Below are 72,089 nucleotides of genomic sequence, written 5' to 3'. Positions count from 1 at the left end.
GAGCTTAACCTTTAAGGATCCAGATAGAACACTTGGATACCTGAGATTGATAGCAGATAGCAAGATTGAATTATAAGTTATAGAATCATCCCTAGAACAAGGCTTGATCCTCAAGAGTCGGGGTTCAAATTATACCAATACCTGTACATTGAATTCTTTATAAGATGTGATAGATGGAAAAGATCTAGGAAGAGGGGAATAAGATGCCCCAAGTGACAAGATAGCTCAGGTGATGAGGACATAAGATGGGAATGAGATGCCCCAAGCAATAAAGATTCAAATTGATTTAAATTTCAAGTTGAATGATGTAATCATCTTGTCCCCTTGGGAGTGAAATTGAAAGATGACACACCAGAAGTATGATGTAAGGTGATATGTTGAGAGATGTAGAAGAAATCCAAGATTCAACAAAATGTAGAAGATATCAGAATGATCAGAAGAAAATTTAGAGTCAATTTGCAATGATTTCGAGGTCCAGAAGACCAAGTTTGACCAAAAGTTGACCAAGTTTGATCAAAAGTTTACCAAATTTGACCATAGTTAACTTTTTTCAAAATAAATTTTGAAAACATGAATAATTTTGAGTTGAAAAGATTCCAAGAATCAGAGAGTATCAAAAAAAATTGGACTACACAAGTGTTCGATCGCGTTGGTTCCAAAATTTTAAAATGCATTTTTGAGCTGCTTAGATTTTGAATTTGATCTTGAAATGGATTCAGAATGGTCAAATTAGCTAGGGGTGATTTTTGTGCAAATCGAAGCACTTTGCAAAATTAGGTCAAACCCTATATAAGGGCCCAAGGGGTAACTTTCAAATCATTCGAACCTTTTATCTTTAGTGAATAGGAGCTCTGAGAGGATGATGTCAGTCAATGTGAGATATCACCATTTTGAGTGCTTTCGACGACACAACTGGCTAGCAGACTACAGACCACTGGTGAGTGATCAATAATGTATTCCTTTATACTTTTGTTGTCATGCTTTTCGAGGTTATTTATTGCATGTTTTAGCATATTTTAGGGAGTCTGCAATTGGTCTTTGCACAAGACTATCCTTTCTCATGTGAAGGCAGTCTCTTCTCACGTGAAGATTCACCAACCCAGTGTTTGTTCATGTGCATCGACAAGAATTCTCACGTGGGAGATACCCACTTCTCAAGTGAGAGGTGTGGCAATTTGGGAGGATTTTGCTTAGGTTTTGGTCACCTTTCGTGCGAGAATTTTATTCTTCACGTCAGATATTCTTTTTTTGTGCAATGACTTGATTTCTCGCGCAGGTTAGTATCCCTTTGTGCAAGGACATGTTTTCTCATGCGAAGATGCACAATCTTGCACAAAGAAATGAGTTCTAGCATGAGAGAATGAATTTTCGTACAAAAATCCATGACAATAGGTTGATTAAAAATTGCATTTTTTGATGTTTTAGCTTCAATTTTTTGCTTATTTTGTTGTCATTTTGACTTTTCAAGTGAGTACTGACTATTTGCACCTTGTTATTGTTCGTGTGTGTAGGAGGTATTCGGTGATGTCTCATTCAAATCACATTATCTGCCCTATGGAGCTTTGTTGTAGAGTTTAGATGTGGCTAACATGGCCCATATTGATAGATTGGGGCTCACTTCTCTATGTTGGATCCCAACATTGCTGATGAATGACAGTTTGTTGAATGCCTTGGTGGAGCATTTCCATTTGGAAATGGACACCTTTCACTTGCCATAGGGAGAGATGACAATCACTCTTGAGGATATATATAGGATTCTATAGATCCCCTTCCATGGGCTGAGAGTAGCCTATGACATAGTGCCCCAGGCAGGTACAGAGGCCTTGTGCACCATTTTCAGAGGCAGCTAGCAGTTAGACAGGCCATCACTTGGGATGAGCTTGTCCATACATACAGGTAGACACATAGGTTAGCCTTGATTTTGGCCATATTTATTAGCTACTTCCTGGTGCCAGATAGAGGACAACACAGGTTGGAGTGTGGATGGGGAATCATGTTACAGTGGATGCTTGATTCTCCAAAGAGATTTGGGTAGGCCCAGTGTATGCTAGCTCATATGTTCTATGAGATGCATGATATCGTATACCATGAGTAGAAGACTATGGATACTGGTGTGTATGTTCTATAGATTTGGGCATGGGAGCACCTACCTATTACATGCCCCATTTTTGAGGATGCCTAGGAGCCCACAGAGCCTTACATTTGCAGATACAAGGGGCAGATTATCCAGGCAAACTTGGGTAAGATAGAGCACCAAAGGCCCCATCTTGATGACTTGGTCTCTATCATATGGCAGCCTTGGTTAGAGATGAAGGATTTGGATGATGCTCCTAGGGAGCTAGGGTGGATTTTTTTCTTGCAGCTGCTCGTGGGGAGGAAAACATAGATTATTGAGCAATTTCCATCACACATGGGTGGAGGTAGTATGGGAGGCAACAAGACATCTCCTAGGAGTTTTGTGCATATGCTTGAGTCATAAAGGACCTAACACAAGGATGGTCGGTGAGGCTAGATGCAGGGAAACCTATGATTGATGTACTCAACTTAGTTGTGGCACAATGGGATTACCTACCAGAGGTATCAGATGCAGGGGTGATGGTAGCATATTAGGCATATTCCATCAGTCACCCTGTACCACGCTTCACAAATCCCCTGGGGGGAGTAGCACTAGCCCTACAATAGGCACCAACAGGGGCCTATACAATAGTAGTAGCCACCACATTAGCCATAGCCACAGGGTCCACCAGAGGTGTGAGAGAGAGTGAGATAGGTTCAAATTCTCGCACAACAGATGGGATCTGACCTAGGTGCTAGTGGCAGTGGTAGAGAGCAGGATCGACGCTAGAGGGTGAGGGTGGAGGAGCAGGCATAAGAGTAGCCACCTAAGATTCTTGATGAGGAGGTGTAGGAATAGCTTTCCATAGGATCCTAGGATGCATTTCTAGTAGGCATCTTGGCAGATTAGAGAGCTATAGATACAAGTAGCAGTGAGAGACACATGGATCGCAGAGGGGGATCAAGAGATTCAGTGATTACGAGATTAGGTGCAAGCTGCTGAGTAGAGGGCAGAGGTGCTGCAAGATGGGGTCCAATTGTAGATGGCCTGAGTGGCCTACTACTTTTTAGTGTACTCTACAATTGTGCCCCATGAGGCTCAGTAGGTGCCTTGGTTCTCATAGTATGCCCGAGATTTCGGAGGTGCACACCCTCCTGCCAGACCAGATATGTTGCCTCCTCCCCCTTCTCTTGCTGGAGGTGATGGTGCAGGACACAACTACCTATATGATACTCTGAACACCTATTTTGATTCTAGCTATGTATCCATTGGTGTGCCAGCACCATTTTGTAGCATTTTTGACCGATAATGCTCGAGTAGTGCTCATTCTTTTGTACTCACACATTTTTGGATATATATATATAAATATATATATATATATATATATATATATATATATATATATGAGATTTTGGGTCGAGTAGCCTTGTGTTTATTTCATTGTCAATGTTTTTCTTTTCCTTTGATGTGCATGAGATGCTTTTATGCTTATGATTATGAGATGTAAGTTTAATGTATGCATATAAAAATGAATATGAGATGTTTATGTAATGATTATGAAATGTGAAATGCAATGTAATGGATATGTAAATGATGTGATATGAGTTGATTATGTAGTATAAATGATATGAATGTATGGATGCAATGCATACGTAAATGAACTGACATCTCATAAAGTGTTGTATTGTTTTTGTTTGACAGTGATAGGTACCCCCTCGAGGAGCGCGTGAGTAGGAACCAAAGAACCAAACGCTTGTGTAGCCATGGAGAATCCTGATATGTTTGTAGAGATCCACAGTCCCCCATCACAAAGGATGAAATGGAGTTGCAATTGAATTGGGTGCTTATGCAAGTGAAGTATGCAATGCAAGACTATGTTAAATGCAACCCTAGGTTTGATTACTAAGCCTCAACCATTTATCATCACTTAGCATAGGACAAAATTCCATATGTCGTACAACTTCCACTAACATTGCAATCATGGGAATATGAATAGGACATATGGTACAAATTTGTCAGGATTAAATGTAAGCATTTGAGGCACAAGAAGCTAGAATGACCACAATAGTTATCCCTTTTATTGTAGCAAGTTAACATAAGCATCAAAACATAAATGTTAGGATGACTAGAATGTTGCTTGCATAGCAGACACACCAAACACATGAGAGATCCATCTTATGCTAAGTATTTAGTAAGGATTCTATCTGCAATGACCCTTGCATTCATAACCTAAGATAGAAGTGTGCTAGGTATACTCGTAGTGACCCATACATTCACTTAGTAGGACGAGTATCAGTATTTACCATAGCATGAAGAGTTCACTCCAATAGACAAGGAGAAGCACCAATGATATTGACATATCCATATAAAAGGAGTCGAGGTACACCCGGCCATCCAATACAAGATGGAGTCTCTTATAGTGGACACCCCTTTTAGAGGAATAGGTCAACTAATCGGAACTAAACTGTAGATAGAAAGAAAAGAAAAGATCATGCCCCCAGCCATTACTTCTCTAGTCAAAAATGACATCACTAAGTTGCTCAAGAAGACATGATAAAGAAAAAATAAATAAATAAAGAAAAATGCTCAACATATCCAGACAAGTATGTCATTTTGAATTCAAAGTTTGTCCTAGGATTGATTTCAGGTGTTAGTGTCCAAAACATGGATGAAAGAAATCTCTTTAGTAGAGTGACAAAAGTAGGCAGATGCAGTCAAAACAACTAGTGACTGAGGTCAATGAGGAATCTTCAAGGTGAAGAACCTAAAGAGGACTGAGCAACAGTAGACAGAGATAGCTAGAATGACTGGTGACTGACACAAGAGAGATCTTCAAAATAGAGATCTTGAAACATGACCTGAGAAATAGTGGGCAGACATAGTTGAAACAATTGGTGACTATTGTGAGAGAGATTAGATGAGGTGAATCTTGAAAAAGAGTGACATGGTGATAGTAGGTAGACACAGCCAGAAAAACTAGTTACTAAGGTCAATGAGGAATCTTTGAGGTGAAGAACCTTAAGAGGACTAAGCGATAGTAGATAGACACAACCAAAATGACTGGTGACTGATGCAAGAGAGATCTTCAAAATAAGAATCTTCAAATGTGGCCTGAGCAATAGTGGGTAGACACAGTTGAAACAACTAGTGAGTGTTGCAAGAGAGATTCAATGATGCAAATCTTGACAAAGAGTGACACTGGTGATAGTAGGCAGATACAACTAGAATGATTGGTGACTGTCACAAAAGAGATTCTATGAGGAGAATCTCAAAAAGAGTGACACTAGTGACAATAGGTAGACAAAACTAGAATGACTGGTGACTTTCGTACAAGAGATCCTATCACACTAAAGGGGAATGCCCTCGAGTTGTGACAAGACTCAATCCATGGATACATGAGCAAAAAGTGGGAAAAGCAATAAAGCAACTGTATAGATAGCCAAAAGATGCACTAAAATATGGAGGATTGGGAACAAGAGGCACCTATTTACCATGTTTTCACCTTCTTAGCATGGCTTTCATTTTTTTGCTACCATGATGCCTATTTCCAAGTTTTCACTGATGGTAGTTTTCTTATTTTTCAATTTTTTTGGTGTTACCAAGGTGTCTATTGCTAGGTTTTCACCAGGGTAACAATTTTTTTCAGGACTTTTTGCAATTTTTAGATTCTTTCAAGATATTTAGATATGTACAAAGAGCTATTAAGATCAAATCAACTGTAAAACCACTTTAGGTGGAGAGTGTTGATAGGTTCCTTGAGCACTTCTCCTTCGGTTGTGGAAAGCTGGTAAGCACCAGATCCATACACTACAGTAATGATGTAAGGACCAAGCCAATTTGGTTCAAACTTCCCTTTTTGGACTTGCTACTGTTGATTCTTAGGGTTCTCTCTCAGGACGAGATCACCCAACTGGAAGTCATGTTGCCTAACTTTTTGATTGTAGCTTCTTGACATTCATTACTGATAAGCTTGTAGATGATCACATGCCACTTGTCGACATTCATCCAGTAACACTAGCTCTTGAAGCTGAGCTATCATGTAATCTTCATTAGTAATAGGGCCTTTCATAGAGATTCTCAAGGTAGGAATCTCAACCTCTATTGGGAGCACAACATCTGCTTCATAAACCAAAGCAAAGGGCATAGTACTCATTGGAGTCCTAATGCTTGTCCTCTATGCCCACAAGGCTGGATTAATCTAGAGGTGCCAGTCTCTCCCAAATTTTCTAACTATGTGATGAAGGATCTTGAGGATCATCTTATTGGATGCCTTAGCCTATCCATTACCTTGGGGTTAATAGATAGAAGACCAATGTTGTGTGATTTTGAATCATTTGCATAGTTCCTTGAGGTCTTTATTCTTGAACTATCCTCCATTGTCAATAATGATCGAGCATGATACACCATCCTTGCAAATAATGTAGTTTGTGATAAAGAGAGCTATAGTTTTTCCATTGGTGACTGTGAGAGGTACTACCTCTACCCCCTTCATGAAGTAGTCTATAGTTGTGATAATGAACTTATGTCCATTAGAAGAGGTCAGGTGAATTTGACCCACCAAGTCAAAGGTCCATTGTTGAAATGGCTATGTTGTAGTAGAGGGAATCAACTCTTTGGCTAGAGTGTGGATCAAATTCCCATGAAGCTGACACTACTTGCAAGACCTAGTGTACTTGATAGCTTCTTGCTCCATTTTAGGCCAATAATAACCAGCTCTAAGGAGTTTGCGAGTTAGTGTCAGGCCATTTGAGTGGGATCCACAAATGCCCTTGTGAACGTCAATTAGTGCATGCTTTGACTCTTCAGGTTCTAAACACCTAAGGAGTGTTCTATCAAGACCTCTCCTATATAGTTTGTCAGCAATAATGACATAATGCGAAGCATTACATATAAGGTAATGTTTCTCATTTTAGGTTAGACATTTCAGAACGGTTTGATTACGGAGATAGGAATAGATGTGATGGTAGCAGGATGAGTCTTGTTCTGCAATAGAATAGATCATCCTAGAATCAAGGGTGTCATAGGCTGGGTAGTGTAACACCTCCACTAGGAACTCATATCGGAGATCATTTTCAGGCATATATATCAAGGAGGCTAAAGTAGCCATAGCATTAGCCGCTTTGTTATCTACACAAGCAATTTTTTGGAAGGTGATATGTGCAAAATACTTCTTTAAGTCATCAAACATGTGTTTTTAAGGGACTAATTTCTCATTATTTGTTTGGTACACATCATTAATTGGTTGATGACAAGTTGAGAGTCTCCAAAGATGTCTAACTAATCCACTCTTCATTCAGCTACAATTTTCATACCACTAATCAAAGCCTCATATTCAAAAATGTTGTTTGTACAAGGAAATAGAATCTTGTATGCTTTGGGAAATGGATATCTTTGTGGTGTTGTGAAGAGTAATCTAGCACCAGATCCCTATTGTGTGAAGGACCCATCAAAGAACATAACCCATGTTTGGTGTGTGAGTGTCAGAATTGACTCATCAGGGAAATCAATGTTCATCAGAACAAGACTTTGCATAGGTGCGTCTTCTAGCTGATTTGTGATCGCTTGTCCCTTGATGGCTTTTCTTTCAACATACTAGATGTCAAATTCACTAAGTATCATGACCCATTTAGCCAATCTTCCTATGAGAGCTGCCTTACTAAGTAGGTACTTTAGTGGATCTATCTTGGCTACTAGCTGCATAGTGTGGGTAAGCATGTAGTGTCTCAACTTTTGGGAAGCAAAGACAACTACCAAACAAGCTTTCTCAATGATGCTGTAGTTTCTCTCATAAGATATTAGTGTTCAACTCAAGTAGTAAATAGCTCTTTCCTTGTTATTGTTATACTCTTGAGCTAATACGATTACCAAAGACGTCTTAGTTGTTGAAATGTATAAAATCAATGGCTTCCCAGAGATAGGAGGTATCAAGATTGGTGGATTGGCAAGATATTGTTTGATCTCTATTAATCTTTTCTCACAATCATGACTCCAATTGAATTTCACACCCTTATGTAAAGTCTTTGTGAAGGGTTGTGATCTATCCACCAACTGTGTGATAAACCTGCGAATAGATTGGAGTCTTCCTTGTAGACCTCTCATCTAGATGATGTTTTGAGGGGGAGGCATATCCATAATTGCTTGGACTTTCTCCAGATCCACCTCAATTCCTTTTGTGGACATGATGTATAACAAAAAATTTCCTAATATAACACCAAATGTGCATTTCTTAGGATCGAGCCAAAGACTGAATTTTTCCATGTGATCTAGGATGGGTCCCAAATCTTGCAGATGAGTATTACATTTTGTACTTTTGACCAAGGTATCATCCACATAGTCCTCCATGGTCTTATGCATCATGTCATGGAAAATTGTAGTTACTACTCTCTGATAAGTTGCACTAGCATTTTTCAAACTGAATGGCATTACATTCCAGCAAAAGGTTCCCCATGCACATGTGAAAGTAATTTTCTCTTGGTCTTCTAGTGCAATTTTTATTTGATTGTAACCAAAAAACCCATCCATAAGCGAGTACATCTCATAGCCTACCATCATTTCTACTATCATATCAATGTTGGGAAGTGGAAAATTGTCCTTTGGACATGCTAGGTTGAGATCATGGAAGTCAGTGAAAACTTTGATAGATTTATCGTGCTTGGAGATTGGGACAATATTGGATATCCATTCAGCATAATCAATTGCATGGATGAAGCTAGCTTTAAGGAGCTTCTCTAGTTCTTCTTTGACAAGCAATGTAACACGACGATGCATCTTTTGAAGTTTCCATCAATTGGTTTGATGCTTGGTGTGATGGAAAAGTGATGCATGATAAGATTAGGGTCCAATCTAGGCATGTTAGAATATGTCCAAGCAAAATTTATCTTCTCTCGAAAGAAAGCAATGAAGTCTTCCATTTCTTCAGGGGATAGTGACTATGCTAGATGTATGATATGAGGATGTTCTTCTATACCTAGGTTGACTAGCTGTGTTGACTCTATCAAAAAATATGATCTCTCTTGAAAGTGACTTGGAAGCACATCAAATATCTCATCTGTGGGTGCCTCAGAGAGGTTTTCACCCTTGGATACATCTTTTGTTTTTACTTTTTTTGGTTTTGATAGTACCACAATGTGGTTTTCACCATCGAACCTTTTGCATTTTTTCTTTTTAATTGTATGACTAAGATATTTGATGTCAGTTTCAATCATGTTGATGCTCTATTCACTGGTGGAAGATGTTATAGCTTTGACAACATTTAGGTAGCAGGTAAGAGCATAGCCATTCTAGAATGTAGGGACTTCACTGGATGCATTAGGGTTCCAATCTATAATCTTAGGATGTGTGAGTGAAAGAGTAGTGACTGGTTCAATTGTGTTCATAGTATAGTCATTAAGTGCTTGGGCCAACAATTTGAGATCTATGGCAAATTCATCTGCAAGTGTGTTCAAATGCCTCTGAGTACTAACATCAACAATTGATGACTCTAGGACACTAGTTGGATCAGACCCATCTGACCTAACCCTAGACATTTCACTCACTTCAATTTGGTTTTCATAGACATGAACTTGGTCAAAGTCTTTATCAGTAGTCACTTCTGAAAGAGAGTCAAATTCATATTCCTTAGAGTCAGCGCTACCTAGTGAGAGATTGTAGAACTCCCCAATAGTGATAGGGACATACTCACCTTCATCATTTGGATTCTTACACTGGTACTCAATATGTAATGACTAACTAGATTCTCCCTTTTCTAAAAGAGCTTTGGGTTGATAAGTATTATCCTCAGAAGAATCACTAGTATCATCCACAATGATGATACGTGGCACAAAGTCATCTAGCTCAGCAAAGAATTTTGCAAGATCATGAGGGATAGGATAAGGATAAATATCTTCATCATCAGATTGTTCCTCTTGAGTTTCTGACTCGGCTAGTGACTCATTTCTAGATGAACTCTTAGGTTTTGGTATGAATTTATTAGGTCCCAAATGGAAAGGAACCTTCTTAAACCCTAGACTAGTTGTATCAATGTTACTTTGAGTTGTTGCCTTGATGGGATCAATTGGGATATTGTTATTGCACCCAATAGGGCCAGTTACCTTGTAGGTGAAATGCTTCATGAGCCTAAGACCAGGCCCATATTTCTCAGGAGTGATCTCTCAAGCTTTCTCTATTAAGTCTACTAGACTCTCTTCTCTATAAAGCCATGCAACAATGGTTCTATTTTCACTTTGATCCTCTAGGGGAATTGTAGCCTTGACAAAAGTGCCATTATACTTGGTTTGAGGTGTTAGTACAAATGACTTCTTTGCCTCTGAGAGTCTCCCATAATGATGGGGAGATTCTGGACGAGATGTTAATCACAAAACTGGTTCAATATGATACTCTCCCATGCTAGTTTCTTTAAGTTTGAATTATTTCTCAATTTGCTGAATTATTCCCTATTAGCAGGGATGAAAGTTTTAGCAGCTTTGAGCATATTGCAGGTATAACTAGTAGTGATAGGAATAGTAACTTCAGAGCCATGAAAAGGAAATTTGATGCATTGGTGATATGTGGATGGCACGATATGCATCTCATGTATCCATGGATGTCCTAATAGAATATTATAAGCCAAGGGAATGTATCCCTTTTTATAGGACCAACATGAATGGGTAAGACCACAAGACCTATAGACTTTCATTCAAATTTGTCATATGATTTGATAGTGATCTTGCATCACGGATCAATAGAGTCCTCAGAATAATTCAATTGTCTAAGCAAAGTAGTAGAGACAATGTTTAAGCTAGCACCATTATCGATGAGTACCCGATGAACATGTGTTTGATCTATCATGAAATCAATGTATAGAGGTTGATTATGCGGGTGACTCAGTGAGTTATCCTCCTCCTTAGAGAAGGATATAAAATAAGGTGAGGTCAGGTGACCTACCATGGATTGAAAGTGCTCAAGATCAAGATCTTGAGGAGTGCAAGTGTCAGTGAGGGCTTTGTCCAGAATATGCCTATGAGCAGGCAAGATTTTAAGTAGCTCAAAGATGGAAATTTGAGCATTAGTTCATTTCAGTTGATCGAGAATAGTATAGCTGGTTGCTATTGAATTCATTGTGAGTTTTGCACCTTTTGTAGATAGACCAGCAAGGGCTTTGTCTTTATGTTGTTCAGGATCAAGAGTAGAAGGCATAGGGCCTTTAAGCACTAGCTTGGTGCGAGAACACATAATAATGTTAGCATAGTGTTGCAAAGGTGTGCTATCTATTGTGTTTGAAGTAGACCCCCTCAAGACAAATGGTGTCTTAGGTTTATAGTTATCTTGCTTGCCCTTAATGGTAATGACATCACAGTATTCAGAATCCATAGGTTCAACCATGTTGATCACATTGTCATCATTGGAGTATGCATAGTTGACCTTGTTGTTGGGTTTTGGTTTTGAAGTCTCTCCTTTTTCATAGGCTGAGAAAGGCTCTTTGAAGGCCTTGTGATCCAAGTTCTTGTTGTGTCCATCTATCACAAGTTCACCAGCCTCAATCATGTCATGAACTTTGTGGTGCAAGTTTATGCAGTTGATAGTTTTGTGCTCCTTATTTTGGTGATACTCACAGAACAAGGTTTCATTCCACCATGGTGGGTGTGGTTGTGGATCATAGGGATGAGGGTTGTCCAGTGGTGAAATAAGCTTGTGTTGTAGCAATGTTTTGCAAACCACATCTAAAGGCTCACCTAGGGGTGTATACTATTTCTTAGGACATGTGGCCCATGAGTTTCTCAGTTTGTCCCCAAATGTCTTGTTGTCAGGAGTAAGCTTCACTAGTATATTTGAGGTCATTTTTCAACCATTATTGGTCAAAATTTTGACCTAGTTTTTGAACAAATTTTGACCAAATTCAACCAACCAATTGGTCAAAAAATTTCTCGTCAAAATTTTAACCAATATGTTGGTAAAAAAAATTCAAAATTGTTGGCACAATACCTGCCAAGCATTGGTCAAAATTTTGACCAATGCTAGTAGAAAATTGCACATCATTGGTTGAAATTTTGACCAATGCTTGGTGGAAAACTGCAATGCATTGGTCAAAATTTTGACCAATGCTTGGTAGAAAATTGCCAAGTATTTGTCAAAATTTTGACCAAGCATTGGTCAAAATTTTTTGGAGGCTCACACTTGTTGAGGTCCACTTCAACAATAGCCCTTCCTATGAAATTGCTATCTAAAACCTTTCTAATGAGATAATGTGTTATGAGCTCTTCATTAGTGGGATGGAATGTGAATCCAAGAGGTAGTTGTGCATCACCCATATCATGGTTGTAACTAAAGCTAAGAGCCTCTATTATTGAATTCTAAGGAGATAAGGAAGAGAATTCAGTAATAGAGGCTCTTAACTTTAGTTACAACCATGATATGGGTGATGCACAACTACCTCTTGGATTCACATTCCATCCCACTAATGAAGAGCTCATAACACGTTATCTCATTAGAAAGGTTTTAGACAACACTTTCACAGGAAGGGCCATTGCTGAAGTGGATCTCAACAAGTGTGAGCCTTAGGGTGGGTTCAATTCCCTCCTTTATTATTCACTATGCATATAATCCCGCACACCCATTTGATCTCAAGTGATGATATGTACTGAATGCTGAGTGTCTGTGCTGAGTGCTCCAAAACCATCCATTTCATGCCTTCATCTATACACAATGTATTTCTAGTTTCTTTCTACTCACACACCCATTTCATTTCATGTGATCATCTGAAAATTGTGTCACTCTAAGCTCTCAATTATTTCCTCTTGATTGATCATCTCATAAGTACTGAATGAGATCTTTGGGATAAGCTATAGGCATCCATCAAAGCATAAGGGATTATGTTAGATAGTGTAAATGAAGTAGTAGCATTTTCCTTGAGAGACATGCTTGCAAAAGTGAAGCATAGATAATTCATGTTAACCGTTTGATAGGATGCTTGAATGTAATGTGGTCATCAAAAGCCATGTTGCTAGATATGCAAAAAATAGATATATTGAGAGAATCTATTTGTTTAATTTGTAATTTCCCTAGTAGACATACATGCAAAATGTGGAATCATAGGTAAGGCATTTGAACTATTTTATTGACTACATCCATGAAATGTCATCTAATGGAAAGCCAATATTGTAGGATATGCATATTGTCCCAATAAGAAGTAGCAGTAGTATCACATTCAAATATCCAAGAAAATCCATAATGCATAATAGTTCTATTTTACTTTCAGGTGTACAAAACTAAAAATCCTTATATAAAAGGAAAACTATTTTAGAAATAGGAATTGTCAGCTTTTGTCTAAGAGCACATTAAATCAACATGCTTTTTTATGCAGTCCAACAATCTTAGTTTGCAATTGCAGACATCAAAAACAAAAATGAAAAATGTTGGTAGAATAGGTCAAAACAAGAGACCTTTCAGATGAAATGTCCATCGTAGTTGGCACAGTTGTTGAGTCAATACCCATATCTCCTGCTGCTTCTCTACTTCATCAGATTTTACAATGAAATATAGAAAAAGTGAAAAAATTCTAACTTCCTCTATTTCCTGACCCATCTAGATGATCACCATTATCATTATTATCATCATGTCTCCCATTAGTAGAATCACCATCAGCACGATGTTTCCTCTCGATTTCTCACTATCTTCCTTGCTCCCTTTGCTCCATATCTATTAGTTGTATATGGTATATTGCAAAATTGAGGACTTTGAGAGCAGACTCTACATCTGAATTTAATACCTAAGCAAAGCATGTTGAAAAATAGTGAAATTTTTCAAATGATGAAAAGCCTTCTCATGTTTCAATCTCATGCACATCATTTCTGAAGTATTGTTGGAAAGCAGCAATAAATTGACAGATAAATCAACTTCCACAAGATTTCAAGGAGAATAACTCAATGGAACCAATAAACCCATATCAAATTATGCTTAAAACTAAAATAATGGATCTTTTAAGTTTTGAATAACTTCAATCAGCAACTTATCAGTAGCAACCGTGCTCACCCTCCTTATGAATGTATCTTTGCTAATTCTTCTTGCTTGACAATTATAGGTAGTGTATAGATCTAGTCTTATGCACATTTTCTCTTGAAACTATAACACCACCTCAATGATAATAGAAACTCTGATAAATAATGATCTACCTTGTACACGTTGTATTGATGTTCCAATAATTTTATTTTAGCCATGGGAAGAAACTTTTGGATGATAGACAGTAACTCCATAAATGGCATGTTCCCCATGCTGGGATCTCACACAGGTTCTCTTCTAGGTGCCTCTACCTTATATTGGTTTTCTTTGTTTTTGTTTGTGCATGGCTCCTAAAAATAATTAAGAAAGTACGTGCTCAATAAGCCACTTGTGGGAAAGCTCCTACGAAAAAAAAAGTATGTGACACATATTAATCAACATAATTATGAAATTAGACCATTTCATAATACCATCTCATAAATAGAAAATCCATTAGCTACATGAGCATCACTCCTTGCATTTCTGCAAACATTAGAAGCAGATCCACGTGCTTCCAATCCATCTGAACAAGCTGTAACATTCAAAACACATTATTACTTCAGGTAAACAAAACATACAATTGTACAAATTGTAGATTGCTTAGCATAATTGAGATGGTATTAAAAAGTATAATTCAATTATACTAGAAGATTGGTGAGGAGGTTGTGGATTGTGGAGGCCCGAGTGCAAGACCCACCAAGGAATATATTGACAAAAGGGCATTTTGACGTGGTGGTTCTAGTAATGCTACCTAGTTTGCTAGATTGTAAGAAATGTTGCCATAAGAAAGTTGGTTGGTGGTTGTCATTTGTAAAGGTTGACCTCCATATTTTGCAACTGATCTCTCACTGAAACTAGAATTTGTTGAGACACCTAGCAAATCTCATGACATTTTAGCAGATCAAAAATTTCAGAAAACTTATGAACTAGTATGTGCAAATTCTAAATTTCAATGTATAAAAAATTATATCACTTCATATATGTCATCATTTTTGTTGACCTACCACCTCTAGTCAACCCAGCATTAGCTGAAGCTTGAGCAGGTTGCATCCCAACTAGTTTAGAACTCCCTAAAGCTTGCTGGCTATAAGCATTAGCATATTGTATGGTGGGTAAGGAAGATTCTTGGCAAGAACTACTACCTTTTTTGTTTGACTTTAGATTAAGCAATGCCTTCCCATCATATTCTACAATAGACAACCAGTTATCGTATGCTTTCTTAACTAATGCATCAACATAAACTTGCCACAACAATAGATGACATCATAATAAGTACATTCTATTCAATGTCCATGCATAAAACATGCTTCAATGTGCAAATGAAGATACCTTCTCAAAATTAGAGAGTGATTTAGCCAGATAATATTGTTGATTTGCAATAAGACCACTCAGTTCATAGACATTATTGAAGATAACCCTAACATTTTGTGTCTCGTCAGTGTAGTAGATATACAATTTTCCACTAAGGACACAAGTTTTTGCATGCTCTATTGTACTCTCCCACATCTAGTTTGACATACCTCTTCCAAGGATCTGCATCAAATCCAAAAAATATCAGCTACAACAAGACAAAATATTCAAATGACATTCACATCTAACTTGAAAAATCAAGAACTTACATTTTGTAACTTTTGAGGATCTCTGACCACAAGCCTCAAAAAGTCTTCAACCATGAAAATACTTGCTTTATTTAGTTTCTTGTGAAATGCTCCATCTTTTCCAATTTTATTTAATCTCCATACATCATCACTTAATGTTGGGGGATAGTGTTTCTTATACACTGAGAGCAAACCAAAGTTTAAATAAATTAATGAAAAAAAGATTCCAATTAATGCCTACCAGCTTTTATCTAACTAGCTACCCCTCAAATATTAACCATCAAAGATTAAAATAATTTTTTATTTACTCTATGTAATCTAAGAAAAAAAGAAAAAAATTGAAGGCAAATAACTCACATTAACCCCTATGATCTTTAACAATTAAGGCTTCTATTTTAGCCTCATGAATATGGATGCCTTCATAGTAACCTGATACAAATTTTAATCGAAGTTTGAACTTCCTACTCCTTATTCAACTTGAATTATTAGTAAAGATAAATTCTCCAATAGTACCAACACCTTCCTTCAATTTAATTTGTAAATTACCATTCACTAAAGGCCTCTCCCCATCCCGCTCCTTGACTTCATGACTCTCAAAATCCTCTTGTGTCCAATCGTCTTCATCTTCATTGTTGAAGTCTCCTTCCAAGACTATACTATCTAATTTTGCAAATGCCTTGAGCCTTGATGTAACAACTTGATATGTCTGCATCCAACAAAACAACATGAATAGTAGCACTCTGCTCTCCCTCTACCCTTGAACTTTTGAAAATAGGGAGTGATAATCTTGTCTTGAAATGCAATTGTAGGTTTCTTCCATTAGGACCTTTTATGAATTTTTGAGAAGCCCTGATTCAATTAATAGACATGGTAAATGTTAACCCAAATGAACAAAATAATAATGAAAATATATGTACCATAATAATTCAGCAAAACAGAAAGTGCATCAATAATTGCAAAATCAGTAAAAACAAAACACAAATTATTGAGGAAATTTGGAACTCCATTTTCTCTGATCAACTAAAATAGATAGTAACTATTTGGCCTCTAGAAAAGCTATAAATATCAGTTGTATCATGAGTTTCTAAGCATGATAAGCAAAGCACCTAAAAAACATTAACATGGAATAATTTACAAGATCTCTTGTATTGAACAATATCTAACTAAATTATTGTATTGATGTTAGCCTACTCCCTTTGTTCTAGGAGAAAATGGGAGACCAAGGATCTCATAACAATGTCAGCTCTCATTTCTAGCTAATACAGCTCCATTAGAAGCTTAGTTATTACCTACATAAAATGTGGTGGTAATGCAACAATGTAAATCCTCTACAAACCTGACTCCCAAATCTGATAGCATCTATTCTGATAGTAGTTGCAACACCATTCCTAGGAAATGAAAATATAGAGGAACCTAGCTAGAATTTTGCCAAGTGGCATATAGAGTTGTAATTTCTAAGCCATGTGTTGCCCTCCTATTTATATATTAGTCAATAGTACCATTCTTTATGACACTAAGTGGAAGTTATCAACTTAGTGAACTAATCTAGCTTAGACATAGAATAGGAGAATAGCTCAAGCATGCATAGTATATTGGACCTCTTTGATCTTAAACAAAATTATCGCATGATAAAACTTCAAACATTGTTTTGATAGTTCTCATTGCAGTGCCTAACTATTCATTTATTAATCTTTCCCCTAGCCTTTATAGTTCTCGGCCTGTCATTCAAAACCAAAGCTCCCACCATAGCACATTATTTTCATTTCCACACTTAGTTTTAGGTCTCTCTGAGTCCAGGTGAGTCCCAAGTAATCTTTAGGAACTCACTTAGACCAATAGTAATTTTCAATTCATGGTACTTTTAAATGAAATTGTTCTCACAATTAGTTTGCTGGAATGTTCACCCAAAGTGGACTTCTCTAGGGTGTAAATGTCTCTTCTTTTAGTGTTGTACTCTCTAATTTCCTTACATTTCCTTGTTAATTCATGCTTAATTAAGATCACAAATGTATCCCCAACATCTTTGGGGCATCCCCATTATAGAGACATTCTAAGGGTAGGGGGTGCCTATGGAACATCTAGGAAACTTGGGGAGATCCCAGAGTGGGGTCATCTGGGCTTCATTAAAAAATTATGTCCACATGCAATCAGCTAAGTAGGTCCTAATCTTGACTCTTGCCTATAAATAGTATAATTTTTCTTTTTAGATAAAAAGTTGATTCCTTGACCTTTGCTATAATATTTAGAATTGGTATGTGTTCAAAGAAGACTAGCCTAGATGTAGGTGATCAGATCTAGGTTAGTAATGAGATTGGTTGATATGTCCTTACCTAACTTGTGATTGTCCTATTGCTCACTGCCAAATATCAGTCAATCAAGTAACCCCTAACAATAGGTGTTTTGTCTTTTTGAGAAAAAAGTTAAAAATTATTGATGTGTACAATGGATTGGATTGGACCTTATCAAAAGAAATAGTTGATTGTGGTAATGGCCTTGCATTTATACCTAAGATTAATTTTTAGTTTTTTATTTTTTCTTTTTAGCAATGGACGTATGTAGTTGTTGATGCATTTTCTTATGTTGGTACCTACTACACACACTTTTTTTAAGTTTTTGAACTAGAATATATTATAGCAACAAAGAAATAAAAACTCTCAAAAGAATAACAAAGAACACACAGAAATTATCCTGGAAAAAACCCTCCTTACTGTGGGAAACAACCAATCCCACCAAAAGATAGATCATTTTTTATTGTTGCAAGACAAATGAAAAAATCTCTACTCCCTTACAATTTCTTCACTACTCAATGATCACTCATTAATTAGAGTTAATAATAAACAATAGAGTATTACTGCTAAGAAATCATGATACACATATATATATAGAATGTGACACCGCTATAAATACATGAAACTTAGATAGAGCATGACTACTACTCATACACAGAGTAGAGATATTACACAATACTCAAAAAAACCAATGATTGGACTAACATGATACAAGACTGCCCTCTAAGTAGACCACTCCATGATGGATGTGCAATGTGCCTGCCACTTGGGGCCAAGAGGGTGAGTGTTGGCTCTTGGTCTTAGATAGAAGGAATTTCAGACCCCCTATTGCAATTTCCTTTCCAACCTCTAAAATGATTTATTGTTGGAGAAATCATAACTCATAAGAGGATGATAAGGAGACATGAATAGGGAGGGCAGACACAAGCACCCTACTAGGTAGAACACCCCGTGCTAGATGTTCACCATTTGTGTCACTTGGAGCCAAGAGGGAGTGTTCACTCTTGGGTTTAATTTGAGGATTTCTTTGGGCCAACCTATCATGCTCCCTTGTTCAAACCCTAAAGATTGAATACCAAAACTGAATAAGGTGACCTAAATAAGAGGGCAAAAACAAGAATCCCTAGGTAGATGACCAAATGATGGATGTCCAATGTGTCTACCACTTAGCTCAAGAGGGTGCCTCTTCACTCTTGGGCTTAATATGAGGATTTCTTGGGCCAACTTATCATGCTCTCTCATTAAAATCCTATTGATTTGATTAAGGTGACCTGAATAGGGAGGGCAAGGACAAGTATCCTACAAGGTAGACCACCCATGATAGTCCAATGTGACTAGCACTTAGGCCAAGGGGTATGATATATCCACTCTTGTGCTTAGTGTGAGGATTACTTTGAGGCAACCTATTGTTCTCCCTCATTCAATACCTATTGCAATAAATAGAATAGCAACCTCGGAAACAAATGTCACTCCACATTAAATTGTCAGCACTATGAGGAGAAATAGAAAGGATACCAAATAACCAACATATGAGATAATTAAACTGAGTGAAAATTCACAATTGAAGGAACCTTGAAGACATTTATTGATCTTATTTTTCAAGAATAGCATAAGAAGTGACCTTATTTAAGAGATGATTGTTTGGAATAAAACTCACATCAACAATATGCAACCTACCCTACCCAGTATTTCTTCATGATATAAAGAACACACCTCATTCACCAAACAAAATCACTTGATAGCTCATTCCTCACAGCTTGATGATTACTCGTTTTTGTGTGAGGTTCATACACAATTTTGGGTCGTTGCAATATTCTAGAATAAATAGAAATCTCCAACAATTGGTGATGACATGAATATTGTTCATGATACATAGGAATTAAATTCTCCTCAACTCATAATCTCTGAGGAAAATAACATGAGTTTTGAAATGCACATAGATAGTTCATCACACCAGCCAAACCATACTATGTAGGGCACTACTCCCTTGTTGCGGCCTTTTTTACCCAACTTTTATTTAGAAATACCATCCACAATGCTATTTCAACAAGTAATACCCAATACTGTGTGCCCATTATGAATCCCATTGGGAAACCATCACTGCAAATATATAAGCAACCTCGCTAATTTGGGATATAATTTTGCAAATGTCATTTGCTCTTCAATATTTACAAATCAGGGCTCTAGAGGTGATCAATGTCTGAAACATTATACATGACTTATGATCTATGACATCTAGCTTTTCTATTTTGTTTAGCTTATTGTTTTGAAGGTAATGTGTCTCACTTCCCCTGTGGTGCTTAATAGACTTTCCCATCCAAATAGTTTTCCTTTTTCTTCAAAACATAGGATTTTGCACTGAACATGCATCAAGGCCCAAGTACTTACAACTTTGACATTGGTGAGATAGTCTTTCCCAAGTAACCTTCATCTGGGTATCTAGCAGATAGGAGACAGAGTGCTAACATTTGTAGCATAGTGTCTATGTCCTTAAAGGAACCCAAAATTATGTGCATGTCCATGTATTGACTCAAAAAAAAAATCATTATGTACATACACATACTGATAATGACCAATATAGCTATAATAAGTAAACCACAACTAAGAATGCTAATAGCCAAACTAAGAGCCACTTGATGTTGCTAGGAATTGAAATATTTGGGAATGAGGAATGATTTGTACAGAAACCTAAATTCATGATCTATCTATGTATTGATGCATGCACACATATTTCTATGTATATAGAAGCACATTTCCCAAATTGATAAGCCTATTAGTTTTGGTAGAACACAAAAAATTAGGGGATGAGAACAATCCCAAAGGAAACCCAAAATCAAAACATGCTCCCAGCCATCAACCTTCAAATAAAATAACCACCACATGTCTATATATTAGCAACAAAAAAAATAAAATGTCCAATAAGATAAGTACACCAAGACCAGAATACAAGTACCAAATTATACATTCACTTGGCTATAATTTTGATATCAAGAGAAGAGACACAATCCTTATTGATGCATGCATAATGCACACATCTTTGTATAGATTTATGTGCACATTAAGAATTTAAAGACCAAAGTTAACAAACAATAGGTTGTGATATTGCCTTCAAGATTTAAGGATATAGTTTTTAAGTCAAACTCATTGGGGAACCTCTATAGTTAAGCATGCTCAAGCTGGAGTAGTACTAGGATGGGTGACCTCTCGAAAGTCCCAATGCTTCACCTAGATCCAATGAGTGCTAAGTGTTCCATTTATTCTCATGAGAGATGAAATTGTGTGAATCACTACGCATGAAACATGGGTCAATGAGTTTGACTCAAAAACTACAGAAATATCCTAATAGAAAAATCATACATTTGAGTTACTGTGAAAAATATCTCATGCTTATTAAAAAATGGATTGCATGGTCTACCACAATGTCAAATATCAAGGGATAAGGACAATCCTAATAGAATCCAAATCAATGCAATCAACCTGTTAGCAACCTATTGAGATAATAATCATCCCATTGATACATATATCAACAACTGGTATGTTACAATTGCCAATAAAATAAATGCAACAGGAATATATATACATTGAAACTAGAATGTAAACTACCTATATTTCCCACACACAATAGTTCCCACAGACATGCATATATCAATAACCAATCAATTAATCAAATCAGTAGAGAAAAAATAATTTCATGAAGTCTATGAATTTAAATACCTAAAGAAACAAGCTGGCCAATTGCCAAAACATCAAATGATACAATGAAAAATCCTTACAAATACCCCAAGTCTATTGATACATCCATATACATATACACACAATAATTGGACCCGTTTGCACACACATAAAAACCAAAAATCAAAACATAGACATACATGCTGAAAATTCAAACACTCAAATTAATAGTGTAGATGACTTGTATATATGAGGAGTAATCCTTTTAAAAACCAAAATTGATGCACATATACATGTACCCATGCATATACACAATAATCTTGCTGCCTTACAATTACACTGAACTAAAAATTCAAAAACAAGAAATGAACAGAGCAATTGACATATATGCTTGTCCACACAAACTGAAGATCCAAAAGCCAAAATAAATAGGGCAATTGACTGTGCAAAAACTCTAGATATCAATGAATAAGAAACAAGCATTACATATACCCAAATCAACACTACATCCATCTTCAGCTATAAATGTATAATAACCAATGCTTGTGAATACCCAAATCAACATGACATCCATGGAAATTTGTGTAAATATCTAAAATGAATACATTCAAAAAATAGTTAGTTAGGCACCCACCTTCACATAATTTGCCTAAAAATATATGAACATGAAATATCCAATGAACAACCCAATTGGAATGCCAGATCCAAATCCAATAAGACTCAATAGTACTAAAAAAATCCATCACCCTGAGCTAGACTTCTTCAATTATAACTCAAATTCACAATATTTGTTATGTAAACAAAAAAGAACACACAATTGATCCTACATATTATGTTTCAAAATGAGAATATGTGGAAATTATCAAGCTTTTAATATTGCATACTTCTCAAACCCAATGTTACTATCCATTACTCTCAAGCATCTACCCAAATTAAAAGATAACAAACTCATGGTTATTGTTGACCAATACTCATCCATGCCTTTTTGTTTGGAATGGAATGAAATTTCCATAATGTAAGATATAAGACAAGATATGAGCCAATCATGCTAACCATTTGACAAAACACCTATGTGAAGATCAACTTGAGTGTGACGAAGTGACCAATCAAGATGAAAAAACAATAGAAGTAAAGTCTTTAATGAACAGTGTATTTTAATACATGGAATATAATATGACTATTATCTACATAATGGTTTAGTGAAGTCTTTTCTAATTATGTAGCCTTCCACCAACATACTCTTAAGAATAGTAACCTTCCACCATAGATGATTTTTAGTCTCTAGATAGAATTAAATGTATAGTTATAGTAATAATTGTCATCTTACACCCATAATAACAAAAACTGTTACCATACCAATTATTCAACCACAATCGATTCATGTAAGAATTAGGCCTTAGAACATTAGTAAAGAAAATGGTAAGAAATAAAATATGGTTAAATTTAATTACTTAAAAATATTTTAAGTTTAGTCTCAAAACAAATAGGAGCTCCCATATCAAGTTGTTCAGATGGCACCTCAATGGCCCAGTATTTAACATCATAGATAAGAATAAGGAATGACCAAGCAACAAAACCTGATAACCCATTTTTAAAATTCTTTTAATGAAACAAAGGATATACATTACAAGTAGACTATCCTTAAAAGCAAAGAGAATGTTTTTCAGCTCTTGGCATACTGTTAAAACATAGAATCATCCTGTCGGATCATCATAAAGGTACTTTTTCAATACAGAGGGTAGATAAAAACATCCATATTTTTAATTACTATCCCAAGAAGTAGAATGCTCTTTGACTATGAAAATAGCATCTACAAACTTAATATTTTCCAGCAAACTCTACCCTCTTTTATCAACCATAATGTTCATGCCATTTTTGCAGAACTTAGATACTAGCTTGTAATTTTATATTCTATTTTTTGATGTAGTAAATCACAAGCCAGAGAAAAATACAATCCTCCATATTTTTCAATTTTTTTCTTGTATAAGAATTTGAGTTTTTTTTTTAAAACTAATTTTATTGTGTTGTTTTGAACTACATAGCCAGAAAATGACTTTTAACTTCCATAATATTTGACAATATCTTTGCCATATTTCATTTTAAGGGTAATTGTTTCCAGTAATGACAATTCATCTCTCAATCAACACAAGACAAAATATGGTTTAGGTTTGATACAAAAGCCATACACTTAGCACAACCATCTATTCAAATAATCTTGATTCTAGATCATAGAGTGCACAAACATCCAAATAACTTACATCAGAGGATATGTGTATGTGGAGGGTGGGGTTAATGGGCTGCCTACAATGGTAGATTTAACCTAGGAGGATTCACATTTGGGTGGTATAACTATAAACACAAAAGCCTATGAATTCCTTTTTGTAAACATGTACTTTTGAAGATGGTAGCTCTGAATCTATTTTGCTGATATGGTATGAGTTAAAAGTTTGGATTTTAGAAACAAGTTGTCTTTGCAATGGTTATCATCAATATTTTATCAACCTAAACAATGTTTCAACCATATAAGTAATATTTTGTTGCAAGGAAAAAAAATATAACCTGATTATCATTTCCACCTGATGCAAGCTCTCGATTATCATACGACCATTTCAGCCCACATACCTGTGAACCAATAGAAAAGTAGGCCATGACTCAATTTTCATTTGTAAACAATGTGATTGGGACTTAAATGCCACAATAAATGGAGATTTATATATACAAGAAAATCTCCAGTCACTTTGCCAATATTATAGGTTTACCTTTGACTTGTAGCCTACAAGCTTGTTGACAAAGTCATCTTGAGCACGAATATCACGTTGAAGGATGTTTCAATCCTTGCTTCCTGAAGATAATATGTTGGAACTCCAAGCTAATGCCCCTACTCAAAACCTCACATTTTAACAAGATCTACTTCCCACAAAAACATGTCATCCAATGAATTTCTATTTTAGGCATTTCATTAAGTTTCTTGCATTGGTTTACAAGAGTTGTCAATCTCTCACCTAATATTTGTACAAAGAAAAATAAGATCAAAACATATTCCAGCTGTAGTAACTTCCACAAGTGGAACTTAAATGAAAGTTCAAGAGAAAAAAAAGTTTACTATACACAAGTAAGGAAAACATTATATTTCTATGACTTTGCCAATTAGATGATTCCAACCCATTTCTTATTCCTCAAACATCTGTCAAGTTGTAATACATTCCAAAATATATTGTCCAAAGTTGCTCAAATTTCTTTAGTTTTCCAAAATGACATATAGTGCTAGCAAACAATATGTTATTCAATAGGAGCAACTGTATAATAGCTTTTAGTTCTTGAACTACAAAATGCAAATATAGCTAGCTGTTTCATTCTGACAAAACATATTCGACCCCTAAGTTTTATTTCAAAAAAAGAAATAGTAAGAAATTTGAAAAGACCCCCCAGATTAAACAATTATCCAAATGAGGGAAAACCACAATCTAGGAAATGTAATAATTGGCACTGTTGAAATTGTCCATGCCACGTTTAATCTGGAAAGTAGCTAGAATTTTATTTGAAATAAATGTTGTTTTAGCATTGAAAATTCAGTCACAAAATATCCAGAATACATGAGGAAAAACTTGTGCTATCTTCCCTCTTATGTAACACACCCTCTAATATTAGAAATATAAAAAATAATTAAAAATTAAAAATTAAAAGCACTTGACAACAAATATAATCATATAGTAATAAAATGAGTCAAAACCTAAGATCATGATGGTCCATCTATTGAGAAATCAATCTACATCTATTATATTTGCAATTAGAACATCTAAAAATTGGGTACTCAACTATTTATTAAATTCTATGAAACATAATTTGTAAAACAACAAAATGCAACCCTAAAATTAATAGTACCATTAGAAGTGCTTACCGCAAAGCCAATTCAAAAAAGTATCCCAAACACCCATTGTGAATAGGTCACAGTGTTGTTGATTCCTCCTGGAGAACTAAAATTACACTCCTTCCAGCAATTATGAGAGACTTGATTTAAGATTAATTTAGGATATTGGATGTAATCCCCTCATGAATTTATAAAGTGAATTATAGTAGGAGGAGACACCGAACAAGTCATATTTAAAGAGGAAACAAACAAAATGTTGACAGATTTAATCAGTGCCTCCAAAGCTAATCAATTGGGTTTTAGATCCGCTCTAATCTAAGCTAATGCCCCTACTCTGACCCTCCATGGTTCGAACCTTTTTGCACTGAGCAACATCCTCTTTAGAATATCAAGTTTCCAACTCCAACCATGAGCAAGCTAGGGTAGAACCAGGGCAAGTGTATCAAGTTTCCAACTCCAACAAAATGGAAATGATCTCGCGCGTACGAAAAACAAAAAATAGGTTATGTTTTTGTTTTTCACATTTTATCCCTGTGTTGATCAAAATTTTGATCAACACATTCCGACCTACATGTGTTGGTCAAAATTTAGACCAACACGGGGCTAAAATGTGAAAAAAAGAAATTTTTGCTTTCTACATTCTGACCAACCTAATCTTTTTTAGTTGATGGTTGAAAATTTTGGTAGAAAAATGAGGTCAAATGTAGTAGTGCTTCTCAGAATTTTTGGCTATATTAAGACCATCTTTGAGATTAAATGCTACCTTAATAGGTTTAGGAGTGACATTTTCAACAACCCCATCATCTACAATTTCTTGGTTCTTGTTGACATATTTGGTTTTATTCTTGTTGGAGGCAGAACTTTGTTTTGTGTCCTTTTGAAGAGTGAGTTCACCTTTCTTGACCATAAATTCCTTGATGTGGATAGCTTGTGTGATCATGTCTTCAAAGGTATGTGAACCTTGAAGTTGGACTCTATACCCAAAATCAAGTAGGAGATTATTAGTGAAAGTGTCAAGCTTCTCCATTTTTGGAATTTTGCGTGAATACTTAGTGTAAAGTTGTCTCCACCATTGGAGGAATGCAAGGAAAGGTTCTCCAACTTTCTGCTTAAGGTTGCATAGATCTCAAATATTGATAGGGTGTTGAATGTTATGAGAATACTACTGGAAAAATAAGTTAAAAATTTCATCAAATGTCTTTATACTAGGAGGTAAGTGTGATAACCACTCCAAAGCCTGACCACCTAGACTTTTTGGGAATAAATGCATGAGGTATGTCTGGTCATATATAAACTCCATAGAAAAGGCACCAAATTCTTGCAAGTGATCTTGGGGATCAATAGTCCTAAAGTATTTGTCATATTTAGGCAGTTCTACTCCTTGTGGGAAAGGTGGCTTGTTTATGCTCTTATCAAATGAGAATGGACAAATAGCATCTAATGTGTATGTTTTGGTGGGATTCTCTTTTTATTGTATCATCTGAGCCAATTGGTATTGCATAATTTTCAGTTGATTTTGGAGTTTGGAAGTCTCAATTTCCTCTTTAGGCATGATGATGGTTTCCACATTGAAATGAGAGGGCAGCTTAGCTCCTGCTTGGGCAAGTTTGAGAAAGTATTTTTCTTTCTCTTCGTTGAGTAGAATTCCCATGACCTTTTGAAATTTTTTGTCTCTTCAACATTTTGCTATGTGTTTAGGAAGTATTTCCGCCTCTTCTTGTTCCTCATTAGTGTCATCATCTTTCTCTTTATCTTTGTCATTCCTAGGTGGTTCTTGATGTCTACTGTGACAACCATGTTCAGGTTCATGATTAGTCATTGTAGAAATGTGTTCAATTTTAGTATGTTGTGTTTTAAAAGGTCATTTGAAAAGGAAGTTCGACATGTTATTTGGGGATACAAGACCTCTGCTAGTCGCAAGATCATCTTGATACAAAGGGTTCCTAGTTTGTTGCAAGTTTATAGAAAATGTTTGCTGGACTCGAGGTGACCTGATGGGTGAGGGAGATCATGAAGATGCCTCACTAGACAAGCTAGATGCAGACTATGGAACAAAAGGAAGGCAACATCTACCATGATTATGACCCATAGAATGACCTCACCTAAGTCTAAGGGGATAAACCACATTATTGCTCCATGTTGTGATTGTCATAGACAAGGACAAGAAGTAAGAACTTGGACAAGGACCATACTAAAACTTAGTCTCAAGGGTACAAGATGAGAATGCTATATACTAAGGCACAAGTAGTCTAATTTGAAGGCTAGAATAGCCAAAGATTGTGAATATTTTAACGAAGAGTATGACAAGCACTAAAGAACGAGAATCAAGATAACTAAAGGACGAGACTAGTCAAAGTACAAATCACAAATCTTTAGCTAAGCTAAATGCCACTATTTGAGGACTATTTATAGATAGAGAAGGGACAACTTGATGTAAGAAATAGACTAGATGCAGATCATAGATTGCTCAAATAAGCTGATTTGATAGTTTTAGGACAAGATCTCAAGTGAAGATTGTTTGCGAGGTGCACGAGAAAGTATATTGGGTGACACAAAATCTTAGAATAACAATTTGAACTCATGTGAAGAGTTGCTTCAAGTCATATGAAGAAGTGTCAGGTTCAACAAAGACACTTGGCAAGATCTTGTGTGGGCATACGCAAGTTCTCGCATGAAGACCTGAACTGGCTTGCATGAAAAGGTAAATTCTCACACGAAGAAATGCAAGAATGTGTGCAAAATTTTAGACCAAACTGACAACAGAGCTAGATTTCAAAGAGATTTTTAATAGTTTTGGATAGTTTCAGATAGATTGCAGGTTTGTTTGACTGATAAAAGATAGAATGCAGGTTTAGTTTTCAAACTTGTGAATGTGGTGTTAAGTTTCAAATAAGACAAAGTGTTTAAAATAGGATGTAGGAAGCAAGCAGTAGTCAAATACAATCCAACTAAGGGCAAAGTAACTCAGAGGAATGGGGGGAGTCTTGACTCTTAGTTTGTTTTGTTAGGTTTGGACATGTTGAAGACTTAATAACAAACATGATTTATCCCTAGAAATAGAAAATGGTAGAGAAGGAAAAACCTTTGTCCCACATCTTATGTGCATGTGTGTACCTCAAACAGCCGTGTCACCCCCTAGAGGGTGCCTATTTTTTTGGTATATTCAAAGGACTCAATAGTATACACTGAATAAGCACCCTTGTGGAAGGGGACAAGTGTGTATACCATCTTGCAACATCCAGTAGCATGCTTATGGTGAGTTCTATAAGAGAGATTCTTCCCCCTCTTTGCACAAAGATTATGCCTCCTTTTGGAGGTGAATTGGGTGGCTTCTAACTACAAGGTTTTTACTTGGCTTTTGTTCAAATAAATCCTCAGTGGCTCCACAAGTAGAGTTGAGACCAACAACTCACACCAGCATCTAAGAGTGTACACGCTTAGCAAGACTAGGGCCGACACTGGCTAGTGCAAAAGAGAGAGCTTCCCCTTGATAAGCAATATCAATAATCAAGGGAAAGAAATTAATCTAGCTTTGGAGTCTTTTGCTCTATAAGGCATCTTGATTATAGTGAGTTGGAATCTCTGGCTAAAGGAGTGTGCTCACTTGGGTTGTTCCTGAAGGTTGGATCACTTTAGTAGGACCTCTAAAGGATTGACTTGGATTGGTGGTTCAATTGGAAGGGTCAAAGTTTATGATTTCCCTCAAGGGGAAAGAGCATACTCCTCTACCTTAATTTCTCACCTAAACATGTAGAATAGGTTAATTTACCAACATAGCTTAATCAATCTAGACTCATTCTTCCTAGGGATTTTGATTCCCTTGAAAGGAAACCATCATCTCATCATAGAAAAGAATTGGCACTAGAGAACCACTAAGCTACTTGCCTTCTTCAGAATTTTCTCTTTCAGAAGCATCTAGGTTTTTGATTCACCCTTGGTCATGACCTCCAAGTGGTGAAGAGCATAATCCCCTATTCTTCTGTCTTGCACCCTAGGAAGTTCACAAGCCCTAATTAGACAATGTTTTGAAAGCAAAAAAGAAAACACATTGTTTTTTGGATTTTAATGTTGATCTTTGACAAACATATCTTTGATAGTGCCCTGCAAACAAAGGGTCAGTTCATATTTTGAATGGTTTGTAAAGGAGTCTTTGTCAAAACATCCTGTAGACAACCGTCAAGCTATAGAAAACCAAAAAACAAAACAATAATGCTTTAGAGGAAAACACATCAGTAAAACATAATGAATAACATGCTAGAAATGACAAAATTAACCTCACTATTGTAAAATTTCATGCAAAATCTTGTAGAGGGCCGTGCAAGATCTTTCATCGACCTGTGCAAGAAAATGAGGTGCCATGCGAAGACTTCCACAATTAGGCACTTTTTTGCATGAGAATGTTTTCAAACACGTGCAAATCCCTTCAAATCTTCATGTGAAAATAAAATTTCTCATGAAAAAATTTGAGAATCTATATGGAATAGTACAAATAGAATGCTAAAATAACAGGAAAAAATGTAGATGAGGCTAGAGAAATTGATTTTCTCGGCCCCATGGTGGGTGCCAAAAATGTATATGTGTAAATGTGGCCTCTATTTAACACACACACATTTCAACATGGTCTTTATATGTGGATTCATCTTGGAATGAACATGAGATTGTCCACCCAAGAGGAGTCCTGCAAGACAACCTATTGCCTTCTATCTAGGTAAATTTCTCCTACTTATGCTCTTAGATTTGAGGTACAGGCAATCAAACCATTCTAGAACGAAGGGTTTTAGAGTGCAATGAAATTTAAATGATATGGAATTAGTCTATATGAAAGATGAAAGTAATCTAATAATGCATCAAACAAATTATACTATATGTATGCATATTAAATCTATATGATATTAAATCTAAATAATGAAAGCTTGTGAGAATAGTAAGCTAGTGAGTGCGAGATTTAGTAGAGTTTCAATATGCATTCAGTTCAACCTCTGTAATGAGGAATTAGGATTCTCTTAAATAGAATTCCTAGAATCTATCAATGGTTGAGATCAACTCAGATTGGTGGTCAAGATTGGATAGAAGATTTAGTTAAGATGAAAACTTCCTTGTGCAGATGGAGTTAACTATTTTAGATTTGAATGTGATGAGTAGTTAACTAAACTTGTCATAAGTGTGAGAGAAAGTTAACTAAATTGATTCCAATTTTGAGAAGTAGTTCACTCAGAGTTTCCATTTAGAATTGAAGAGAGGACTTTGAAGATATTATTTAATTTAATAGGTGAGATATGATCTCACAAATACCTTTTTTATTTAATTAAATAATTACATTCAATTAATTAAAGTAGGCATAGCTATTAAATAAAATTAATTTAATTCCTTAGTACATTAGCCTTAGGAAATAATTTAATTTAATTAAAGTATAAATACTTAATAATTAAATTAAATCTTAATCGATAGGTTCAATGCGACTAATATGAGTCAATACTTTAGGAATTAAATAAAGAGTATGATGAATGCAGATTTAGGGTTTTCTACATTTGACAATTAAGTCAATTAGCAACAATTAGAATGAGAATTGCCTAATGAGATAGGATTTTAGGGTTAATAAAAATAGACCAGAATTGGTGATTATGGTAATGAGCCAATTTTGGGGTATTGCACCTATCATGTGCTATAATTGTAACGAGGTTGGTCATATTGTTGCTAGATGTCTAGAGAAGAAGAACAATAGAAGTGGAGAGAAATACAAGAGTAAAAGAAATGAGGACAACAAACATTATAAATATAAAGAAAAGAAGTCTTACTACATTGCCAAGGAGGAAACTAAAAATGATTTTGATGACCATGATGATGAACTGGTGTATATTGCAATGAAGGATGATTCTGATGAAGATGAGGAAACTGCATTGGTATCTTATGTGAACAAGAGTGACAGATGGATAATTGACAATGGGTGTTCACATCATATGGCTAGAGATAAAAGTAATTTGATTACCCTTGATTATTACAATAGAAATAGTGTAACATTTGGTAATGATGCACCCTATTTGATAAAAGGTAAAGGATCAGTTAAACTGATAGAAAATATCATGTGCGATAATGCTTATTATTTAGAAGGACTTAACTATAACTTTTTGAGTGTGTCACAACTAAATAGTTTAGGTTACAAAGTTGAGTTTGAGAACAAGAGAGAAAAGATCTATGACACTGATGGGAAACTAATTGGAAAAGTGTAAGGAAACTTGGCAACAAAGAATATAACCGTTTCCACATAACCCATAATAGATCTTAAATAAACATGGAATTAAAATCCACATGCAAGAGAATAGACAACATACCCACAAAATGTGACACAAGATATACCTTGGGAAACCCTCATTGAGGGAAAAAACCCAGCCTCCAAAAGCATCCATCATCATGTATTATTTAGCAAAAATACCATTGCCATACAACCATGGAAGCCTTCATGGCCATAGCCACAACCGAGAAAACTATGTGAACAAGCATGAATCTACACATCCCATGCCATGCTTTCAACCTTCACAAATGCTCCCTTGGCTAACCTGTCAAGCCTTATCCTGCTCAACTCTTGCCTTTCTCTTCTCCTTGTCACTCTCTTTCTCTCTCTCTTACAACAACTACCCTTGTGGTTGCTTATATAGTAGCAAGTCCCACAAAACCACTAAGTGGTATTACATAAACCATGTGCTAAAACCATGTGCTACCTAACCCACTGACCCCACATTTAATATTGGGCATTTAATTCTTTTCCCCAATATTAAATAATTACATGAAATATTATCACAATGTTACAATACAACTCATCAAGAATATTCCATGGGAATCTTTACATGTTGCACGTCCATCTAGGCACAAAATTACATAATAAAAAATAAAAAATAAAATAATAAAATAACAATATTATGCAATGTGTGCAACACCCATTATCTCAACAATCTCCCACTTGTTGTATACATTGCATAGGTTCAATCCGTAGCCACATAAATGAACAAGGGAACAATCTCTCCCAGCACATCCACCATCATGGATCAAAATATACCAAGTGCTCCATCCTGGTACCCGCAACAAAATCAAAGTATCCAGCATCTCAAACATGAATGATCTCACCTCCTATTATGCCACTCCCACTGGACATACATAGAAGCTATCCAAAGAGAAAAAAACCCAACCTGTCGCATTAGAAGATCATAAAATCCTGTACTAACTAAAATTCCAAGCACAAAAAACTTGATCCAAAGGTAATCACATGTATCCCTAGTTGTCAAAATATCCATAGCTGAAATAGCACCCACAGCAAAGTGCCAAACCCATCCAACTATCCATACCTCAAAGGTATAACAAGTGAATCTTATATCACCGACATATCCAATCTATAACCTGCAATCACAAGCCTCAAGAGCAATACCTACCACATATATACCAAGAAGCTCCCACTACAAAAGATAATGCTAAATCTATAACCAATCCACTCAACACATCTCAAAGAAGTGAATCCATGTAGTATCAAGGACATCCACAATACATAATCCAATATCCTGCAAAAACAACTCTCATAACAAGTCTCCAATAGTCTCCCAAATTCTCCACAACCAACAAAGGAAAGAGATAAAGAAATAACCATGTCATCTCTCACATGACAAACATGAGCACAAACTAGTGATCACAATCTCTAACCAATATCAAATCCAATGTAAGAAAAAATTGAACATCCAGGAAGATAACCAAGACCAGAGAAACCATGCAAATCATAACCTATATCATGTCCTTCTACACACACCTCTAGATGTAAACTATGCAAGTATGATCTCCTCCATAAAACCCCAACAAGAAGCCTCAACAACACCCAAACCATATCATATAACTAATCATGGATGTAAGCCTCTCACAAGAAGATCAAACTCAATAAAACCATTCCTAAACCAAGGAATAACCATTCCTAATCCAAGGAAAATGCCCAATATAAAACCATCTTCCAAACTCAACCAGCATAACAACATATGCACATGGAGATAACCAATGCTTAACCATCTCTCAAATGAACCCTCCAGAACTAACTCATGTACCATAGCTCAAGATCCATATGCATGAAAGAAAAGCATAAATATAATGCAACTGAGAGAAAACAATGGGCTATACCTCTCAAGTAGCAAACCGCTGAGTAGACCAAGAGTGGGGAATGAGAATGCTCATCAAGATACCCAAGTCTCCAACCAAGACTCATCTAAGAACAATCTCCTCTCAAGTCCATATCAGGTGACTGCCCCTCGGACTTCTTGCTGAAACCATCAACCGTCCCAAAAAATACTTCTCTAATCCAAGAGAAATCAACATCACCACCGTCTCTAAGTATCCATGAGCACCTGTAACCAATCAATCCATGCCAACTCCAAATGCAACATAGCAATATCATGAAGTATCCAGCTTATGATTAGTGTACTCAATACAAAGAAACTAAACCAAGATCAATGTCAAAGTTCCAACCATGGCCTCAGGAACATAAACATGACAACATGATCTTACCATCTCAACTAAAGAGATAACATGCTCCATATGAACACACCATAACATGTCACAACTCTAAATGCGTATCAAGAGTATACCATGACATAATAATGAAACCATCCTCACACCAAGGATAACATGCCAAATAAAAGCATAAACCACACCTTTGCCAAGAACCCTATGAGTCCTCAAGATGCAACCATCTCCATACACCATGAAGAAAACCATCTCCACATACCAGGAAGAACCATCTGCATACACCATGAAGATAACCAAGAACTCCATGAGTCCTCAAGATGTAACCATCTTGACACACCATGAAGATAACAAGTGCACCATGCAAATGTCAAAGATGCTTCTACAGCAACAGGATCTAAGACAAACCTCCAACATCTGCAAACACTCAATAAATATATCAATGCCAAAAAAAACTCCCACTCAACTGTGGTACCAAGTCACCTATGGCATCATAAAATCCATCTCCTATATGAAGATCCAAACTAAACTAGGAACTAATCTTACACTGTTACCTCATCACTGTCACAAGCTCCCACTAAACTGTGTATCCAAGCTATCCATGACATCATGATGAAAACCCATCCTCTAACCATGAGAATCAACCAAGGCATCAAACTATCCAAGAACTCAAAGTGCACATCATGAGCTCCTCAAAAGAAAACCAAATAACCATGATCCTCAACCAAGAAGATATACCACCATAACTATATCAGAAAATCCAAGCTAATGAACATCAAGGATGTACCTGTATAACCAATCATGTCATGCCAAAATCCATGACACCATGATCAATCCCATGAACTGAGCATCTGGCTCTCAAAGTATGTCCAACCTGTCAGCATAGTCAACGACAATCCTCTGCCATGAATGTGCCTGGTAACAACATCTCATCCCTTCTACATGAAGATAAAATCATAAAATCATGTGACTTAGGGCATAGACAACCCAAATTCAAGCCACCAATCTGAATATGCATCAATAATGAAACATCAATGGGAAAAGACAACCCATAACTAAGCTATAAATGAAACCTGTAAGTATAGATCGCTTACAACACTGCACAACTTGTAGACCCAACAACTCATCATGCATATCCAAACCAAACACTGATAACCATATCATCATGAGACCAATCTGAAATATGAACTGAGTACACAATGACATCAAAACTTAAATCTCCAATGCCATAAACTCACAATGTTACCATAGTCAAAATATATCTATAAACTATTCAGATAAATATATCACCAAATAAATCATGCCAAACCTACACCAAATTTGAACCAATGTGTAGAGCTCTCCAAGAGCTTTTCGTTGACTACTCGAAGTCCAAAATCTGACTCCGTATGCCCAAGTTATGCCCCAATTCGTGCTCAAAATAAATAACATCTAACTTTAGGGCTCTTAAAACCTAACAAAATTTCAAAACCATAGAACCAAACCTACACCATCTTGTAGTGCTCTGAATTAGCTTTCCAACGCCTGTAAGAACTCTGAAATCCGATATTCTGAGAGAAAGTTATGACCGTTTTACTAAGATAGTCTTTTTACCATTTTCAGTACGATTTTTCATTTTTTATTTTTTTTTCAGTGATGAAAATTCTGACGCGATTAAATTTGACGGCCATCATGGGCTGAAACCAAAAAAATCTTTCATTTCCTTTGAACATGGCCAAACTAGGGCTTATTATATATCAAAATTTATGGAAATGTTGACCCGGATCCAATGGTGAGGTCTGTTTTTACCCAGGAGGTCATTTCTGTAAGCTATCCCCCAAAACCCTCATTTTAAATGAAACATCCGAAAAAATATTTTTGTCCAACAATTTCACATGCCCAAATCTTTTTAACATCCCATCATAACAGCAAATCCAAAACCCTCAGATCTACAATAAATCATTCATATATCTTGCCCCTTTTTTTTTTAATCCTCTCATGCATTCCCATGGATTCAATCTAGGGTTACAATAATAAAACCATAGCTCTAATACCACTTGTAAGGAAACTTGGCAACAAAGAATATAACCATTTCCACATAACCCATAATAGATCTTAAATAAACATGGAATTAAAATCCACATGCAAGAGAATAGACAACATACCCACAAAATGTGACACAAGATATACCCTGGGAAACCCTCATTGAGGGAAAAAATCCAGCCTCCAAAAGCATCCATCATCATGTATTATTTAGCAAAAATACCATTGCCATACAACCATGGAAGCCTTCATGGCCATAGCCACAACCGAGAAAACTATGTGAACAAGCATGAATCCACACATCCCATGCCATGCTTTCAACCTTCACAAATGCTCCCTTGGCTAACCTGTCAAGCCTTGTCCCGCTCAACTCTTGCCTTTCTCTTCTCCTTGTCACTCTCTTTCTCTCTCTCTTACAACAACTACCCTTGTGGTTGCTTATATAGTAGCAAGTCCCACAAAACCACTAAGTGGTATTACATAAACCATGTGCTAAAACCATGTGCTACCTAACCCACTGACCCCACATTTAATATTGGACATTTAATTCTTTTCCCCAATATTAAATAATTACATGAAATATTATCACAATGTTACAATACAACTCATCAAGAATATTCCATGGGAATCTTTACATGTTGTACGTCCATCTAGGCACAAAATTACATAATAAAAAATAAAAAATAAAATAATAAAATAACAATATTATGCAATGTGTGCAACACCCATTATCTCAACAAAAAGGTGATTAGACTAGAGGTAATTTATTTTATCTTTACATGAATGATGCTACTTATCTTTTTGTAGAATAGTATGATGTGTGGCTATGGCACAAGAGGTTATGTCATATTAACTTTGATAACTTAGTCAATATGAGTAACATGAAAAGAGTCATAGGTTTTCCTAAATTGAAGAAACTTGATAGTATGATTTTCAAATAATGTCAGTTAGGCAAGATGAAAAAATCTAGTTTTAAAAGTTAGACTCACTCCTCTAAAGAAATTCTGGAATTAGTTCATAGTGATTTGTATGGACCAATTGATGTGAAAAGATACAAAGGTGAGAAGTACATTATTCTATTTGTTGATGATTATTTTAGGATAATGATAGTTATGTTTTTGAAGCAAAAATTTGATGCTTTCCAAATGTTTAAGTGGTACTTGGCTAGAGTTGAAAAGGAGACTAGAAAAAGCTTGAAATGTTTGAGATTTGATAGAGGTGGAGAATTTACATCGAGTTTGAGATATTTTGTAATGATAGATGAATCAAGAGACATACTTTGCACCTAGGACCCCTTCACAAAATGAGATTTATGAAAGGAGGAACATATCTATAATGGACTGTGCTGGAACACTCATGATGGAGAAGAATCTTGCTTTGAAATACAAGAGAGAAGTTGTAAATACAACTATCTATACCCTAAACCGTGTATAAGTCAAGAAAGGTACTCATTCAACACCTTTTGAATTATGGTATGGATACTCACCCAATGTAAAATATTTTAAGGTACATTTGGAAGTAAGTGATACATTCTTAAAGACAACATGAATGATAAATTTGATGATAAAAGTGAAGAAGGTGTATTCCTAGGCTATTCCACAACAAGTAAACCTTATAAGTGTTTGAATACTATCGCTAAAAAAGTTGTGGAAAGTGCAAATGTGAATTTTGATGGATATACAAAGGTACATGAAGGTGAACCTATGAAGGAATGTGAAGAGTACAAATATTTTGTATATTTTTATGAAGGAATTCTTACTAATGAAGGTGTTGTAAACCAAGTTCTAAATCAATAGAAAGTATTATTAATTGCCAAGTCACATATAATGAATGTCGAGTTGCATTCATGAATTGAGTTACATTCAGAAGTTGAGTTGCAGATAGAAGTTGAGTTACATTTTGATTCTGAGATAAGTTTACATGAAAGGAATGTCAATATACCTGATAGAGAAGTACATAGTGATTTTGAAGTTGACAAACCCATTGAGGAAAGAAGAGTAGAACTAAGATTGTCAAATTATGTCAATAGACATCAGCCTATTGAAAAAATTATTGGAGATAAAGAAGCTAGACCAATGGCAAGGAATAGGTTGAGAAATGATACATGTTTTTTGAGCATGCATGAGCCTAAGTCAGTAAAAGATGCATTAGATAATTAAGACTGGAGTAAGGCCATGAAAGCAGAGATTGATAAAATTGAGAAGAACAAGACATGGACTCTAGTACCCAAACTAGAGAAAAAAAATGTGATTGGAACCAAGTGGGTGTATAGAAACAAGTTAAATGAGAATAGTGAAGTCATAAGGAATAAAGGAAGATTAATTTGCAAGGGGTTTGCACAAGAAGAAGGAATTGATCATGGAGAAACATTTTCCCCATTTGCAATATTTGAAGGAGTAAGAACTCTACTTGATTACTTTGCATACAAAGGTTTCAAAGTTTATTAGATGGATGTGAAATCAACATTTCTAAATGGTATACTAGAAGAAGAGGTTTACATAGAACAAATTGAAGGATTTTTTGATCCAAACAACAAGAACATGGTATGTAGACTTCACAAAGCTTTATATGGTTTAAGGAAAACCCCAAGAGCATAGTATGAAAGGCTATACAATTATCTTGTGAAGATTGGTTTTGAGAAGATTGATGATAACAACAATCTATACTTGAAGATAGAAGGAGGTAAAGGTATTTTACTAGCTGAAGTTTTGTTAATGATATCATATTTGGAGGTCAAAATGCATTATGTAAGACATTTGAAAATGAAATGATGAAATAATTTGAGATGTCTATGTTTGGAGAGATCAAGTTCTTTGCTGGTTTGCAAGTATACCAAATGAAATATGGTATATACATCACTTAGTCTATGTATATAAAGGAAATATTGAATTTTTTGGTTTAGAGGATTCAAAACTAGTTAGCACTCCTATGGTGACATGACATAGAATTTCAAAGATTGATGATTCTGCTAATGTGAATCAAATATTGTACATGTCTATGATTGGAAAGTTGCAATATGTAGTACATAGCAGACCTGACATTGCATTAACTATTTGGATTGTTGCAAGATTTTCTACAAATCCTAAGGAGAATCATTTGATGGTTATTAAGAGAATTATGAGATATAATTATGGTCTATACTTCAAGAAAAATGGAAAATTTGAGTTAAGAGACTATGCATATGCTGATTGGGATAGAAACATTGATGATAGAAAAAGTACAAGTGGTAGAGAATTTTTCTTAGGAAAGAGATCAGTCACCTGGACCAGTAAGAAACAAAATTGTATATCTCAATCTACTTCTAAAGCTAAATATGTGGCTATAGCAGTAAATTGCACAAATATGGTATGGATCAAACAACTAATCAAAGGCATGCAGGAGGAAATCACTGAACCTATGGTACTTTATTGTGATAATACAAGTGCTACAACCATATGAAAGAACGTTGTGATGCACACAAAGACAAAGCAAATTGAAATCAAGTATCATTACTTGAGGGAGTTGGTTCAAGAAAAAGAGGGTAGAATGGAATATGTGAATACAAAAGAACAAATGGCTGATATATTCACAAAAGATTTAACAAAGGATATACATGAATTGTTAATCTCAGAATTGTTTTGACACCACAAATCTATTTATAGATGGTAAATCTTGTAATTTGATGTAGCAATTGTAGATCTCATGGACAAGAATAGAGCACAAGCTAAGGAGATTAGAAATCTAAAGTTGGAGCAAGAATCACAAGCAATATTGTTATGTGAGGTGACTGAGCAAAAGAAGAAAGCTATAGAAGACAAGACCATGATTGAAGAAGACAAAAAAATCTTGTTAGATAGATTGGAAGAAAAATTAGTAGAGTTGTCTAGGATCTCAAACATGTAGTTGGATACCCTAAGCCAAATGATGAATGCCCATCATGAGTTGAATGCCAAAGACATTGAGATAACTACATTGAAGTTGCAAAATGAACAATTGTAGAATAAGCTAAAAAGAGTGAAAGAATTTTTTGAAAGTTTTAACAAGACAAATGAAGCTAACAAGTACTTTGAACAATTTTTGAAATCCCCTAGATCCAACAAAGACACGTTAGGATTGGGCTATACAAGCACTGAAGAAGGAGAGTCATCCAAGACTGCTGAACAAAGGAATGACAAAGGTAAGACTCTAAACCTACTTGTCATCATTGTGGAAAGAAAGGACATATAGCTAATGTTTTTAGGAGAAAGAATGCTAGTCAGAATGCCAAGCCAAGGAACATGATCCATTGTTACAAGTGCAACAAACAAGGTCATTAGGTACATGAATGTAGAACCAAAACCATGCATGCACCAAGATTTGAAGGACGCTGCTACAATTGTTAGAAGTTTTGACGCAAAGCCTTTGAGTGCAGATTTAAGACCACATGGTCATCAAACAAGGGAAGAATCCATGAAAATTACTACAATTGAGACTACAATACAAGACATAGCTGTCACTACTATCAAGAGTATGGACACATCCCTGAGAATTACATAAAAACACATTTTAGTGGAAGCTACAATAGATGGTTAATTCAAACCACATGCTTTAGTTGTTTGAAAACTGGTCATATCAACAAGCACTGCCCAATAAAGACAAAGGCACCTCACTATGAGTTCAACAAAAGAAAATGAAAAGTAGATGTTGAACACATCAGAGGAGAAATGAATAAGACATGGAAGAAGAAAGATGGAAGAACCTTGTCAAATGGAGGGCTTACTTCACCTAAAAGGTCAATTGACCACACTTCATCAAACTAAGCAAAAGGTATGTGGGATTGATATTTAAATGCTTTATCATACATCAATTTACTAGATAAGTTAGTACTAAAAAGGATAGATTAGCATGAATAAAGATGCAAAGTTAAATCTTTAAGTTTTTTTTCACATTGTTGTCAAATAAGGAAAGTTGTCTTTAGATACTAAGTAAAATCCTAGAGTATTTTGTGTTGTTAGCCAAGACTAGTTGTAGCCGAGTTAGTAGTGGTTGTTGAGTAAAAGGAAATTTCTATTGAAGTTGAGTAAGGGAAATTCCTATAGCTGCTGAGTGAAGTGGAATTCGCATTGATGCCAAGTAAAGCATAAATAACATAATGAGTTAAGTGTACAAGTGTATATGCAATAAGCATTAAATGCTGTGTGTTTAAGGGTACAAGGCCAATTTTTTGATTATTTTTCATCATTCAAATATAGACTAAGAGCGGGTAGAGCACAAAAGTGATTAGCAAGAAGAGATTGAAGTTTTTACATAGATTCCAACAAAGATCAAGCACCATTTTGTCGATCTAAGATATTTCTCAAGTGCTAAGCTACACTATTTCAAAGTTTAAACCCTAGTTTGTAGAAATGGCCTCTAGTTCTAAAAATCCCAAGGATAAGGAACCATTTGAGGTTCAGCTAGTTAGCAATAAAGTTAAGCAACCAGGTTTTAGGCCAATTCTAGAAGTTGCATATAAAAATGAACATGTTGGCATGGTATCCATTTTTCCACCAAAAGTTGTAATAGTACAAGATGTTAGAAAATACTACAATTGTAAGGTTGGAGGGATTCATGACATGGAGATTTCCCAGGTCTACAACAAACTATGTGAGAATGGGGTATTAAAGAAAGAATTTCAAATCATTGAGAGAAAGGGCTTAACCTATGCCCTAGATTTCCCTAGTGTCTTAAAGACTAAATGGATTAGAATAGTTTTAAGAAGGATTCATGATGGATGTTTATGGTTAGAAGGAGGACCCATCAAGCTATCAAAAAGGATTGTGCATAGGGTTATAGGGTTTCTAACCCTAGAACGGCCCAAAACCCTAAGAAGCGACTCAAAAGAAGCTATTAAGAAGAAAACAGGGGTAAAGTGGAATAAAGGAGGCATGACTATTAATACCATTAAAGATCTACTTCTAGAATTTGCAGTGAGGGTCATTTCTCACAAATTCTACCAATCAAGCTAATTGAATAGTGTGCAATGCATTGTAGTGGATGTCGGCTACAAAATTGTTAAGAAAGATCATACATGTGATCTAGTAGAACTACAACTACAAAAAACTATGGAGAATTTAGGAGCATTAAGGAGATCAAAAGGTGCTCAATGTAAGTTTGGATCAATTTTGATATGTCTTTTTCTATGTTCAGAATGAATTTCCCTCTTTTGGTAAGATAGGGTAGAAGACCAATAGGTCTATAGTTGTACAGATAAATGAGTACATAGAGAATATGGAAGCCAATTTTGAAACCATCAAGACAAGCTATTTAGAGGACTATAATAATTCCATGAAGCAAAGACTAAGGATTCTAGTCTTCCTAGTGGAGCAGCACATCAATGACATCTATTTCTTAGTTGATATTGACCATACTTATATCCAAGTAGTAGTACCCAGAGTGAGATGGATAAGGCCATTAGGATATGAAATTAACATTGATGAGGCATCAACAACAATCACAACATTTCTTGCAAAGGAAATTAACAAAGTAGAAAAACCTTTTGGTACCTATGATGTTGTAAAGTCTAAGGTAGAAATGGAGTTCAAAATTGCCTCAACTCTAAAGAAAAATGATAAATTGGTCAAGAAACTTAAGGCCAAATTTAGAGAAGGGATTGCAAAAGGAGAAGAACAAGATGAAGAAGAACAAGAAGAAGAAGAAGAATAGGGCCAAGAACCACTTGCCTTGACACAAGACATGGGTGAAGATGAAAAAGAAGAAGGTGCTAAGGAAGAACAAATCAAGGAAGCACCAGCTAAACTAGAGCCTAAGGAGAGAAAAGCTCAGAAACAACCTACAACTTAGCCCAAGGTCAAAGAGACTAAAAAGCTAAGCCCAACCAAGTCTACTACCCCAGCCACAAGAGCAACTAGAAGGGTCACCACTTAGAAGGAAAAAGAACAAAAAAAAGAGAAGAAGAAGGTTACCAAGTAGCAAGGTCTAAAAAAGAAGTAACTAAGAAGAAAACATGTTGCTCAACCTGACTTTGATGAAGAAAGGACCTAGTCAGAAGACACAAGCCAATTTAGAGTGGTAAGTCATGCCATCAAGTCTAATTTAGAGAATATTTGTGATAATATTAAAGAAAATGGAGACTTAATTGGCTTAAAGAACATTGATTTCAATAAGTTGAGTAGGGAAGGACAAAATATGGTTGAAGAATCAATGTATACCATGATGTCTAAGTTCAAGAACACCCCACTTGAACTTCATAATTCAATGCCTAAAGATTTATATTCTATTGTTGAAAATAAATGGCATTATTGCCTTAACATGAAGAAGGAAGTAAGAGAGCCTACATTGGCTCAAGTAATGCCAGAGCCCACAAAAGGACAAATAACTAAGGCTAACAAGAAGCATGGGAGAAAATTTTCACCCAAATATAGAGCCTTCAACATTCTTCAAAATAAGATTGAAGATTTTGTAAAGAAGTCCACTCAAATGTGGAAGCTAATATATGGGCTAACTACTATTAAAGAAGGAGAGGAAGATCCCTTTGAGGGAATAAATAATGGAGAAGAAGAAGAGAATGATAAGGAAGGAGAAATTGAGAAAGAAAAAGGAGATAACACAATGGAGCAAAGATGAAGTGGCAACAGTTGAGGAGCAATAAATAGAACATAATGTATTAGAAACACAACTGCCACCTTTAATCCCTCCAAATGACACCTCTACACCTGCAAACATAGTAAAAGTATAGGATGTTCCTAACAACATAGTTCAGAACATCAACCCACTTACTATAGAAGGTCTAAAGAAGATCCTTGACCAATCAACTTTACAAGCAAAGTTGTGTGACAACCTAGTATTGACCAATGTAGATGAGTTGCAAAAAGCGGTAGTTGAGTTAACTAGGGATAAGGTGGCCACACAAGAAACATCCCCTACCATCCCTATAGCTAAAAGTGGACAACCTCAAGAGAAAGCATCAAAAGATTCATTAGCTAAGGTTGATTCGATAGTTAAAGTTGCTATAATTACTGAGGAGCCAACAAGGGAACAAATAGGACAGATGGATACTTCTGTTCCTACTATACAAGTACAAGGTGCACCACCACAAATAATTGTTATTGATAAGGACAAATTAGAGGAGGAAAATGAGATTCCAAAGGAAAAGGAGCAAGAAGCAATTAATTTTTTGGTAAATCTACCAACTACTGGGACTCCTACAAGAATACCTTAGAAGCTGAGCACTGATGTTATGCCACTCTAAATCTCAGCACTAGGCTCAAGCTCCATAAAATTTGCAAGGGTACTTCATTATGGAGACCCTACATTAGATGAATAAATAGTCATTCCAAAATATGACTATGAAAACATTACACTTGAATAGATAAACACCATACAAGAGGCATTGGAAAGGAAGAAGCAAGAGATACTTAGAAATGAGTATAAACAAAAGAAACCATTACATGAGATTAAGGACACCTTCTTAGATGCCTTCAGCTTGTAGCCACCTGATGAAGCAAAGAACATATTAGAAAAATTGTTAGATATTGTTGAGGAAGTGACAAATGAGGACTAAAATGCTAATGTTAAACTTATGGAATGGTCAGAAAAGAAATTTCAAGAAAAGGTCAATGAAAAGATATCCAGTGAAATAGCACTATCACAGGTAGAGCTAGCAAAGAAAATTGAGAAGGTGAAGACAATACTTGAGAATATATTCTCATTGTACACAAAATTGTGTGATCCTTCAATCTTCACACAAGAAACTAACCAAAGAATAATGAGCTTGGAAAGAAATCTAAAAATATCAGGCTTGCAATTGCCAAAAGATCCAGCTCAAAGTGAGAAAAACTTTCCTACAATGCTTCACACATAGAAGGAACTAGCTATACTGATAGTAGAAGAGGCTAATACTAGAGCCAAATTAGTTCAAATACAAGCCACCCTAACCTCTCACATGGAGATTCTCCAAAAGGAACTAGCCTATGCAAAAAATGTATTGAAGAAATATCCTAATCTTTCAACATTAGATGGCTTAGTTCACCTTGCAATAGAGACATCAATACAAATCAAATCCCTATAAGTTGCAATACAAAACTAGGATGTTTCTCTAAGAATTGTGATGGAAGTAAATAAGACCTTCTTGGCAAAATACTCAGTCAACACATAGACCCTTTGGCATAAGTGTCAAAAAGGGGGAGATGAAGTGATAAATCAAAAGGCCAGAAGGAGACTTAATCTACAAGGGGAGCCAAAATGAAAGGGGGAGTCAAAATAAATAGAGCAAAGGAAACAAAGAGGGAGTACAATGCAAAGAAACAAAAATAGGGTATATCAGACCATATTAGACAAAGAGTATCAGCATAAGGAAAATCCACTCAAAGGAGTAAAAGGTGTAAATTTTTGGAAACAAAAAAAGGCACATCAACTCAGGGGGAGACATAATATTTTGAGGTATATAGTCCTTCACAAAAATTTTGAACAATTTTGAAGTTTTGTATATATACCAAATAGAATGTATATTATACTCAAGGAGATTAGATTCATCATGTATAGTTAAGTGTTTTTGACACTCATGTCAAAGGGGGAGATTGTTGATCTATGAATTATTTTGACCATTGAGTGCCAACACACTTAAGCTATTTGGTAAGTGCATGCCAAGCTAGCAACATATGCTGAGTATAATATATACAAGTGTTGAATTACAATATGTGCTGAGCTAGAAATTCAATAAGTGTTGAGTCATTTAGATGACCAAGAAAATAGACAGTGTCGAGTGAGTATATGAGCTAAGTGAATAATAGATGCCATGTTCAGGTGCCGAGCAACAAAAAATTTAGTAAGTACCGAGCATCAATAATTAGCAAGTGCCGAGCAACATAGAATCAACATAAAAGTTTGTGCCTTCAAAAACTAAGATGAAAACCATTTTTGAGCTGACATATAGATAGATCTCAAAGATTTAAAGACAAGATAAAATCTATTTGATTCCCTATGTAATCTACATGCAACCAATTAGAAAAATGGAAAGAATTGAATGGGTAATTTGGATGAATCTCCATCGTAGATTCATACCTAACCCTAAGTCACAAAATCTTTTTAAAGGAGAGTGAAGCCTTGTATTTCATAGGAGTGTGAGAAAGAATGCATGCAAGGAGGTAATGCTAGTAAAGATTTGAAGAAAGTAAAAGGGGTGAATTGATCAAGTTGGAGGTGACTTAGAAAAAGGTTAGAATTATAGAATCAGTTAGCATAACAAAGAATCAATATTACAAAAATTTCATATCAAATTAGAGAGGATCAAGATGAACTAAATAGGGATCTAAATCAATAATATCATAGTGTAAGTGTATCAGATCAAACATTCTATTGTACTTTCTAACAATTGTTACAACAGAATGAAATCCTATGGACTTAGGTTTGTTTAAGAGCCATTGTATAAATCCTTTAATAGGCTAGGATCTAACAATCCTTTGTAAGCCTTTAATAGGGAAGATCATGAGAATGGTCAAAACATGTAAACTTAATAGGTGAACTTTATTGCTATCGTAGTGAAGAATTGTGGGTGTTATCCCCACCCCAGTTTTACCTTCTCATTGGAGGGTTTCTGGGTAATCATATCTAGTGTCAAGTTTTTATGTGGATGCATTTTCTTTACATGTTATTTTTATATGTTTATGCATGCAATGTTTTAAAGTTGAATGTTTTAAAGGTGAAAGTTTAGTACTTCTGATTCACCCCCACACCCCCCCGCCCCTCAAAAGTATACATTTCCCATTTGTAATCCCAACATGACTATCTTAGAGGTAAACTAGGGGTGATACCCCTATCCCAAGCTACTTAAGAAGCATGAATAGTGCCCTACATTAACTGAGCTAAATATTGTGTCTTACAACTTGATGCAGGGAATCTTACTTTAGGAGCTGCCTAAAGTAATGAAAGAGCTGAACTAGAAGACTTACAATCACATGTAAGGTGATAGAGGGAGAACCTAAATTGATTATATCTACATCAAAAGATGACAAGTCTTTGGCATTTTTGTCAAAGAAGGAGATATGAGAAAGAGGGAGATATAAGATAAAATAACCTAAAGAGGGAGATATAAGAGAGATACATTGAAGGAGAACAAAAAGCTCACATTAACCTATATAGAGGAAGGACATATACTAATAGAGGGAGAAATTTATATGATATTATTTTCTTTTTGGTATTCGTTTGCCATCAATGCCAAAGAGGGTGATTGTTGAAACGAGATTATTTTTAAGTGTAGAAGTTGTAATAGAACAACCATTATTTAGTCAATGATGTCAAACTTGCTACTTGCTAGTGAGACAATTTCTTTTTTGGTTTGAATGCTATCATTGGTTGATTGATGAAGAAGATTTGAAAAGAAGAGATAACAAGAGAACCTAGAGAAAGGTTGAGTTATTTGGTGTATAAAAGGAGCACTAAGACCAAGTAAGACATTGATACTATAGTGTATTGTTTATTTAATTAAAGTCTAAAATGAAAGATTACTCAAGCAAAGAATGGAAGAAGATCAAGTAAGAAAAGTTTCTACCAAGCCTTGTTAAGCAGTCAGTGCCAACCAAGTAGAAATCAGTAGAAGCCGAGTGAAACTCAATAGGTGTCAAGCAAAGAAGACAAATATTGCAAGCTGAGTGAATGCTAGTATATGTTGAGTAAATTTTAGTTGGTGTTGAGAATTAGTAAAATTTAGTGTTTTTTGAGTGAACTAGTGTTCACCAAGTGACAAAATAGTATAGATGACGAGTGACAAGAAATAGTGTTAAATTGAAGATTTGATGAATCTAAGCTGATTAATTTGATTTCTTGAATTGTGTGAAGCATGTGGAAGATAACTATGATGAGTTGGTGTCATAGAATTCATGATAAACTACTTTGAGGAAAATTTAAGGAAGATTGTAGAGGAAGTATCTAGAGAAACTCAAATGGAAAAGTGGGTAGATTCATTGAATTCTACCTAACCCTAAAATGGATGGTTATGGTTAAGTGGAAATGATCAAATTCTCTATTTATAGAGATAGATGGTTAGAAACAAAGGTTGTCATGTGCAAGAACCTAAGGAACACAAGAAGTCTAAGGGTATTTCTTTATCTAATGTCCGAACATAAGAGACTATAGTTGGCATACAAATCAAGAAGGCTTAAGGGGATGAATGTTTGAAGGATAAACAAGCTATTCAAGCTAAAGAGTATGAATGCCAAGCATAATGGATGACTGAAACAAAGATCTTCAATCTACAAGTGAGTTGTAAATTTTTATTAGATCAAGTCCTACTATTACTTTCTAACAACTATACCATTTTAGATAAAATCCTTTCAATTAAGGTTGACCTAACAATCATTTGTAAATCATTTAACTGAGTGACATTCTAATGGAATGGTCTAAAGTCTTCTAACAAGACTCACTCTTGATAGGGTGATTGAAATAATTTAACTAGGTCACATTTAATAGTGTGTATTGTAACATTTAATAGTGTTGGACTTTCACAAGGCATTACTTCAGATTAGTGAGAATTAGTAGCATCTTACTGGTGTTTTTTCCAAAATTGGGTTTCCATGTAAAATCCTTGTATCAAATTGTGTGAATGTTCTTATGGTATTTTATGTTTATATTTATGTAAAGTTATTTTGACCTATGATAGTAACCTACTAAGTTAAGGTATTGTATGATCTAATGGGTGCATGCATGTTAAGGTTTTATGGATATGGATCTAATTAGCACTAAAAAGTTTATCTTTACATCTAGACCTTGGATAACTGATTCCCCCCTCTCAATTATTCTAAAGAGTTCCAACAACTTCCTTGTGATCATCAAAACTAGACTTGATATGCTCTTCCTCAATAATGTAGCTTGACTTCTTTCCTTTGGCTTTGTAATCCATGTTCTTCCAATGCTTGAAATATTTCTTATCATTTATATAATTTCTAATAGACTTACTTCTATTAGGACATTTAGCAACAAAGTGACCAACCTCATTACATTTGAAATAGATCAAGAGTAGTTTACCTTTACCTCTTAACAATCTTCTTGAAATTAATGCTTCAAGACCATCCAGTTTATCTTTAGTTTTAGACTCATTTTATTCCTTACCTTTATTCTCCTTCTTTAAATTATTGATGGATAGTGAATAATTAAATGCATTTTTTATTGTAACCATATTGTTACCATATTTTGTCAACTCAAATGTAGTCAACTGACCAACTAAACTATCAAGTGTTAGATCATTTTTAGGCATAGCTCTTACTTCTTGAATTATAAAAACTTTAATAACATAAATAGGTAGAATAATTTTGAGAACCTTACTTACAATTTTAGAATGCATGATAGTTCCTCCAAGAGCTCTAGTTATACTTAGAAAATCATTGATTTGGTTCAAATATTATGAAAAATTCTTACCTTATTTTATTCTCATGTCATCATACTAACCTCTAAGAATTTCAACTTTGTCTCTTCTTAAATTATCATCTCCTCCACATATAATTTTTAGTTTATCCCACATTTTATTAGCATTAGCATAGCTCTTAATATCACAAAATTTAGCATCATTGATAGCAGATGCAATCTCAATCATCAAACTATTATGATTCCTCTTTTGATTAATTTTCTCCATAGTTAGGGGACTAATAGGTGTAGTATATCCATTCTCCAACTAATGTGTGACATATCTCCAATACCAAAAAGATGTATCTTCATTTGGTCTTTCCATGATTAGAATTTCTCCTTGTTAAATCTTGGTACCTCTCTCTTATACATCTTTGATCTTTAGCTCAAGTTCCTTTAAAATCCTTTCTTGAAGCACTTAGCTTTGATACCAAATTGTTAGATAACTAAGAGGAAGGGGGGGGGGGGGGGGGGGGGGGGGGGTGGTTGAATCAGTTATATCCAATTATCACACAGTCCCTTTAAACACTCTAGTAAAAATAAAATATTATTAACTTCAAAAATAATCACTCAGTATACACATTAATCAACTCTATCAAGCACTTCAATCCAAGCTATTAACTTTTTGTTCTGTGCATTATCAACTGCCAGTAAACTTTCATTTTCATTTATTACCTATTGATTATTTAGTTATTACCAAGTTGCACTAAACTATAAAAAAATAGAAAAGAACTTGCAGCACAAATAATATTCACACATTTTATACCATGATTTCAATGTGGAAACCCTGTAATGGGAAAAAACACCTAGGACTAACAAACCAAAAAGTTTCACTCTCCTGAAGTGAGCTCTTCTAGGATCCAACCTTGTTAAAGGTTACTTACCTACTATTAATGTGACCTTGTTAAAGGATTTCACCAAAATATCATTTAGACCTTATTACTCCTTGTGCTATACCAAAGAGTGGTTCTATTTAAAGGACTTGAAAACACCACATCTACTCAATGTTACCATATAGGATTTCATAGACTTGTTAGGTCCACTTGGTTCTTCTAAGATTTTCTACTGCAATGGTTAAATAGTAATAATATAAATGATCTATTAAGAATAGAGACTACCTTATCATGTTTCTATGTTTGTTCTTCACTCTTTCTCTATCTGATCTCTCTTGGATATCCTTTCACTTTGTACTTTGACTTGGTTGATTAACACCTTCTCTTTCTCCTTCCACTACTCGGTTCACTTGGCTCAACAATCTTCTTTCACCTTCTTCAACTTCCTATTCACAACAAATTAATACTGAAGCAACCAAAAAACACTACCCAACAATCTAAAATTTCCTTTGTCTCCTCCTTAAATAGTCATCTCTATGCTTCTAAATTCTTCCATTTTTTCCACTTAATCATACTCATTGATCTTAGGTTTATATGAGATTTCCAGATTCAAAACTTTGTATAATAAATCTAGATGAAAAAATATAACTTATACAGATTTGAGTCCATCCTTATCCTCCTTCAATATCCATCATCAAACCCTTTTGGAATTTTCCAAATCATTGATTTTGTAACAAACTTTGACATCAACCTTTTAATGAATGGGATGCTGGGGTGATGAATAACTAGAATATTAAGAATATGATTTTGAATACTAAAGATCCCAACCCTAGGGAAAGTACTAGATGGGATTGCCCTCTAACTAATTGGTTCAAAATTAACTTCGATGGGGCCTCAAAAGGGAACCTGGGCATTGCTGGTTGTGGAGTGATGATTAGAAATTCTAACGGTGACTTTGTTGGTGGTATGGTAATACCTTTGGGTCATCAAACCAATCATGTTGCTAAAGCCTCTGCTGCACTTTATGGTCTTTGTAGACACTAAAAATTGTCCCGAATGACTTTATTAATTTAAATTAATAATAGTCACATTCTTCTACTTATTTAATTAAAATTATTTTAATTAAATAGGTCCATTTTTGGCCTAAGTATTTAAATTTAATTTAAATACTTCCTAGCCTTAATGTGTTAAATTTCATTTAATTTAATTTTTATCCTAATCTATAAGCCTAAGAGTATGTGTACTCTTATGAGTTGTCATCATAAGGGTTTGCATTTCTTTTTAAGCACATGGTGTCTACAACCTGAGAACTTTCTACACACATGTGCCACCTCATCATTTTATCCTCCCAACTAAGGATATGAGATAAGGAGATAAGGTGCTTAATTGTTAATCCTTATCCTTATCCTTATCTTCTAGATACCCTCTAGATGTTTCCTGACAGTCTTTAAATAGAAGCTTTGTCTCACGCATTGCAGATAGAGGATTATTGGATTGCATTGACACGCCGTCGCTTTGAGTCTAGAATCACCACATTGAGAGCTTGCATTATAGGTACATTTCCATATGGAGTTCATAGGCTGCATCTTAGTGATTTGATAGTTGGTGAGATTTACATTTTGTATTGCATCTTAGTTTTTGTTGTGCATGCATATTTAGTTTACATTCTAGTTTTAGTTTTCATTTTAGTTATAGCTTGCATCTCTAGATAGTTTTCATAATTTCATGTTCATTGCATCATAGAATACCTTTGAGTGTGACTTCCTCCATAGTCATATCTTGAAAGTATTCTTCTTTTCATATAGTCTAGGATCATATTGCACATTCAATTTGCACTCACACTCACATTTGCACCTCCACACAAGGGATTTACTTATTGTTGTGTTTGTGAGAGCATACCAAACATACCCTCCATCAGAGATACACCAACAATGGCTACACATAGCTGCCCTTGTTGAATATTAGAGGTGGTTGGAATTTTGGTTTGTTGGTTGCTTTTGTGAATTTCTTTTAAACTAGCTTGATTCCTTAGGCTTTCAGCAATTTGTACATTTTTCCAGCACACATTTTGGCATGCCCGGTGGGACCCACGTCCCTGATCTCACTTCAGAATTTTGCTAATACAATTTTTTATAGTTTGAATTAGTGTTTTGTCATCTCTGATAGTCACAGTGTTGTCTGCATTGCGCATCTATGCATATCAACATCTCCGCAGATCAGCATCTCCGAGAAGAAGCGTTTGCGTCGCCGCCAAAAAAATTAGGTTCTTTTCTTTTTGCGTATGCGTATTATTTATTCTATCATCTGCGTTAGGGCTTTGTCGTCTGCGCTTATTTCTCTATTTTTTCCGCTCTGTGATCTGTCGTCTGCGATCCGAAATTGGTGTCTCTTCTTTTCATTTTAGCGTCTGCGCTCTGCATTTTAGCATCTGCACTCTGCATTTTGGCGTCTGCGCTTTGTAGTTTGGCATCTGCGTTCTACACTCTGGCGTCTGCGCTCTGCAGTTTGTCTTCATTTTTTAGTGTCTCTAATTATTAGCGTCTACGACTGTTGTGGTTTAAACTAACGGTTAATAGTTTTTCTTGAGCATTTGGTGAGTTTGCAGGTCGAGGATTTATGTTAGAGGACAAACTAGAGGGCAAAAGACTTGGTCACATTTGAAATTGGAGCGTTTGAAATGGGTACATTTAGTATAGAGCACATTTGGATTTGGGCCTTAAAATGAAATCACATCTAAAGCCTTAAGGAAAATTAACTTCATTTCAGCATTTTCATTTTCAACATTTTCTTTTAAGTATTTTATTTTCTGCTATTTAAAGTTGGAAAGAACCTTGTATGCTCTAAACATGTGTGTCTTCAATTAGAGTAGCAAACTTAAATTTTTGTGGATAACGAACAAGTTTCTTTTAAACCCCAAGTCCACTTACGTATTCTCTCCCCTCGTGCTTTTGGGCAACCTTGGGTGCACAAGAAATAAGTGGATTTGTTTTTCATTTTATTAGGGGGCCTGCTTGGGGGTTTCATCACCCCTTGGGATGACCTCAACTCCAGCGTTTTGGCGGAGTATAAAAATCGGGAGGTGAATCGAAAGACACCTCTCTTGGAAGTGTAAATATTGTCACTCTTGGCTAAGCCCCAAAGAACTTTATACCTTTGGGAAGTGAAGGAGGAGATTGGGTTACCATTTCCCCCCAGCTGCATGGCAGTATTTCCTTTCATGTATAGAATTGGGCCTCACGTACCTAGTTTATATCAAGGATGGCATTTAGCTAAGCCTTGTACAGCCTAGTATCAGCCTTATTAGGATTGTTGTTGTGTTTGGTGTGTTTGTTCAAATAATCAAAAAAAAAAAAAATAAATAAAAATAAAACAAAACAAAAACTTCAAACAAGCCAAAAAATGAGTGAAATTGTGAGGGAACCTTTGTAGTAAGATAGTTTAGGTGAGGTCTCTTTGACTCACAGTCATCTTTTGGAAGTTTTTGCATTAGAGTCATGTTTGGAGTTTTGGTTGAGTCTATTTTTGATGTCAAAAGGTTTGAGTCTTATTTTGTTCTTGCCATGACCAAAAAAGTCAACCAAACCAAGCATAAGAAAGTGAAACTGTCCAAACCCCCTGTCTACAAAGAAAGGAAGAGACTAACCCACGGTGACAAACAATTCAGCTACGTGATCAAGGACATTCAAAAAGAGGAAGCTAGGCAAGACCGCTACGATAGGATCACCTATAATGGAAAACTTTGGAACTGGTCTGCTTTCCCAGGTGTAAACCCAAGGTTCTTATTTCCCATAAACGAAAATTGAATCAACCATATAAGTGGACATCATACATTCATCTTTCTTATTCATTTCCATTTCTTCCATCTTCAAACTTTCTTCTAAGAGAGCTAAAAACCTAAAAACATCTTTTTATCGTGACATTAGACCTTACATCCATAAGAAAACACCTTATCCTAATCACATTCTCTTATTTGGGACCACAAGTCAGTCTCCAAATAGCAAGAAATCCATTTAGTGTCCTATCTTGCCTACAAGATCATATTTGACTATCTTTGGTAAGAGAAAGATACTCAAGTTTTACTTATTTGGGATCACAAGTCAATCTCCAAATAGTAAGCAGTCCACTCAATACCTTACCTTGCTTATTTGGGACCACAAGTCAGTCTCCAAATAGTAAGTGATCCATTTGGTGTCTTATCTTGCCTACAAGATCATATTTGACTATCTTTGGTAAGGAAAGAATACTATTATCTTTCAATATCATTTTTTTTGCTAAACTAAGGTCTCTTGTTCAAATTTGGGTAGTTGACCCACTGATCATCTAAGGTTAAGAGCTCTCATTTTCATTTTCTATTTCTCTCATAAGCCTTCATTCATCATTTGGCCATTCTTGTATGGTAAAAACATGATCAGGAAGGTTTACATTCAACCCCAAAACACATTTGTGGGAATCAACAAAGCAATCAGAAATGGAGAATCTTCCTCCCTCAGCTGCAACGTCATTAGGGGATGTGCTTCCCTCTAATCTGAATCTTGGTATGCCTAGTATCCAAGAGCCACAACAACCTTTTCATAATAGCAATCCAGGTGATAATTAGGAAGAAGTATACCAAGATGAAGACCCTATTGATTTTGGTGATATTTCTAGTGAGGTTAAGACCTTCCTTGCAGACCCTTATAATGTAGAGATAATGGAGAAATCCATTAAGGAAAACAAGACCGATATATTCTTAAATCTGATCAAGGATGGTATTAACGTTCCTACAAGTTTTGATGAGAACATCCTATTTACTCAAGTCAAGAAAGGTGGTGCTCCCTTAGCACCTAGTTCAAGTGCAATGCCAACATCAAGCAAAGGAAAAGGACCTACGGTGACAACTAGTGCAATCCCCACATCTAGCACTTTACCACAACCAATGCTTCAAACCAACCCTGAAATCTTTCAACAATTCATCAATGCTCTATCCAGTCTTGCCACATATGCTAATGCTCCACAAAACATCTCAACAACTTCAAATTTAGGAGGACTTGGTATTAGTCAAGCACCAACTCAACCAATGGTCATTTCTACACAGCCTACACCTTCACCTTAGTTGCATGTGCCTACGACCATGGTAACAACATTGGCACCAAATGCAACGAGTGCATATCGACAGGGTGGTTCAAGTGGAGCAACCCCACCACCCCAGCAATCACCAGCACAAACAAACTCTGAAGTAACACATCTCACTCAAATGATTCATGAACTACGAAATGAGGTGTGCAGCACAAACAATAAAGGGGTAAAACACTTGTCTCTTGATGAGATTTGTCCTTTTGATAAATCTATTCTTGTTACTCCATTCTCGGTTGGTTTTGAGATTCCAAAGTTTGACAAATATATGGGAAAAACATGCCCTGTCGCACATGTAAGGGAGTTCTATATTTTGTGTCAAGAGGTGGCATACAGTGATGATTACCTTAAGAGACTCTTCCCACAAAGTCTTGGAGGCCCTGCATTTGAGTGGTTCATAAATCTGCCTAAGGAGTCTCATACTACCTTCGATCAATTGGCAAATAAGTTCATAGCACAATACTCTTACAACACGGACAATCAGGTTTCATTAAGTGACTTGTGTAATACTAAGCAATGAAATGGAGAAACTTTTGCCAATTTCTTGCAAAGATGGAGACATCTTGCTAGTCGTATGCCATACAAAATTGAGGACTCTCATCTTTTAGATATGTTCATCAAAAATTTGATACCTGAAATGTCCTTTCACTTGAAAATGGCGAGTTCTGAGGACTTTCCTACTCTAATCAAAAAGGGTAAAAACATTGAAAGTGGACTTTTAGAAAAAGGCACCATCAAACATTATAGTTCTTCATCTGCCCATAATGAATCGAATAATGATAACAAGCCTAGATCATGGTCTAAGAATAGGGGTGTTACACACGATGGTGTTACGGATGTCAAAAGCCTTCGAGGAGGTAGCAACAATAATTACCGCAACCGTAACAACAATAACTCAAATCAAGACAACCAGGGTAATCAGCAAACTCGATTCTTTCCGCGTAACAATTACAATTGTGATTATGATCGAAATAGGACATTCACCAATTTCCGTGAACCATTGGAAGCCATCTTTCAAAAGGTGGTAGATCATAACTTGATGGTGTTTCCTAATACACGTCCTTTTGATGAAAATCAACCAAAACCTAGGTGGTATCAGGAAAATGAATATTGCAAATACCATCGTGTCAAAGGACATGATACCAATAAGTGTTTCAAACTCAAAGTGTTTATCCAAAACCTTGTTGATAATGGAGAAATTGAGGTGGAAGGAGGTCCTTCCTCTAAGAATGCTAAGTTGAAAATATTTCAAAAGCCATTTCCCGATCACAACGATGGTAACAATAATACAAATCAAGCCTCCACATCAAATGCTATACCTTATGATTACTCTACTAACCACATATCGGGGTTTGACTCCTTGTGTGGTAAAATAGATACCAATGATATATGTGGTTTTGACTCCTTGTGTGGTCACATCGAAAGGGTAGACACTCATGTGAATACCCTTGTCTTACAAGTAGCTGATTGTGATGTAACCACTCGACGTGGAAGACTCACTTTGCAAGTACCTACTCCTAATAATAGTAATTCACCAGCTCCACACGTGCCTGCTGCACTGTCCACTTCACAAAGGCCCGCTTCATGCTATGATGTATTATCCCAACTACGTAAGACTCCTGCACAAATATCCATCCTTGAGCTTCTTACCACCTCGCCTGTACATAAGGAAATCTTGGAAAAGGCCCTTTTAGAGTCCCATGTCCTTGATAATATTAATGCCACCCAATTCACTGCCATGATTGGAAACCTTGCCGCTCAACAACATTTGGTCTTTACAGATAAAGATTTCCAAGCTCCCAATCCCAACCATAATATGTCGCTCCATATCAAAGTCCTTATACAACGACATAAAATAAAAAGAGTCCTCATAGACAATGGATCCGGTCTAAATCTTTGTACATTAAAGATGATTCGTTTCCTGGGACTTCCAGAGGATCTCCTTGATTCTAGCAAAAGAATTACTATAAAGGCATATGATGAAAGGGAAAGGGAATCAAAAGGAGTTATTATGTTGCCTCTCAAAGTTGGACCAGCCATTATCAATACTGAATGTCATGTCCTAGATTTAGATTTTCCATATAACATCTTGCTTGGTAGACCATGGATACACACTCTCAAAGCAGTGCCTTCCACATATCACCAATGTTTGAAATTCTCGCACCAAGGATGAGAAGTTACAATTCCAGGGGATCCTACACCTTTTGAATTTTGTAGAATATTGGAAGGTAATCCGGTAAATCTTTGTCCCATAAGTGAGTTTTCTGCGGCCATACCTAAGCCTCTTGTCATTAAAGAAACTGCTTCCCATACAGTACCAAAAGCAGCCCATGAGAGTTCAAATTCCTGTAAAGGAAAAGAGAAAGTTGAAGATGTTAAAGTTAACACTACAGGGAAAAAGACCACCTTTACTAACTTGGGAATGGGAGAGTATAAGTTCGAAAATGCCTTGTGTGTGGGACAATTACCACTTTTCCCTCGTTCCCTTGGAAAGCCTTCACAATTGCCATCCTCTACTAATAAGGACACTATGCAAGGTAACAAAATGACATTTGAACATTGGGGTTCCCTTAGTGATGAACACATGGAAGATAATATTTTGGATTGGTTATATTATGATGGCAAAGACGAACCTGTGGAGTTTCCTAAGGATAAATATGTCAAAGCACTTCCCATTGTTGAAAGCATGGGATATCATGGTACTGGTCTTGGCCCAAATGAAAATGGAATTAGAAAACCCCTAGAAGCTAATGTCTATCCTAAAAGATGTGGCTTGGGTTCCCTCAAACCTAAGGTTTCCTTTGCTGACAACTATTTGGCCGAATCTAAATTTGAGACTGAAGAGGAGGAATTCTTCGAAGTGCCTTTCCAATACGTTGAAGATGATCTAAACAATCGTGTCCATACCATTATTGTAAATGACCTTTCATCCGTTGATCTACCTCTCACTAACCCTGACATGATAGACTGGGACCTTCAAGATACGCCACCAAGTTTGGACATTTGTAAGTCTGATGAGGCAGTGATGGCACTCTTTGGCCTTAAGAATCTTCCAGATTACGAGCATGAGATCCAATATGATGAAAAAGCCTACTTTGGTAGCCAAATCAACTCTGTTAGTCACAAAAATGAAAAAGAAAATAAAAATAAAAAAATCAAAGAAACATCCTCTAGTGAAAACCCTTCTGGGGCACTTTTGGATGAGGAAAAAGATAAAATAAAGGATGCATCTTCTGGTGAAAACCTTGTAGAGGCGCCAAAAGAGGGAGAGTTGAATTTTCCATTCAGATCCTTGCCGCCAGAAAAGTCATCCATTTTGAATGAAGACACTATTGCAATAAACTTGGTAACAGATGATAATCCACAGATTACCTACATTGCTGCCACCTTGAGTCCTGAAGAACAAAAAGCTATGACAATATTCTTGAAAAAAGGAAAGATCAACTTTGCTTGGACCTATAAGGATATGCTTGGATTGGATACAGATTTAGTGGTACATCATTTGATAGTTGATCCCAAAATCAAACCAGTAAAACAAAAGTTGTGTAAAATGCATCCTAAGGTAGCACTTCTAGTCAAGGCAGAATTACAAAAGATGCTAGAAGAAAAGTTCATTCGACCCATTGACTATCCTGAGTGGATCTCTAATATTGTTCCTATAGGAAAAGTGTCTGGGGGCATTTGTGTTTGTTTTGATTTTTGAGACTTAAATCTCGCATGTCCTAAGGATGATTTTCCACTACCCAACATAGACATCATAGTGGATTTGACAGCTGGACATGAGATGTTGTCTTTGATGGATGGATTTTTTGGTTATAACCAAATCAAGATTGCAGAAGAAGATCAACATAAGACGACATTTATCATGCCTTGGGGAACCTTTTGTTATCAAGTCATGCCCTTTGGTTTTGAAAAATGCCGGTGCCACATATCAGCGTGCGATGACTACCATATTCCATGATCTTCTACACATCATAATGGAGGACTATGTTGATGAAATTTTAGGAAAATCCAAGACTAGAGAAGCCCACATTGATGTCCCTACTACTATTTTTGAAAGATTGGAGAAGTACAAAGTGCGCCTTAATCCAAAAAAGTGTGTATTTGGGGTCAAATCTGGCAAATTATTAGGTTACATTGTATCTAGAAGAGGAATTGAGGTAGACCCTACAAAAGTAAAGGCCATCATGGATATGCCTCCTCCTTCCACATTAAGAGAGCTTCACAGTTTTCAAGGAAGATTACAATCAATCAGAAGATTTGTGTCACAGCTAGCTGATAAAGTTCATCCCCTTCAGCATTTACTTCATAAAGGAAATTAGTTTCAATGGGATTTCTTGTGCCAAAAAGCATTTGAACAAATCAAGGCATATTTGACTAATCCTCCAGTCTTAGTCCCTCCAGTAGCAGGATGACCATTGATCTTGTACATTTCAGCTACTTCAGTTGCCTTAGGAGCACTCCTGGCACATTTAGATGATAATGGAAAGGAACAAGCCATATATTACCTCAGTCGAACACTAGTTGGTTATGAGCTGAATTACACTCCTATTGAAAAAGCATGTTTGGCCGTGGTCTTTTGTACACAAAAACTATGCCATTATATGCTTAATCATACTACATTTCTCATCGCCAAAATTGATCCACTCAAATACCTATTGTCAAAAGCTGCCCTCACTGGTCGAGTAGCAAAGTGGGTCTTAATCCTAAGTGAATTTGACATTGTGTATAAGGATTGTAAAGCTATTAAGGGACAAGTAATCGTGGATCAGTTAGCTGAAGCACCTCTTCCAGGCAGTCATCCTATTGTGGTAGACTTTCCAGATGATACCATTATGACTAAAGCCTCTTGTGTATCATGGAAACTATTTTTTGATGGATCCTTCACACAAAAAGGATCGAGGGCAGGAGTTTTGTTTGTAACGCCACAAGGGGATTTAATTCCTAAGTCCCACAAAATTTCATTCCCTTGCACAAATAACATAGCTGAGTATGAAGCATTAGTGATAGGAATGCGTCAAGCCATTAAATGGAATATTAAGAATCTTCTTGTCTTTGGAGACTCACAACTGGTTATCAAACAAGTGACTGATGAATATCACACCAAAGATGAGAAATTGTTGCCCTACCGCCGAATAGTTGAGAATCTTAAGCAACACTTTACAGAAATTGTCTTTCAGCAAGTTCTAAGGGCTAACAATAAAATAGCAGATGCCATGGCCACTATTACTTCTATGATTGCCATGCCAGAATATAGTCCAAAATGTGAGTTTCTCGTTGAGAATCTTGTTACTCCTGCTTATGAGCAGAATGATTCTGAAGTGGTGTGCGAGATTGTTGGTCCTGAGTCTCCATGGTATGTCGATATCTTTGCTTATCTACATCATAAAACTATTCCCATAGCCCTCACTCCAAACCAAAGTAAGATCTTTATTCGCCAAGCCGCTCGCTATACCATTATAGGTGATACCCTTTTTCGGAAACACTTTGATGGAACCCTCCTTCGATGTCTCAATTCAGATGAAGCCAAAATGACGTTAGAAGAGGTTCACCAAGGGATTTGTGGTGCCCACTCTAGTGGCTTTATGTTAGCGAAAAAGCTTCTTAGGACAGGTTATTATTGGCCCACTATGGAGGCAGATGCATATCATTTTGTGAAAAGATGTATCCCTTGTCAGCAGCATGGCGATTTGATACATGCTCCCGCCCAAGACTTGCAACCTACCATCACACCATGGCCCTTTTCCCGCTGGGGATTTGATCTTGTTGGTCAAGTGTATCCTAATTCTTCTAATGGCCACAAGTATATTATTACTGCAACTGAGTATTTCACGAAATGGGTTGAAGCCATTCCCTTAACCTACATCACCGGCAAGAAAATTGCTAAATTTATCCTAAACTATATTATTTGCCGCTTTGGTATACCTCAAGATATTATCACTGATAATGGAACCCCTTTTAAAAACCAAGAGGTAGCCACGTTATGCCAGAAATTTGGAATAACCCATCATTTCTCCACCAAATACTACCCTCAAGACAATGGCCAAGCTGAAGCCACAAATAAAACCCTCCTGAAAATCCTAAAGAAAACTATTGATGTAGCTGGCTGTAATTGGCATCTCCAGATTGCTCCCGCACTTTGGGCATATCGAACCTCCATTCGCACCCCCACAGGAGCCACTCCATTCTCCCTCGTCTATGGTTTTGAATCCATTTTACCCATTGAGATTGAGTTACCCTCCCTTAGAGTCTCTGTACAAAACCTCATATCCGATGAAGAATATCGAGTTGCTCACTTACAAGAGTTGGCACTCCTTGATGAGAGACGCCTCTGCGCCCTTAACCACTTCTGCGTGTATCAACATCGCCTCCAACTACAATATAATAAGAGGGTTCAGCCGAGAGAATTTGAAGTGGGTGATCTAGTGCTACAACATAATATGAGGAATCTCTAGAACCATGAAAAGAAAGGAAAATTTGAGGCAAATTGGCTAGGTCCATTCGTTGTTACAGCCAAATATGGTTCTTGGGCATATCAGATTGCTACACCTGAGGGGGATCCGCTCCCTGAACTTGTAAATATTCAGCATCTCAAGCACTTTTATGCTTGAGCATTTGTAAATCTTGTACAGTCTTTAAAAGTCCTGAAAAAATCCAAAAAATAAAAATAAAATAAAAAAAATTCAAACCATTCCTTTCATGTCCTACCATTATTCCCTTTTCCATTTGTGCAGAGTACTACTTAGTCTTTCGCTTGTTGCTCAATCCAACAAAAGACCTCTTGTCTGCGAGGCCTCATTTTCATTTCCATTCTAGCATGTTTCCTGTCAAATGGTTGTTTAATCGCATTCTGTTGCACACTCTTACGATAGTGACCACACTTAGATACACATAAAATCACCTTTTGGAGGCTTAATGATTCGGGAAGTTCGTTCATTTCACAAACCCCTGTCAGAATCACACAATCATATTCTCATAAAACACTTGATTCCACATTTCCCCATAGGTTGAGTCCTTCCTGTAGGCGACATGGGGACTTTCACTTTTTCAGACTTAAGGCTCTTGGCAGGAACTGTGAGATAAATGACTACTTGGTCATGAGGTTTCTTTTGTTTGGTTTGTTGTATTTTCTTTATGTCTTTTATGGTTTTACTGTGTGTATGTCTCGAATATTAATGCCTGCCGCAATGGGGGCAATTACGCAAAGGATTTTTAACATTTATGCTTCTATAGCATATAATGTATACACTCTTTTGCAAAATAAAAATAATGGTGTGCTCTCCACATAAACACAACTGAATCCCTTGATTTCACTTAGTTAGGGTTCATGTAATATAGGGTTTCATTCGAGTCGTGCTTGAGACAAGGTTCTATTTATGTCCTCCTCCTATGTTATGCTCCTAGATCTTTATGGGCGATGAGTTTGACAGATATTCATTAAATTGCATCTTTAGATGAAGTGTTCATTTTTCATCCTTTTAAGTTACATTAATTGTTCAGTATAGATTGCATTACTTTACTCGTCAAATTCCATTTCTTAGTGCTCATTAGATAGTCTAGTTCATTTTAGAATTTGCATTACATTTAGGGGCACATACATATCATAATGCATAAGTCTCATAATCGCTAGCCAATCTGCATCACACATGCTAAGCATCATATAGTAGTAAATAGAAAGGATACATCACATCCTGCATCATAAACGTCAGTCTCATAAGCATCACATAAAATTCATACATATGCATCATAAACACTCATACACATATAGAATCATCAACTCATGACATGTATATATATCACAAAAGAATCAATGTTTGTATAGTCCAAATACATATAGAATCATATAGTACAAATGCATCATCTGCACATATCTGTCAAAATATTGGATCTCTATACAAAATTTAGGAGCCATGCTATGAGGGTCCTACTCCTCCTGTGGCACCCCCTCGAGGTGGTCGGCTCTGCCCTACTGACTACTCTAATATAGCTCTGCCACCCGTAGTCCAGGAACTAGCCCCTCTCTCAAAATCAGGCCGCCACTGGTCGGCAGGTATGACATCATGATATAGTGACCTGTAATAGGCTGCCTCTCATACTACCTGTACCTCAGATCACCTGGCTGAGATGGCCTCCTGCATCACTGTCACACTAGCTCCCGGCATAACCATCTGCCTCACTATGTCTCGCTACCTGCGATACTCATCGACCTGAGCCTGATATGTCGCTCGCTCAGCATGCAAGGTAGCCACCTCTCCCTGTAACCTTGCTAGCTCCTCAGCATCATCATGCACTGCCATACCCGCAAAATCCTCTACATCCATGCGTGCCTGTAAAGCTGCTAGTGCCTCCTCTGTGCTATTTGCTCTGACTCTCTGCAACTGTACCTCTTCCTATAGCCTGGCAACCTCCACCCGTAGGTATCCCGCTCAGCCCTGACTATGTCTGGCTCCTCTCCTAGTACCTATCTCTGTGGAGGTGCCTGTGGTGGTACCTATTCCTATGCCTATGCCTGTACCTGAGGTCCTCTCTGTGGTGGCACCTGTGCTGCTACGACACCCCTCCTAGCAACTGCCCTGCGACCATGTGGTCCTTGCTGTGCTCCCTGAGCTGGCACTACTACCATAGCAGCCTATCCGCCATCTCTTGCACCATCTCCCTCTCCCTGTGCCTGCTTTGTTGGTGGAACTACTCCAGGCACTATCAGTCTGATTGGCTGATGTGCTGCCCACCACTGCGCATATGCTGGTGTCATACCAGCATCTCCCCTGTCCTGACCATGAACCCATGGCACTCTATCCATCGGTAACCATGATGCTCGGGTGAATCGCAGCATCATCCCTCGACCCCACAGCCGACCATACTCACGAGTCACTATAGGATACAAGAATCTATCAGGAACCACATCCTGGATGCGCTCGAACTGTCGTCGCACCCGAGAAGGCATATATCGCATGATCACGTGAGCGGATCGACCAATAATCCAACAATCGGTCTGAGTAAATGGGAGATACATCTGATCCTCTGTATCATCCTCACCTCCTGATACTTGTACTCTCCCCCAGTGCTCTACTCCATCATAAGGAGTCCAGTCAAACATGATAATCTCATCTAGGCACCTGCGCCAGAATCCCACTGACTTTGTCGATGTATACTAGATAGGAGGCCGATATCTGCATGCGTATGGCTCTTTAGACTGCCTGGTCTCTCTCTGTGTGATGGGTCGAGTAACCTCGATGTGCTCCCAAGACCAGACCATTAGTAGTGTCAGTCCTGGTCCCATCGTGCATTGTGTTCGGTATGCACACATATGTAGATCATGGTACAACTCTGCTAGGATGGTCTGTCCCCAGCAGTAGACCTTGCCGTCCTCCTATAATAGGGTGCTCAACACCCGTGCCCAGCCAATAGGCCACCCATGTCCTGCATGATCTGGTAGCATCCGCCATATCAAAGAGGCTAGAAATACCGCCAGTCTTGGTAGTCTCTGCTCCAAGGCTCCCCACTAGGATAACCAAGATTTCTATACTAGTAGTCTTTGTCATCGCCTACTGAAGCACTCTCTTAGGAAGGGATCAGCTCCCTCACATACATACTCTGGATATGTGCCTCTGATAGACACTCTAAGGATCCGCCATACATCCAGGAAAGTGACGGTAGCCTCCCCTGTCGGTAGATGGAAGCTCCCTATGGGTGTATGCCATCGCTATATGAGAGTCGATAGCTGTGTTGTGTGAGCTCTCAAGTCTAGCCACTCGTGGACATGCTCTAGTCTGCACAACCGTACGTGTCCCCAATTCGCGTCTGTGAGTCTCTCCTGTATCACCATGGTCAGTGGATAGTGCTCCCATGACCTAAAAAGCACCGTGCCCTCCTGCAACATGGACATGCAGTAAGTCAGTCATTTCATTTCTAGAATGGGCCATTTCATGCTCGCCATTTCTCATTTTTGTTGCGTCAGGCAGAGACACTGATCAGCAGAGATGCTGATCAGCGCAGACACCAATCCTTGGAGATGTTGGTTTGCGCTTACGCAAAACATGTTATCATCTCCACTTGGTTTCGAAGATGACATGGTAAGGTTTGTCATCTCCGAGGCCGCTGTCCCTATCACGCAGATGACAGACCTTCGTTGGTCTTGTCGCAGCCTTAGCATTTCTACAGACGACAGGATGTTCCTTGTCGTCTCTGCAAGCGCCGGTCTCCCTTCTTTGTCGTCTGTGCAGACAACAAGGTGGAGACTATCATCTCCATCTGGGATCATTTTTTGCCACATTTAGGGAATCATAAATGCCTCTACCCTAGTCTACCTATCAAATTACCAGGAGGATCAGATGACTCACTGGTGCCCCCATCGTGGCTGGTCTTTAGTGCTCCCGAACGCGCTCACCAAGCTGCAATATCTCGATCGGGTCCATAGCTGCTCTGGATGCTCTTCTCATGGTGTGACAATGACCTTCCTATGGGTCCCTTGGAGGCTTATGTAGACCCCGTGGACCCCGTTTGCGCCCTTCTCTGCTCTGAGCAGTGTGTCTCATGATTTCTTCATATTTTTTTTTAATCGTATTTTTTCTTATTTCCTTCTTTCCCTTCTTTCCGTTTCAAGACTTTTTCACGAAAATTGCCCAAATTTGTATTTCTTGTGCAATTTTCATGAGGGGGCATCAGGATTCTCCTTCCTTCTCTGGGGCAACCTTCATTTTATTTTCTTTGATATGATGTCATGCCGACACCACATCAAAGAGGGGCAAAATGTAGACACTAAAAATTGTCCCGAATGACTTTATTAATTTAAATTAATAATGTTCACATTCTTCTACTTATTTAATTAAAATTATTTTAATTAAATAGGTTCATTTTTGGCCTAAGTATTTAAATTTAATTTAAATACTTCCTAGCCTTAATGTGTTAAATTTAATTTAACACATGATTCTCCATTTATTCCTTTTTAAAATAAATTTTATTTATTTAAATCCTCCATATCCTAATTAATTTCTTCTAGACCTAAATTAAATTAAATTTCATTTAATTTAATTTTTATCCTAATCTATAAGCCTAAGAGTATGTGTACTCTTATGAGTTGTTATCATAAGGGTTTGCATTTCTTTTTAAGCACATGGTGTCTACAACCTGAGAACTTTCTACACACATGTGCCACCTCATCATTTTATCCTCCCAACTAAGGATATGAGATAAGGAGATAAGGTGCTTAATTGTTAATCCTTATCCTTATCCTTATCTTCTAGATACCCTCTAGATGTTTCTTGACAGTCTTTAAATAGAAGCCTCATCTCAAGCATTGCAGATAGAGGATTATTGGATTGCATTGACACGCCGTCGCTTTGAGTCTAGAATCACCACATTGAGAGCTTGCATTATAGGTACATTTCCATATGGAGTTCATAGGCTACATCTTAGTGATTTGATAGTTGGTAAGATTTACATTTTGTATTTCATCTTAGTTTTTGTTGTGCATGCATATTTAGTTTACATTCTAGTTTATTTTTCATTTTAGTTATAGCTTGCATCTCTAGATGGTTTTCATAATTTCATGTTCATTGCATCATAGAATACCTTTGAGTGTGACTTCCTCCATAGTCATATCTTGAAAGTATTCTTCTTTTCATATAGTCTAGGATCATATTGCACACTCACTTTGCACTCACACTCACATTTGCACCTCCACATAAGAGATTTACTTATTGTTGTGTTTGTGAGAGCATACCAAACATACCCTCCATCAGAGATACACCAACAATGGCTACACATAGCTGCCCTTGTTGAATATTAGAGGTGGTTGGAATTTTGGTTTGTTGGTTGCTTTTGTGAATTTCTTTTAAACTAGCTTGATTCCTTAGTCTTCCAGTAATTTGTACATTTTCCAGCACACAGTCTTATTTATGCTAAAGATCTAAACTTGAAGAACATTTGGATTGAAGGTGATTCCGTCAATATTATAAACTGCTTATAATTTTTTTATCCTTCTTCATGGACCATAAGTAATATTATGTCTAAGGCTAGTTATATATTATTAACTCCTTTCAAAATTGCATTATTTCCCATAATTATAGGGAAGCTAATGGTTTAGCTGATTGAGCTTCAAATGTGGCATGTTGTAATGATCAAAAAATCATATGGGATTCATATGACACTTTACCTATTGATGGCCACAAGCAAGTTAAGCAGGACAAATGGAAATCCCAGTAAAAATCCTTTAATTATGGTGGTATCAGAGAATTATGATTTTAACTCCTTTGGAGTGATGTGGGCAATTATTTTTAGAAATGTGGGCAGAACGTACGATTTATGGGTTTCCTCTTTCTATCTATGCTCAAGTAGTGGAATTCACAGAGTTTTTGGGGGCTTTCAATGTGTGCAAACCAGTGCTTTTGTTGCATGGATTGGAAGAAGAAAACTGAGGTTTGGCATATCCTTAGGTGAGGTAATTTTACTAGTTACATGGAGAGACTCAAAGGTAACAACCTAGCTATTACCTCTTGGAAGGATGGTTCTATCATGGTCGAGAACCAGAGGTTGGAGGTTATGGAAGAAATCATTGCGGAGGTTATGGGTTTGGAGTTGGATGGGATGAATTTCTACAGGGAAAGGAAGATCTTGGATAAGGTGATTGATGATTTTTTTGAGACCAAATAGGAAAGAAATCGACTGGTTAAAATAGGTACTTCTTATTTTAACCTAGCTTCCATGTCTCGTCTGTGGTAGTTTGTGTTCTATGTTATTATGGAATATTTGAATTTGGATGGAAGATATACAAAACTATATAGTTACCATTTTGTGTTGGCAAATCATTTTTGTCATGACATTAGGGTAAATTTTCCTTCATACCTATTGCAATCTCTCTCCAATTCTACCCTAGCTATTCAGCGTGACCTGACTGGTGAACATGTTTGTATGAAGGATTAATGGTTTTGATAATGAATGTGCTAAAATCTTAAAAAATCCCAAAACCTAGAAAATTTAAAGGGGAAGATCAAGATATTGAAGGAAGTATTCAGGAAAAGAGCTATGACTCTGAGACACAGGATGAGGTGAAAGGGGGTCTGGTTCGTCCTAAAAGAGGTTTGGGTCGTAGCACTAAAAAGAAAAAATAGAGTGTTGAGAAGGATGATTCTGATTGGGAAAGGAAAAGTGATTTTGTTGATGAAATTGTTAGAGAACATGCTAAAAATAGGGGATGTAACAAAGGGAAGGGAAAAGGTTGTATTGATGAGAGGGTTTCTCCTCTGTTGGATGATGAGCCCCTTGCTAATCATTTGGAAAGAAAAAGAAAGTCTTTACGGCAATAGGAAAACAAAAATGTGAAAACAAGGATTGAGGCTTCCAACTTTTCTGATGATGGTGAATAGGGGTCCAAATCTAATGGAGGTGATTGTGTTGGTGGTGGAATTGGGCCCTCAAAAGGCTTATTTGGTAACCCTGGTTCTATAATGAAGGACATTGACATTCTTAAACATAAAATGGTACTGTTGAACAAAGAAATGGAGCATCTTAGCAAGATGGCCAGAGGGGAAAGAACACTAGGTCAGCATATTGAAAAGTTCTCAGAGGTCATAGGCATTGTAGAAGAAGTGAAAAATCTGATGCATAAGATCCCTATGTTGGAAGCCAAGTAGAAGGTGATGGACAAGGACATTAGCAGTATCCAGGGGAAGGTGTCTAAACTTGAAACTAGGCTAGGTAACATGGATAAAAAACTCAAAAAATTGGGGGATAACATGACCAGCTTCTTGAAAAAGAATGAGGCAGACAAAAGTTAGGTTTCTCCCCCGGGGGCAGATTCTCAAGGTCCTAGCAAGCATACTCGGGCCAATTCAAAGAAGATGGAGGAAACCACTAAGAAGGACGAGGTGAGTGCTACTACTGAGACTATGCATTCTCTAGTGGACCAGGCTATGCATCTGATTAATACTCCTTAACTAGTCGATTTCTATTCCTTTGCTGGTCTTTTGCTATCTTTTCCAGCAAGGTTCTCTATGACTTCTTTTTGTGTTCTGAGGTCTATTTCACGTTGTTTGTTTGTTCTCTTTTCATGATACTTTCTTAATACTATTCTGATGTAAGGTTTCAATTCCTTTAAAACCTGTTTTTACCTAATCAAAACAAACTTTGACTTGTGCCTTAGATTATCTCAGACTTTCCAAATTTCCATCAAAAGTTAGCCTCAGATTCCAATTCTCCAAACTTGTTCATCTAGCTATGACTCGATAAGCATAACATTTACTTAGGAAACATATCACTTAGTTAACTAACTTGCTTTAGCAATAATATTTCTTCTTTTTCTTTGCTAATTGCTCAGGCAATATTGTAGTCACTTGGTGACTATAGTCTCCCTTCATTAACCTTATCACTCAGTTAAGCTTGTGTACTGCAATACATTATAATAATACATGATTGTAAAATAATTAAACCAATAATACATCATCACTATCCAACTCATTCAAGTACCCATTGAATACCTTACATAACACTTCTATCTTCCTCATATTTTCTTCAAATCCCCTTCATCAATCAAATTGTCTCCATCAATCTAATGATATGGTACCCTATTGTGTTAGCATAATATATAGCCAACTAATACATTGACATCAATGCTAATATATTATAGAACAATTGATATGACTCTTTTACATACATTCATAACACTATCAGCTAGCAATCTCCACTATCAATCACATTACCAGTTGGGGCTAACAATGTGTCATTGAAAAGTCTTCAATTTCTAGTCAATCAATCTAGTATCATTTATTTCATCAATTCAATCATTGCTTTGATCCATTTGATTTCATCACATTTGATCTATATTTTATATCATAATCCTTCAATATGGTTATCTTGTATTTATTCTATTATTTTGGCCAATCAATTCACTATTGTCCCTATAGGAATAAATAACTAATGGTTTATTCCTATGTATTATTCATTTAATTCATCCCATCTTATTAATTCTCCTTTTTACTAATTATTCTCAATTAATTAAAGTTTATTAATTAATTGTTCAATTTTCTCATGAATTTTGAGATTATTTTAATTTTCTAAATTTTAATTTCTTATTTGTGAGGGTTATGAGTTTTTAAATTTAAATATTCAACTCTTACACATTCCCACTAATCGTGCTTCCACTTCCCTATTTTCTAGCTTCCACTCTTACAACTTATTTTTTCCAACAAAAACACTTTCCATTCATTTTTTTACACCTTCCCTTTTATTTTCCACTTCTACTAAATGATTTTGCAAGTTTTTATGCACATGTCTTACAATTCATCATAATGTGATATTTTATGACACAATTTCTAATTTAAATATCTAAATAATGACAATTTTCCAATTTGTGCAATTTAACTATGACAACATCCAATTACACACTTTTCCTTGAAATTTTTGCATTTTGGCTCTCAAATCCTACAAATTGAGCCTCTTTGCACTTGTTTTTCTAACTATATTCTCCTAGTATTCTCTCCATCTTGTGATTTTTCATCATATTATCATTATCATCTTGTTATATTTTTCATGTGCATCTTGTCAAGATCAAGAGCTACATCAACTTCAACATTATGGAGAAGAAAGGAGAACATAGAAGCTACATTTGAAAGGGGGTTTCTTGTTTTAATCTCTTTTGATTTCAAGTAGAATTCAATTTAGGATAAAATTATTTGCATAATTTATGAGATTTGTGGTTCTCTCATTTATGCAAATTTTTCAATTTTCTAGTCCTACACTTACATGTAATGAAGAGCACAATCCCCTATTTTGCTATCTAGACTCTAGAAGAAGTTTTAACAAGGCCCTATTAAAGTATTTTCTTTATAAATCATTAAACACATATAATGTTTGAGTAGGTTTGAATATTGGTCTTCAATGAATGAATCTTTGGTAAACATCTTGCAAGAAAGTTGTCAATGGTATTGTTTGAATGTTTCAAGGAGTCTTTGACAAATATCTGGCAAGAGAAATTATATTATCAAAAAATCAATTACAAATAGGAAACCAACAAATGATTAGCATCATAAACATGTAAAATCCAACTTAAAAACCTCGTGAAAATAACTTCTATTAATGAAACAAGAAAACAAATAGGTGTCATAATTTGTACAACCTAGGAAGTTGTCAAACGAGGGTTCAAAAAACTTTTACAAGACATGATTGCTTCATGTATGACAAGGTTAACTAGTTATAACTTGTATGAGCTAGAATCACTTGTAGTATGACCAAACAAAAAGGCTTGTACAAGGAAAGAACTTCCCAGATGAGGATTTTGTACGATGTACAAAAATAGAAAATGCAAAAATGATAAAATTACCAAAAAAGGAGGCCGCAAATATGATTTCCACCCCACGTTGGGTGCTAGAAATGTGTGTCATAAATGTGGCCTTATGCAATAGCAACACTTCAACATAGTCAATACATGCATGTTTTATTCATAAATGGATATGAAGAAATCCATCATGAGCAAATAAGAAATTCAACCTGTTGCCATCTATCTAATAGAAGGATGGTGCTCTCAGAATAGAGAGCTTCAATGACTATAAGACTCTACTAGAATGAAGGATCTGAGAGTATGGATGCATCTATATTTTTGTATTTTTAGTGAAATTAAGAATGAGTCTATCCTAAATGAACAAGTAGAAACTAATTTAGATGTATGAAAATCTCAGATTAAGATGAGATTAATCTATGATTTCAAAATGAGAATTAATGAAGCTATACTAAATGAAATGCAAAGAACAAATTAAAAAAATCAATAAGAAAGAATTCAATATAGCTCTAGCA

General features: G+C 36.2%; 1 pseudogene; it reads right to left on the bottom strand.

The window, feature by feature from the left end:
* Positions 1 to 14,711: 14,711 nt before the first annotated feature.
* Positions 14,712 to 57,814, bottom strand: LOC149530478 (calmodulin-binding protein 60 B-like; annotated as a pseudogene).
* Between the last annotated feature and the right edge of the window lie 14,275 nt (positions 57,815 to 72,089).

The sequence above is a fragment of the Cupressus sempervirens genome, chromosome 11, assembly GCF_028749045.1.
Source record: "Cupressus sempervirens isolate cs-2001-9-10 chromosome 11, ASM2874904v1, whole genome shotgun sequence".
Taxonomy (NCBI): Eukaryota; Viridiplantae; Streptophyta; class Pinopsida; order Cupressales; family Cupressaceae; genus Cupressus; species Cupressus sempervirens.
This window is presented reverse-complemented; position numbering and strand designations above follow the sequence as displayed.